The sequence below is a fragment of the Falco punctatus genome (genome assembly GCF_963210335.1).
Source record: "Falco punctatus genome assembly, chromosome: 3".
Taxonomy (NCBI): Eukaryota; Metazoa; Chordata; class Aves; order Falconiformes; family Falconidae; genus Falco; species Falco punctatus.
Genome location: NC_137582.1, coordinates 65,048,483 through 65,120,571, shown reverse-complemented (window position 1 = coordinate 65,120,571; position 72,089 = coordinate 65,048,483). Strand labels below are relative to the sequence as shown.

The window sequence follows — 72,089 nt, the reverse complement described above, 5'->3', positions numbered from 1 at the left end:
GTTCCTGGAAGCCTGGTTCTCCAGCCTGTCTAGGTCTTCTTTGATGGTAGTACAGCCCTCTGGTTTATCAATGACTCCTCACAGTTTTGTGTCACCCATGAAATTGCTGAGGGTACACTCTGTCCTCAGGTTATCAATAAAGATGTTAAACATTATTGGCCCATAAGCTCCTGGAGTACACCACTGTGATTGACCTCTAACCAGAACGTTTGGTGCTGTCTCATCTCATTGTAGAAGGCTGTTAGGTTACTTAAGCATGTTTTCCCCCTCATAAATCCATGCTTATCAATCACGTTCTTGTCCTTTATGTGTTTGGACATGGTTTCCAGGAGATTTCTCTCTACCACCTTCCCAGGGGATGAGGTGAGACTGACCAGCCTGTAGTTCTCCAGATCTTTCTTCTTGTCCTTTTTGAACATAGAGGTGATATTTGCTTTCCTCCAGTCCTTAGGAACTTCTTCCTGTTGTCATGACCTTTCAAAGATAATCTAGAGTGACCTTGCAATAACACCAGGCAGCTCCCTCAGCACTCACGGGTGTAACCCATCATGGACTTATGTATGTGCAGGTCTCCTTGATCTGGTGGTTCCTAACCAAGGGTAAGTCTTCCTTAATCTAGACATTCCCTCTAGTCTTAGGTATTTGAAAGTCTCAAAGGCTGGTCTTACTGTTAGTGACTCAGGCAAAGTAGACATTGAGTATCTCGTCATTTTCTTTGTCATTTTTCATTTGGTCCCCTGCCCCACTCAGCAGCATGACCACATTTTCCCTGGAAGTCTCTTTGCTGCTCATGTACAGTAGAATAATTTCTTATTGCCCTTCACATCCCTTCCAAAATTCAACTCCATTCCAGCCTTGGATTTCTTAAACCTATTCCTGCACAATCAGACAACTCTATAGTCACTCTGGGCCATCTGCCCTTGCTTCCACTTCTTGCATACTTCCACTTTATGTCTTAGTTCAGTTTGGAGCAACTTGTTCATCCATGAAGACATCCTCCTGATTTTTGGCTTGATTTCCTATTTGTTGGGAGAAGTCTTTCTTGTACTTGGAGGAGGTGAGCCATGAATATCAACAAGCATATTTGGACCTGTCTTCCCTCCAGGAATGTATCTCACAGGATGCTTCCAAACAGATCTCTGAAAAGGGTCAAGTGTGCTCTCTTGAAATCCAGTGTTGTGTCCTGCTTTTTGCCATGCTTCCTTCTCCCTGGACCCTGAACTCCACCTTCTCATGGTCACTGCAGCCAAGCACGTCGCTAGTTTCCACATCCCCAACCAGTTCTTCCTTTTTTGTAAGCGTGATGTTCCTTGTTGGCTCCTTGATCACCTACGCCAGAAAGTAGTTAATAATGCACTCTAGATCTCAGTGTCATTGAACACTAGTTTATCTTTTTTTTTGCTATGTCTTACTTTTATATTAATGTATGCAAATACCTGATAAAATACCTCTTACTAAAATAATACTGATAAATATAGTTGCCAGACTTTTTTTGCTACATTGAAACAGTTTCAATATATTCAGTAAACTGTTATCAATCTATTTTACTTATTTAAAAGCTCAAATATAACAGAAAATTATTCTGGATTAGAGTGAAAAAGTCCAAACCATAGTTTCCAAATTATAAATGTTTAGGTAGAAATAGTAAGACAGTTGAGGCAATGTGGTTGATGCCAGCACTTTAGTAATATCAGGTCTTGGCCTCCGATTTGTAAGCTGTACAAAATTACAGTCCAAGGCTTACCTCCTGATGAAGACAGAGGTATTGCTTTGGGTTTTTCGAAGGCTGTGTTAGTGCTTTTGTTGTTTTTCATAGGTTTGACAAGCATTTACGGTGTGTGAACTGATGCAAGTGTTGCCTCTCCATCAGCTGAGCAGAAATCAGTACAAATGATTACCAGCAGTGGTTTTCCAGCAGATCCACCTTAGCTGGGGAAAATGTCTGGTGAAGATACAGAGCAAAAGAAAAGTTATTCTTCCATGAACGGCTGCCAGAGCAGAGACACTTCATTTTCAGTATCAGCTTCTCACTTTAAGGTTCCAATTATGCTGGGTTTTAGGACAACCATATAAAGGGATGATTCAGAACTTTTCCAACTAAGGGGCTTTGAGAAGGCATGTTACTTGCAGGTCCCTAGAGTTTTAACACACTGCATGTCTTTTTTTTATTCCTCCTCAATTTTTAAGAGAAGACATCATAAGGAACCTTCATCCCTCTCCACCTGTATTTTTTTGTTCTCCCACATACACTCAAAGTTGTTGTGTAGGACCTCTGACATAAATTAGACAAGTGTCTGTCATTCTGTTTTTATGCCTACATCTTCTTTAAACTTGACCTGTGTTTACATTTCCTGCACATATCTGGTGATGAATGATATTTGCTGACCTGATGAGACTTCAAGTAAAGTGCTTTTTCTTTCATTTTCAGGCTCTCTTCTAATCTGTGTTTACATTTCCTGCACATATCTGGTGATGAATGATATTTGCTGACCTGATGAGACTTCAAGTAAAGTGCTTTTTCTTTCATTTTCAGGCTCTCTTCTAATATTTTGTTTCCTTTATAGACAAATAAAATCAAAGGTTGCCATATTTTAAATACCAGCAATGAAAGCCCACAGATTCTCCTTGAACAATTGCAGTGTGTTTTTCTCTTTGTGATAAAAAACCCCTGCAAATATTTTCCAAAGGCTATTCTTTTCTTTGTTGGCTTTTCAAACTGCAAATTTTATTTAAAAAAAATACTGTTCCACTGGGAAAAAAAAAAGTTACATTAACAAAGAACATAAAATGGTTTTATTAATGGTTCTATTAAGTTCTTTTTAATATTAGTGAGATTACAATGGTGTAATATATAGCCCTTAATTTTTATTAAAGCCTACTCTCAGAAAAAAATATGCAAAACCAAACCTCAGCCCTTTTGTATATATATTCCTATGTTATTTTTCACCTAAACCAAACAAAAATATTGTATCTGGTTTGAAATCAGAAATTCATACAGAAAAATCACATCTTAAGGATGTGATCTTAAGAGGACAGGGCCAGGCTCTTTTCAGTGGTGCCCAGTGACAGGACAAGGGGCAACAGGCACAAACTGCCACACAAAAAGTTCCTTCTGAATATGAAAAAGAACTTTACCTTGAGGGTGACATAGCACTGCAACAGGCTGCCCAAAGAGGTTTTGGAGTCTACTTCTCTGGAGACATTCAAAACCCACCTGGACACAATCCTGTGCAACCTGCTGTAGGTAGGCCTGCTTTAGCTGAGGGTTGGACTAGATGATCTCCAGAGGTCCCTCCAAAGCCTGAACATTCCATGATTCTGTGACCTTATTGTTGAAGTACTTGTATTCCCGTGGGTTAGGGCACAATGCACCAAGGACTAGTATTTCACTTTCTGGAAAAGCAAGGACAATGACAATAAGTACATTGTGTTTGTGGCTAAAGTTTTTAACACCAGAAAGATTACACAGAAATGGTATCTACAAAGTGCAATGTCTTAGTCACAGTTTATGAGACACTCCTTGGTGAAGGTTTCATGTCGTGACTCATCTGATGTTAGAAGTAGCTTTTCCTATACTGGAAGCTAGCAGTCAGTATTTTAGCTATCTTACTGGGTGTTAGAATCTTTTATGTGTTAGTTTTTGCATTCAGTTTCTTATCTAAGATTTGCCTTTATGAAGGTGAGGTATCATTCGTTGAAATTAAATGTACTAGAGATATGAGTATTTACAACTCTAAGTATTTCTAATGATTTTTCTTTGATTTATATACCTCATCACTTCCTCCCGTCCTCTCCACCACACCAACATATAGCTATAAAGCCATCAGTAGAAAGCTATTGAATATGAAGGTTAAATTAATAATTTATATGTTAGAAACATTTTAAAATAATTATTAACTCCACAGGTTGCATTTGTGATATAAGAAATTGCTATGTATCTCTTGATAGTTCTGGAAGGAAATCCTAAAAAGGTTTGTAAACACAAGCCACTATCTCAGCATACCATCAAAGCTGAAGCAAGCATACTGCAGGATGTGAAAATACAGTGTGTAATTCCACTGGATGACAAGCTTTAGGGTTCTGGCATATAGATAACTTTCTAAGTCACCTTTAGCTAAAATATAAACACATTAGTTGTGGTTACTAGGTTAAATGTTGATGAACTTTGCTTAAGAGAGAGTTCAGTTAGTTTCTGCAGAGATACATTACTCTTTTACCTCTCTTTTTGATCCAGAAAAAAGTAGGACAAGGGATGTTCTGGTGGTTAATGATAAGAGATAATATCTTGGGAAGGAAATTTACTTTAAAGCTTATAACACCAACAGTAAGCAATAAAACTTTAACTCTGCTTTTTCAAGCTCAGCTGAAGATAAATTAGGGGCTCAATTTATAAACATTATCCAAACAAAATAAAAGATAAAATGTCATGGACACACATCACTGTTTGAGCAGTTAATATTTATCACCTTTTTTCCAGGGGAACTTGTCCTGTTTGATAACTATTAGCAATTGTTTCATACAACAAACATTCTACAGATATCAAAAAAAAGTATTCTTAATTTGATTTCATTCCACAGGATGGTTTAAACTAGAGAGGTTATGTTGATAGAAAGAGATTTCTCTTTAAAACTGAGGGGGAAATCAGATAAGCACATAAGCTTTCCGAGAATGCCTTTTATCAAAAAACCTAGAGGACACCATGAAATAGCTTTTCATTAATATTGTATCTATCAAGTGACATTTAAATGACAGGAGGATGTTCTGTATGAGGTTCTTCTACATACTTTCATATCGTCATTAGAAATAGATCATCCTTCAAAATTAATAGTGTAGCTATACATAGCCAGTACTTTAAATGCGCAGCTACTTGGACTCAGTCAGAACTGTGACTTAAGAACAGAAGTACAGCAGAAAAGGAAGGTTCTTTAAAGATTCTTCACTTCATTAGCTAATATTTGTTCATGCAGATTTACTGACATCTTAAAAAAATTAACCAATGATAGTAATTGCACATTTTAGATGTTGGATGTGTATTGCAATTATTACTTATGCCCGCAGTGTCTTCCAATCAGTGTTTTATCACAGAAAATAGTTACTTCTCACTTTGTCTCACAAAAACAACTGAAGAACTTATTTAGAAGAATGTGCAGTTGTAAACTGTGTGAAGATATCTGTGAAATGGAGGTAGAATGACTATGAGAAAAGAGATCCCATTTTTGTCTGGGTGACAAACAGCCAGTGTGTTACAGTTCAAGTAACAAGATTTTGGGTCTTAGATTGTAACTTTTTGGTTTGGAGAAACCTAATAATATCTGAAAAACTGACCAGTGTATCTGTACCACAAGTTTCGTTCAGCATGATTTTGGCCCTATTAGCATGTCAGTTAACTGATAGCACACTAATTCATCTCTGCTATCTCATTAGAAAAAAAGAATAAAAATCACTGATTTTTTTTTCCAGGAACGTGAAATAACAGTTAACACCATTTTTTGCTGTTATTATACATCAGTTGGACATGCAGACTGTCTGTTCACTGACCTGAACAAAAACATTGGTTTTATAAAATAAGATTCTAAAAGAAGATCATGATGAGCAATAAAAGCATGACTAACAGCCTTGCAGAGTCACTTACTTTCAGTGGCTGATTTCCAAATTTTCACATATGGGAGGGTAACATATGTTGCCTAGAAGCCATTTAACTCTTTTCCAAGTCTTTAGATGCTGGTTGCATGGAAGAACCTTGTGATTTTCTACAGCTGGTGCTGCAACTGTGGAGGTAATAATACTAGAAATGTTAATGTTCTCTGCCAAACAGTCATTTCCTGGAAAAACAGGTGATATTTCTTCATTTTCTCCCTAAGGAATAAAATAAGCAACATATATCCCTAATGATGAAGGTCACAAAACCTCCAAGTTCCATACCATATCTTAAAAATGGAGCTATATTTCAGACTAGATCTTTAGCTCACATAAAATAGTGAATCCACACATTTCAGTGCTATGTTTACTTGCTATGTTTACTTACCTGAGCTGAAAAATCAATTGTGTTTAAGCAGATAGAAACAAAAAATTGTTCTCTCTCCTTCAGCACATTTAACAGTCAGCAATGGTGGACAGGATCAAACACATCAACAGCACCTGTAAATGCTAAATAGTTAAGTGATCTGGACAAGAATCCAAGGCTATGAGCTCACAACTTTTGTTAATTCGCAGTGGACAGACTATCAGAAATGAAGAATGCTGGATATCGCAGAACAAGGAAGAAGGAAGAAAATATTACTTGTGAAAAATGGTGAACTTAGAATATTGCTGGTGATACTTGCTGAAAGCAGAGTGTGTATTCACTTGAGTTCTAGAGTGTTCTCTCTGTGGTCTACTAGACAAAACTACTACAACTGCAGCAACTGTAGAACTGTTTCCTTTTTGAATGATTTATGTTTAGAGGGATACACAAATTCTTTAGTATGTTCTTTGCCAAATGAATTATCTGAAAAAACACAATGACCTCACTGAAGTACTGAGCAATTTTTCTGTCTGAAGTAACATTGAAGCATTGGATACAATATTAACATTAAACAGCATGCAGTCAAAAACTACAAGGGCAAAAGAGATTTTCGTAAAGTCAAAACAACAAAAAAAAATATATATTAAATCTTATTTTAATATGAAACATTTAATAATAGAATGCATTCATGTAATATAATAGTATAATAATACTTAATATTATAACATTTTAATGTGGTAATATTTTAATATATATATTTTAAGTTGTACTCCCGCAGTATTGGTCCTTTATGAGTGCCCTTGGCACTGCTCAGAGGTGCTTCACTTTTATACAACATGTGGAAAGATTAGGTGCCCTGGCTCAAAGGCATGGCGTCAATTTTGAGAATAAGATGACTAAAAGTTTTCCACTCTGTGTATATAAAGACAGAAATTGCCCCTTTATTGTGCCCTTATATTTGTGTAATCTTGTATCAATGAAAATACATTGTCATAAAATAGTCTCAGCATAATGTTTTACTCTAAATATCTTTTGGGTGATAAGGTAGCAAGAATATCTTTTGAATTACCACTGACTATAGCATTATATTTTAGTGCATATCCTTTATGAATATAAAGAGCAGACAGTAACAAGCTCTCAGTGCCCAATTCTTAAATATCTTTTCAGCCTCAGGAGAAAATATGTGTCATTCTGTCAACAATAATACTGAAAACCTAATCCATTTTGCCAAACAACAAAAAATATCTTTCAAAAAGAAATGGAGTAGATTTGCCAATGGTGCTTTATTTCTTTTCATACATCTGGATAAGACAATTAAATTTAATTTTTGTTTTCCAAATATTTAAAGAGTTAGCATGGGGGATTGCTCCCTGAGGATCATTCAGACTATTTATATAAGATAACTAATTCAAAGTGAAAGTTCTCTGCATGTGCAGGGAACCTTGTAAATCATAATATTTAGTGAGAAAAAGGGATAATAATACTTGTTTTCTCATTTCCTTTGAGCCTTTTTTTCCTGTCTTAACTGCGGACTCCCAGGGTATTTTTTTTCTTATGCTATATTTTTGAAGCACCTAGTGCACTAGGGCCAGAGTTCCATTTGATCTAAACATTTCTATGATGAAAAGAATAATTAACATAATATAAAAAGTAAGATATGTCACTATATTAATGAACTACATATAGTAGTCTCTGCTGTTGCGTATAGTGACACTGCCTTGGAACATTTGCTCCCTTCTCCTTGTTGTCCATTGTAATCTCTTAGCTCCACATCAGCTTTCTCCTGATGCGCTGAAGTGATATTCTTGAGGAAGTAAATGTCAGAGATGAGCAGGGAGCTCTGTAAGGAAGTTTGTTCTGCTCTCATGGAGGTGTCTATCTCACACTGTTCTTCACCTTGTTTTGGTTGAAACAAGGGCCGTGTTTATTGTTCTATTTACCTGCTTATGTCAAGCTGTTTACCTACCTGTGTCAAGACAGAAGCTGGAGTATCTGGGAAAATCTGGTAAATAACAGATGATAATCACAGCCTTCCTACTCAGTTGTATGAGAGCTGTTAGAAACTAGCACAAAGTCAAAGCATTTAGCATAAAAACAGTGTTCAAGTCATGAAACCCTACTCAAACAAGGAAGGTCTTTGCAGGTGTGTCTCAGTAGGAGGTGGTGTTGAAGGTTGATGCCTGAGCTTCCATTCCTTCTCCAAGTCTGAATTTCACTGAAACAGAGCATGAAGAAAAATTCCTCCCATACTAGTCTTGGTTAGAAGACAACAGAAACACTCCTAACTCTAGTCAAATTTAGCTGCGGCATAATGGAAGGACTGAGGATCAAGCTTAGGGCAGTGCTGGAAGTGACAGTGTTCTCTGCCTGCTTTACTATCGCTGAAGCATGCAGTGAGAAAATAAAGGGCTGCTTTTCACCTTTATGATACCTATGGTAAATAAACATTATGATTACTTTTCTTTCTCTAAAGGCCAATGGAAGGGGGAGGAAACAGGAAAGAGGACAGTGGAAAGGGGAGAACAAAACCTCCATCCTATAAAATGAAAGAAGTGCAAAAGAAACAAGATCCAGAGCAATCTTCAGTTAAAAGGGAATTCTGCAGGAAATAATCTTGCAGCATTGTTACAACAGCATAGGAAATCTCAGTGGGAAAATCTCTTAGGGAAGGTATAAATTCAAACAACTGATTTTGCTTACACTATCATACCACTGTTACTGACTAATAACCCCTACAATGGAAGAAGTCTCAGAGGCAATGGGCAAGGGTGACATGCCCATGAAGGTCAGGAAATAAGGTAGGATGTGACAGACCACAGCTGCTGCAGAGAGATTTACTTTATCTCAACACATGGTGGACCTAAGAGTGGTCTTTGTTTTAGTCAGCTATGTCTGTTGGGTGGATCAGCTGACTACATCACAGCTGTGTGAATCATTTGGTGGTGTAAATGTTTTAATTAATTCATTTAAAGACTTTGAATGTGTCACTGAGTTAGCCGCACCAGCATGGGGGACGTGTATACATTGCTTAGCCCAACACAGATTATAAAAAACAAACAACTAGCAAAAGAATTCTGAATAAAATGATGGGCTTGAGCTGGCTTTAACCCAGGTATTCATGCCCAGCAACTGGGGATGCCCAGTGTCATGATGGTAAGCATATTATAGAGACTGGTAATGGAGATAAAATTGGTATTATGATTGAACTGTGTATTGCAATCACTATATTTTTGCTGAGTGTAACTTGCATTTGTATTGTGTTTTCAATATATTTTGTATCATTCTGCTAAATCAGGAATCCCCTGTAACATCAAATATCTTCAGAAAAGTAAATGTTATTAAAAGTTACATCCTCCACATATGGAATATCTAAAAGAATCTGGTCAGAGAGTATTGTACTCTGACAACCACATATTCACAAACAGCAAGATGTATGTGTTATCATAGTTTGGCCAGTCATTAGATACCAAAATGCTTCTATACAACTAGTCCGTCCAGGATTCCTTGTGACAATATTGAGGACAAGGGACATCACATGTTGAGTCCTAGTCATATTTCCAGGTCTCTTCTTCATTTGCTTACCATGTACTGGATTTGGATGTGTCTTAGTACAGTGTAGGAGCTGGCAGCAATCAGTCTTTTCTTACACTCTATGAATTACCAAGATTTCTCTCTCAACCCGAGTATCCTGAGAAACAGCACAGAGGTATGTGATAGGATCCTGATGACCTGTTAGATTATTCTCATGGCCTTTCTCTTGGTGGTTGTCCACCCCACCCCACCCCTACCCCACCCCAGCCCTTCAGATGCTTTTACACCCATGTATTTGCATGTCTTCTTCATTCATATAAATCTTACCATTTCTCTTAAGGGTATCTATATAGCTAATGATTTTGTCATGGTTCTGTAGATGACATTTAGTTTTCCTTGTTTTCCAGTGCATAGTATGGACAGCATGGTGAATATTTGACTGTCATTATGTGTGTATTTTGTGGCCTGCTTTATCTTCATGGGATCCTGAAATAGCTCTTCTGACTCTTCTAGTTGAATTGCATTGCATATAATAAAATTAAGGAGTCTATGAGGAAAATACCATGAATATCATCACCTAAACTTTAAGAATAAATTTACCATCAGAGCAAAATTGGTTGCCATTTGGTTTTGGTTTATTAGGGGTTTTTAAACTATAATTTCAGACAGAATTTCTTTGTTTTGCTTTTGGAAACTATTGTAATTCAGAAAATAAGATTGCAAAAATTGAACAATGTAGAAGAAATGAAGGCTTTTATTTAGCCAATGATTTGTTAACCTTTTCTAGATCTGTGAAAGCAGATATCAAATGTTTTGGGGTTTTTTTTGGTGTGTATATATATATATATGTGGTGTGTATATATATATGTATATATAGGTAAAAGTAGATGTCAAATACATAGAACTTCACTTAAACATATGTCAAATAGATAGAAGAATTGCTTCTAGGGAGCACCAAAGTAAAACATAATGAATCTCTGAGAAGTGTGTTTGAAACTCAATCTTTGCTTAAAGGCATTTCTGTAATTTTCACTAGTTTACATTAAACTGTGCTTAGGAAGATTATAATTGAGACGTTTAAGGAAGTCTGTTCTACTTTACATTGGGACATATTTAAAGGAAGTCTGTTCTATTCTACTGTATAATGTTCTGTATCCCTGTAACGTAACACCTCTTTGAGACCAATACATATTACTTAATATGCAATGAGAGAAGTATGATCAACGAGAACGATGAAGAAACAGAGCCTAGAGGGCAGCAAGAGGAGCAGGATATGAGTGCACACTATTTTCTGTGTTCAGATGATCCTCTTGACTTTCAAGGCATGCCCTCTTTCCCCACCTGTCCTTTCCTTCCCAAGAGAAGGAAACAACAACACGAAGGTATAATGTGCACTTGCTAGCTCATCAACCTCAAAAAACCTGGCATTGTCTGTACTACAGAAGCCATTTTCCACGGCTTTTAAGCATGGTCAGAAAGGCTGCTGTAGTTAGGCATGAGCAGAATATATAAAATATAGGTAAATAAATGTATATGTTCTTTATTGTATTTTTGTTACAAACTCTGTATTGATTTCAATACAGTTTAGCTGAGTATACTGAATTTCAGCTGTCTTTATGAAATATAAGGTAGACAATCAGCTTTCTTCTTAGTGCATGAATGTTGTGCATAACATAGAAGATACTGCATTAAAAGTTCAATAGACAGTTCCAGTAGCTTAGAAACATACGTGCTGCTTAAAATGCATTTATAGTTTAAGTAGTGCTTGTTTTGACAGTGCCAAATTTCTTATGTGCAAAGACCTTTGCAGACAGTTGGAAGTAACAAATAGTTTGAGGAAAAGTGGGGAAGGAAACACACAAAAGCTTTCTTTATTGTCCTGTATGTTTTCTTTTGTTGAAATAATTTTACCGGTTTTTACCACTTGCTGTAAGCAAAGCTGAAAAGAGGAGTAATCTGTAGAAAAATCAGAACCTCTAGCAAAAAAGATACTGTTTATTACTCTGCTTTTCAGCCTAGGGATTATATTTGATACAGTGTTTGCTCTTCTAGACAGCTTGTTTATTCAACAAACAAATTCTGATGCATTCTTGTTTTCTTTAGTTATAGTTTAGAAATGCAAAGACTTTCAAAGTAATTCCTTGTGAATCTTTAAGTCTAGACTAATTGGCTTCACATATATGAACAGTCATCTGTAGTGAATGTTTTGAATTTAGTAAGCTAATTTTCTGATACCTAGCTATTCGTGGAAACATTACATATAACCAAAATATGGAACTTCTTGGACTGGCCTTTTGCAAAGACAAACAGTTTCTGTGTGCACACACTTTTAATCTAATGTGTCTTATTAGAGTTCCTGATACAATTTGAATAAAAAAAATCTTATGAATCCACTATTCTTTTCACATCAACAATGCACAAAGCAAACTAATAATTCCATGATATTTTTATGCATCGATGAAACATCTGTTATTTCCGATTAATTTTACAGTAAAATAGAAACACCTTCCTGTTTTTCTTTTTAGAATAATGCATAAAAGCAGTGCTAAAAATGGCAGGCATTCATCATGCCATTTCAATATTCAGCTGTTAGGTTTTTTTCTACCTCATGGATGATTCTGGCATTGGATCTGATGCCATCCTTATTGAAATCAATAGGACCTTTATTATTGACTTCTGTAAAACAGGAGTAGGCTTGTGGTAGGCTGAGTGGCTTGAGTAGTGAAGAAAAATAGCTTTGTATATCCCCAGCAGAATAAACTCCACTTTGGAATGGAGTTTCAGTGCACAGTGACTAGACTATTTTACTAAAGATGTGGCTTTTGCCAAAGATAGTTCAGCTACAACAATAACCAGGACTATACTTGGCTTTCCTAAATGTGTGCAAGGAGACTGTTTATAATTTTTACCTTGTTTAATTTTGTTTTCTTTGCTCAGTGTTTGTATATTTGGCAAGAGCTCAAGGGTTTGCTTAGTTTTCCATTAGAATCCCAAAGACCATATTCTTTGCTTGTTCAAGGCATGACCATTACTCCACTACCACTGCCGCCTCCTACATGTAATTTGCTGACCTTACTCTCTGTAAATATCTTCTGTCTGACCTAATGTAATCCTGAAACTTTTGTCTAATTATACCAGGCTGAGAGATCAATGCTACTCGGTGGGAGGATTACACAGGCTGAATGTAATGTTCACTGTGAAATTAATTGCAGTGATGACATAATTGCCACAAAATCCCTATCACTGGGAATTAGCACCAGGATTGTTCTATGTTGTTTTGGCAGTTGAAGCAAATTGAATGTGAAATGTTGTTCTTTATTTTCACTGTCCTGGTTATTTTTCGTGATCTGAGAGTGGAATGTTACCAACACCAACATGGTAAGTAGAACATCAACAGCCAACTCAATTCAATATTCTGAACTTTGTGGCAAATCTGGTAAAAATGTGGGTTGCCTACCTGCAAATGGGGACATGCCCCCTAGAATTCTCTTCCCTCAGCTGGCTACACACTAATATACCACCTGAGCTGCAGATCTATGGTAGCTAGATTAGAATATTTCAGTACTCAAGACCACTGCTATCTTGAGAATTACCAGGAACCCTAAACCTCGTTTTGATCCTGAAGCTTGATGGATGCTTTGCGTCAGGGCCCTGAGGGCACTACAAGATTTTACTGGCCCTGACGACCTGCCCCTGGAGCCTTCTCCTACACCTCTCCATGGGTCCAGGAGCCCCATTATAACTCCCTTTGGGGGCCTTAATCCCTTTCTGAGCTATGCTTTATGTGTGACTGCCTCCTGGCCTGTTTCCCAGATGGACACTTTATGCCTATGGGGCAGTCTTGCCTCTGGACCCACCTCCTCCTGTTCCTTATTTTGCCCCCTGAAGGGATCCTGGACCGAGTTCACCACTGGATGTGTCTGGGGCTGTTGATGGTCCTTGTCATCAGTGCCCTGCTTGTGTTCAGGACTGCGCCTGGGTCAATGAGTGTGCTGCCTGCTCTGGGGTCACCTCTGGTTTGTCTCCCTTCATGAAGTAACCCCATTCTTGCTGCTGTCTAACACCTTGAATGTACACCTAAATATATGTGACATGCTCACCACTCTTAGTACTCTGGATTTGGTTTCCTACTTTTGAATTATTTGTACATGAAAAAGTCCTTGAATAAAATATGAATGCAATCTTGGAAACAGGGATTGGTGTGCAGCAACAGTTCATTCCACGTAACTGCTTTAACTCCTAAGTTTACAATGTACTCTTCTACTTGTCCTCTTATTTCTTGACTATTTTTTTTTTCAATGACTCTTAATTCTTTCTGCATATCACAGCTTCAGCTGAAAAAGCTTTTAAGTAAATAAGCTGCAGTTTCCTGGTTAAGGCACCCACTTTAAAAACTGTATCTTTAAATTCCTTTAGTCTGAGAAGACTTCTAGTTTGTGAGCTGTTATTTATAAGTGATACACACCAACTTTCTATAGAAAGTCCTGGTTTTTTCTTTGCTAGGAAAAATATGTTTAATACTGGAAGATGGTGCAGGGATGCCCACCCCAAGTAGAAGAGGGTACCCAGCTAATTCTGCCTGCAGGAAGGGTGCAGTCAGTGTTTACTCCTGGCCTGCTGCAGGCAGATTCAGGCAGAACATATCTGACTTTAGATGATATCTGCTTATTCTGCTGATTGTTTTGCACCACCATTTTAAGAAGCTTAGTTCTTCCTGTGACACAGCGGTGGGTTCTTGGGGCTAAATCAGGAATCTGTTTTCTATGTTTGATGTTAGGATCCAGACTTTGATAGCACTGAAGTTTTATTGTTGTTGTTTTAATCTCCTGTAGCCTGGAAAGATTTTAAAACTGAAATTTAAATTAACATAATCTGTGACTAATGGAAAAACTAGTTTGTTAATAAGGCAATCAGAGTTTTAAAAAAATTATATGTCAAAGACCCCAAGCTCCCTAAAGCTAAAGAGGTTCGGGAAACCATGTAAGCAGTCAAGCACACAAAAAGACTGGAAAATTCCAGCTCTAATGAATTTAACTATCAAAAAAACCATTTATTCAGCATGTTGGTGCTTGGGATAAAGCTTTCCTATTTCTGTTGGACTTGCAATTATCTGTAGAACAAACCTGGGCACTGTGGAGTGTTCACTGCCATCTTGATTACATGTATTTAAATATTTTTAAAATTATATTAAATACTAACCATCCTGTATAATTAGAAAGCTTCTGTCTATGTTGAAATAAAGAGCAAAGAATTACTGAACGTTTTGGCAGGATGTAAGCTTTGGAGTTTTAGCTAATAAATACTTCAGTTGGACAAAGTGGAATTTCTCCAAAGAAAAAAGACAAAGTGATGAGTAGAAGTAATACTAATTTCTAAAGAAATTAATGAAAAAAGAAAGTAAACCATGTTTCAGGCCTATCAGTGCCTCTTCAAGTAAGAAAGAGAATTTACTAATTAGTTAGTTCCTGTTCAGATAAGAAAAAAAAATGGGATGGTTCCTACAGCACTCACTAAGACTCAACCCATGTGTCTGGCATCGTCGAGTACTGAGAATACAGGTAGCTATAGGTCTGCTACTTATTTTTGGGAAAGGTAAGAATTTCTTATTTCAAAACATTAATTTTTCAGCCTGATGCAAAATGGAGGAAACGCTGATATCAGAAATATTTTTCCAAAGAGGAAATCTTTTTCCTGTCCAACTTTCCTATTAGGATCAAACACAGACAGAATTTTGTAAATCCCAAATTCTTCTTAACCTTAGCCAAGTTTCCACTCAGGAAATGGCAGGGAATACATCAAAAGCTCCAGTGAAGCAGTGTGTCCAACAACTTGGGAGGGAGCAAATCAGTTTGTTTAAACTAAAAAAATGTAGTTTTAAAAATTAATGATACTTTATGTTAATATCTTATTTCTGGTGGACCTTAATTTCATAATATTTTTAACACTTTATTTATTAATTGTAGTGTATCTCAGTTTGCTCATCTCAAATGGATTTTAAAGTTCAAATTAAAAGACCTATATTGTCTACAAAAATAATTCTAACAAGTTGCTGTGTTGCATAGCTACAAAATATTAAGCAAATATACTGCCTGAGGAAATTACCCACCTCATAGTGTATTTTATTTTCCCTTGAAGGAAGATATGAACTCAAAAAGAAAAGAAAAATACTTTTTAATGTTTATTTCAGGAACTCATTTATGCTTCCTATTAAGAAAATGACATTGCCAAGGAGCCTTTATCTATGATTTATGAAACTTCAAAACATCTTAAAACTTCAATTACTTGAGGTTAAATATTTTTTTCACCTAAGTTCTTAGGAATATGTTTGTACTAAGTTTCTTTGCTCTTAAAAGAAGAAATCAGTAAAAATCTTGATGAATAACAGTTTTGTATTCCTAATTCCTCATTTTGGAAGATTAATTGGAAGGGACAGGGTTGTGCAAACTATTGAATGATGTTTCCTCAAAAGGTATAATAGTTTCACCCATTATTGACATCCAGATTGAGGTTGAAATGAGAACCTCAGGATCTCTGTTCCTAACAGGAATGAATGCACTGTTGTTACAGATCTTGCTTAATGGTACTTAAATGTTTCTTTCTATTCTCTGGCATGAACTTCTCAATTTTTTGTAATAAATAACCTTGCTGTAGTCTTTAGTTAGTTGTGTGTGTGTGTGTGATTGTTTTTTGTTTTTCTTTTTCTTTGTTTGGATTTTTATTTGCATTAGTCTTCATACGAGCCTGGTCCTTTCCCTGTATATACCTATCCATGTACCATCCTTGGCATACTCTTGTGTTTATGTTAACTTTGAAAATATGACTCCCAGAATATGAAGTCTTCTGCAGTACTTTGGTCTGTAGGATGCGTACTGATACAGGTGGGCCAAGACAGAGGAACTGCTTGACACACGAATAGAGGCATAGCTGGAGGGGACACATGCCAACAACTTCAAATCCCAATTGCAAAGCCACATTAGAGCTGTCAGAGCAGGAGTTAATTCAAGGTAGTGTTGTGTTTATCTAAGGCTGAGAACTGCTGAATGTAGACAATCAATCATCAGTTACAAGATCTTTAGTACGGAAATTGTAAACTGTCTCCTTTTCATCTTTAAGGGTCACGAATGCCTTTCTCATCAGTTAGCAGAACAGCTTGCTTTGTAGTTAAAATGTGGTCCTACTTTTGGCCTGCTAGCACAAATTAAAATAACAGAAATATTTGAAAAGTATTTGCAAGGATACTTCTTATAATTTTGCAATAAGGATTAACTTCGCTTCCTCGCCTCAAGTAGAGCACCTGTCAGTAGGAATAACTGCTTTGAGGACACAAAGGTGTTCAAAAGGGGAGGTCAAATCCTCCTACTGTCAGGGACTAAAATGGCACTGCAAAGTTAGGACTTCTTTACCAGTAATTCTGGGTATAAGATCTAATCCCAGCAGCACTTACAGAAATAGGACTTCTAATTATTATATAACAAATAAGATATTGGAATTAGGGCCAGAGCTTACTGCTACAGAAATACCAGTAACAGCATCCTTTTAGAAAAAAAAACCAAACAAGCTTTAGTTAAATAGAGTTAGAAAAACCTTAAAAAGTTGAGCACTAAGCAACTTTGTACTAGATGGGGTGAGGTATGCATCTTCCAATGTGATCTAAAAAACTATAATTTAGGAAAAAAAATGTTTTGGAAGTATTTGAACTACTGAAGTAATATTTATAACAGAATAACACATTCTGTACGCTGGAGTCCTCCCTAACTTCATTGAATATCTCTGTAGGTCATCTAGGTCTCTCTTAATCCTGCTAAAATGCATTAAATTTTATCTTGCATGCCCTAAACACAGGTGTGATTTCTTGCCCTCAAAATCCATGCTTTCCCCAGTTACTTAATTATACCAAAATTTCTTTCGTTCCTTCCAACACTACATTATTAATGAGACAAACCTTCATCCCATAGCCTTACCTTCTGTCCTCCACATAACAATACCTCTGCCTTCAGTTGGCCCGCTGGGTGCTGTATGCTGCATTTCCTGGTCAGAATTACATACAGCTGATTAGACTTGCAAGTTGTGAGGCAACTGAGGCAGCCAGGATCAGATCTCTTTGCTTCCTTTACTGGTTTTATTAAATACCAGTCTACCAGTTGTAAACTCTTTCAAGGTCTGTGATCTCCACCCTTTTGATAAATTTAGTTGGAATTTTCTGGAGGTTTGAAACTTATTTATAGTATGAGAGACTGAGGTATTGACAGTCAAATTGCTGATACTTGTTTCATTAGGAAATCAAGTTGAAGACAGTTATATTTGTTTGAATATTGCATGTACACAAATGAATCTAGTAGGTTTTTTGTTTACTTCCTAAGTCTTTGCAGTACTTTCCACTATTTACATTTTTCTCTTGAGAACTAATATGTGTGTGCATGTGTATTGATAAATATGTATATAAATATTGTTTGTGGTTGCTTGGCTACTGATACCTAATAAAGCCATATTATCTCATTTCTGATTCAATCATTTATGCAGCATTTTCTTAATCATGTACTTCTGAACACGGAGAACTCAAGGGAAGGTCAATGTAACCAATAAACTTAAGTGAATCTAATGCTGAATTCAGAGATGATTAGCAATTTTAAACCACCTCTGGGCTCAGTACTTGAAGTAATCATGTTATAGATTTTTTTCCCTAGGATTTTCTATTATGCTGGTGGATTAAAGAAAAAAAGTAATGCAATAAATCATTTGTAGAATCATATTTTATAAGCTGACTCAATGTCTACTTGGTGATGTGATGTTTCCCCTTTTGCTTAATGTTCATATTGTAGTGCAGTTCCTGTACATGTGCATTTACAGACATTTTATTTTTTTTAATTAATTTGAAATTTGTCTTTTTACTGAAATATACTTAACCAGAAATTCTGTTTGTGTTAGAATGAGCCAGTCTTGTTGCAAGCCAAGTATGAACATGAGAGTCTGAACTCACTTAGGTGTAGGTACATAATTATTTATATACCTGCAGGCAAGTCATTTGATTAAAAAGAAAAAAAATTAAACTGTTTGAACATGAATTCTTAAGAATAAAGTAATTACGCTTGTGTAATAAGACCTTGATTATTGCTATTAGTAGTAATGTAATTGGAAGCAAGTAGATAAATCAGTTTTGTGAATAAATGATGTGACAGCTTCTTCATGCTGTGGTGTCCCACCTGCAGATAAATGAAATTGTGTCATTTTTTTGTACAACATTTTTTCCAGTACATAGACTCTCAACTATAGAAGAGATTTGTGCTTTCTGAGCAATATGGACACAGAGTGAAACTATCACAAATTTTAAAGGAATAACAATCTTAAGGTGTTGCAGGAAAAACTGAAAGTTACCTGTCCAGATACAAATGCAATAACCTCAAGGGCAGAAGGGTGTTGGGAAAGGAGCAGTCTTGACTTTTAGAGGAAAGAAAAGAAGATTCCTTTAAGGATCTCCTCTAACCTCAGATGGGTGAAGTAGCTTCGGAGAAAGGAAAGTCAATGATACACTAATATGTTAGTGCGGGGCAGGGAAAAAAAAAAAAAAATCCCTCATCATCCTGGCTGTGCAGCCTGAGGCTGTTCCTATGCCCAGGTCGGTGTTATAAGTAATAGCCAAATCCAAGGACGTGGTAAGTGTCTCTCGTTTAAATTTGGTTAGTAAAGAAAGTAAAGTCAGCCAGAGTCCAGATTAGTGACCAGGAAACGTTTGACAATGCTGGTAGGAGACAGCACATCTCATAGCAATGGCCTGTGAGGAAAGAAGCAGGCTGGCAATCTTTCCTGATATTCATGTCGTTTGCTTGCAGTGTTGACAAATGAACACTGTAGAAGGAGGAACTATGGTCAGACCTGAAAGGAATTATTCTTATTTTGTGTTAGAACTGTTGTAATCACATTAAAATAAAACTTTTAATTTCTCATTTCCTCCCCTCCCTACCCTCACCAATCCCTCTGAATTTGTGGTACAATAGGAATTCAGACTTCTGTGTGCTTCCCAGCCTAAAAAAGGGTAGTCAGACCAGAATCTCTTGTGTCATATTACCAATGGATGAACTGTCATAGGAATTACAAAGGATGCTGTGTCTTGTTTTAATTTTATCTGTAGTAGTCACTTTCTGGTGATAAACTTCTATTATATTTGGAACTTCCCACCAAAACAGTATTCAGAAATATGTGGAAATTTGACTTTTTAAGTACTTTGCATGAAAGAAACAAAGATGTATGAATGCAATGTCCTGGCTGCTTTAGTCTTCAGGATTGTTAAAAATTATTTTTCAGCTCTGTCCAGACAAAGCACTTGCCAAATAAGTAATTTCCCAATGCACTAGCTACCTCCCTGATATCACTTTTGTTTTGTAGAGCTGTACTAAGTAGGTCAGTATCACTAATCTCTTCTTTCACACACTGGAATAAACCTCGACTATTTACTGCTGTAATAGGAGCTGTCTGGATGAAAACCTATTCCTGGCTTAAGCAGATTCTTAGGCATAAGCTCCACTCCCAATGACCATTTTGGAGGACAGTTGTGCACCTTTGCTTCAGGCTGTTTGGGAGCAGGATAACTAGTAAGATTTTAGTAGAAATTCCCTTTGATAAATTGACTTCTAAATTTTTTCTCATGTGTTTATACTGCAGCTTAAGTTCTATTACTGTTGGGCTGACCTCTATCAGTTCGGAGAGGATCCAGGTTTCAAACTCATAGATCATCCTGACTGATGATCTTAAGTGTAATAAAGGCCAATCATTTGAATTGGATAATGGCTCATTTTGGTTTCTTAGTATATAACTCTCTTCAAAACATTTTTATAAAATGATCTACATTCCCTTATTGCACAAAAATAACTTATAGATATGCAAAGTGGAAATTACTCTTTTTTTCCCATGTTAGAAAACTTACATTAAACTTATTAAAAAATCTTATTTTGAAATGTTTACATGTCCATTTGACTAAAAAAAAAAATATTACAGTTACTGTTAAATCAGTTCAATTCTAGTTAAACATGTTCTGGTTAAACTGAAAATTTTCTATAAAACCTGGATTTTAGGGTACAGTTGTATAAATTGTATTAATTTTATTGTAGCAATTCAATTGTTTACCTTGTAGCAGCATTTTGAAATAGTAAATATACAGTTTGGTTTTGCTTGTTTTCTTTTGAGTGGAGAGGGAAACTAAAGAAAAGTGGAATGATGTGAAATTCAAATTTGCATAGCAATATGTTATTTAGATATTGTTCATAAAACATGATGTTAACAAATAAATTCATCTGCAATAGCATGAAAGGTAATGCTTTTGGTCTCAGTCAATACATTGTTCAGTCTACAGAAAAATCTACATACATAACTTGACAGTTTTATTCACCCTGCATATTTTGAAGGTACTTCAGTCTCCACTAGGGAAAATTGAATGTCATAGCTGATGTTCTGATACACTTCTGAACTAAGCTCCCAGAAAGTTTTATTTAGTGTATGTATCTACACACAAAAGGGAATAAGCTACTTCCAGTGCCATCTTACTTGTCCTGCCTTTGCTTTGGAGCCACAGGAAGCACAGAGTGGAGTGGTGAGAATCCACACAGGCAGGCATCATCTGTGTCACCACACACTGGGGATGCAGTGCTTAGATACAGCAGGCTTTTATCCAGTGGAAAATCGGTGACAGGTATTTCCGTGCCTGGTAATTTGTAGTCATATAAGAACAGATCTGACTTCCTAAGCCTGAAATTTCCCAGCAGCAAGGTGATGTTCTGGTTCCAGCTGCTCTGCTGTACTGGCTGTACACAGCTGCTTGCCTTTTAGGGGACAGTGCAGAGCGGCATGTCAGCGTTGTCATGGGGTGTCAGGAAACGTGCTCACAAAGTGTTTGTTGTTGCTGATCTGCAAGCTCCTAACTCTCTTACCAATGGAGAGAGAGCTCAGTCTTGAGCTGCTTGCAGCATATGCTGCAGGAAAAAAGCCAGAATGGAGTAGGGTATTGGTTTAGGGTTGGTTGATGGTGAAGATCAAAATAGAACTGGATGCAGTGTGTTAGAGGGTAGTGTTAGTTTGGCCATTCAGTACAGGGATAAGTAGAAGTGGGAAAAGGCAGAAGATGTTGTTTGGGACTTCCATGTGGAAGGGTTGGACCAATGCCGGTCAGTCTCAGTGCTGAACAGCCATGTGGGCTAGCACATAGCCTGTTTTTCTGACTGAGCACTCAGCTGCTGCTGTTGGTAAATCATATTAAGGATCTCTCCTCTTGAACACCCAAACTGGGGGGAGAAATCTTCTGAGTTTTAAAGTTCTTGGTTTTGGCTTCCCTTAAAGAACTGTGACTTAGCAAACCCTTTTTTGGTCTCTCATTACAGATGCACAACTTCCATGGGAGACACATCCACAATTATCATGTTCTTGTTAACAATAAAACCAGGAAGAATTATTTTTTTTAAATATTTTGAAGTAAAAACAGTTGTGTAACTTTTCGTGGAGACCTATACTACTAAACTAATTGCATTTGCCTTTGATTTTTATCACTGTAAGTTTCATTGAAATAACTTTATTTATTATCCCGCTCATTTAAGTAATGCTTTGTCTTTGCCATTCTTGCAGCAGAGATAATATACAGAATTAGTCCATGCAGCTCATCTACTTGTCTGTTCTCAGATATGTTTAGTATTTGAGGGTTGGTTTTTCCTCACCTAATAGCCAATAGTGCTACACATTAATTACCTTCTGTGTGAAGAAATTTATCCTGAACTCCTTTGCTGACCAGTCTTTTCTTAACTTTGTTTCATGCCCTTTGTTTTTCAGCTCATTAGTCTGTCAAATAATATCAGGGCATTTGCCCTCTATATGCCCTTCAATTCTGAGTCTCTTAATCATTGTGTGCTGCTAATTACTTCTACCCTAATTAATGTACACCTTACATAATCTGCTTTCAGAACTCTTGCCCCATATTACTATCTCAATTGCTCACTGAGTCCATGTTTGCTCTTACCATCTGGTTTATCAGATTGTGTCAGGTATCCTGACTAATCACCTCTGGTGAGGCCCATATAGCCTTCATTAAAAACTCAAGCTCTGGGCACAGATATCACAAATGTGTGACCAAAACCTATGTCCTGCCACAAGTTCAACGTACACAGCAGGTGTCATCCACTTCTCAGCCCTTTACGTTCATATTAAATGTATGCTGTCTGTACTTCCTAATAAACTTTTAAATGCATAAGCATCAAATATACAGACAGATACTTCCAGAATATTGTAAAGTAGAAAGCCCTAATGAAAAAACATGTTCCATGATATTATTCAAGACTTTGAATTCAACTAATATGAAATTATTCCTCAGAAGTGGATTTTTTTTACTACTGAGACTGGAGAAAATGGACAGATACTGCTATGTGCAGGGAATTAGATAAAAACGGCATACCAAGAGCTAATTGCTAGATTGGTGTACTGGGCCTGGCTAGGATAGAGTTAATTTTCTTTGTAGGAGCTCATATGGTGCTGTGTTTTAGATTTTTGTCCAAAACAGTACTGATAACATGCTAATGTCCTAGCTTTTGTTGAACAGTGTTTGAACAGCATCAAGGGCACCTTGTTTCTCAGTCTGCCTCTCCCTGCAATGAATGGACTACAGGGTGTGCAATGGGCTGGGAGGGATACAGCCAGGCAGTTGTCCTGAGCTAACTAAAGAAATATTCCATACCATATAACTTCATGCTCAGCAATACAAGGGAAAAGAGATGGTTTTAGGAGGGTTGGTCATCTTTTGTTCAGGAACTGTCTGAGCATTAGTCTACCCACGGGAGGTAGCGAGTGATTGCCTTTGTGTGCTCATTTTGGCTGGGATAGAGTTTCTTTTCTTCACAGTAGCTAGTGTGAGACTGTGTTTTGAAATTGTGCTGGAAACAATGTTGATAATCCAGGGTTGGTTTTGTTGTTGCTGAGCAGTGCTTACCTAGAACTAAGGCCTTTTCTGTTCCTTACCCCACCCCACCAGTGAGCAGGCTGGGGGAGCACAAGAAGCTGGCAGGGGACACAGCTGGGACAGCTGGCCCCAACTGACCAAAGGGATATTCCGCACCATATGATGGCATGGTCAGCTATAAAGGCTGGGGGGAAGAAGAAGGAAGGGGGAGGGATGTTTGGAATGATGGCATTTGTCTTCTCAAGTAACCGTTACAAGTGATTGGAGCCCTGCTTCCCTGGGGATGGCTCATGATGCTCATGAGAAAATAACACAGAGATAGGTCTCATCAAGGTGTATTTGGCAAGTTAATATGTGACGGTTCATTTTTGATTCTAACAGTTTGTCATTGAATGAGAGGCTAGAGGAGAACATATTGGAGAGGAACTGTAATTTTTTTGCAGTAGTTTTCAGTGAAAGTCTTCCTTTCATCCCAAGATGTGAGAAATAATTCACTAACATATTCCATTTCATGACTTATTGTTCAGATACTATTGTCACCTCTGGCTGAAGTTGTCATACTAAGGAGAACATTATATGCCAACTGTGTGAAATAGGCTGCAGTTTTCTAATGTTTTTTTTTTTTTTTTCCTTTTTTTCCATTTCTATTTTTTGGGGGGATGTGGAAAATGAATACTATCAAGTTATATGTATTTTTCTTGTAACCTGATGCTTCATAAGTTTATAACTTGAAACATTACTAGATGTTTTCTGCATTAAGTAGCAAAATTTTGCTGCCACAAGAGAATAATTTATGACTTGGAAAGACAAAGAGTTCTGAGAGCCAAGCCAACTCTCTCAAAACTGTTCATTTCCTCAAAAGTAAAAGAATACTATTTCAATAATGGATGTAAACCAGAAAAAAGGCAGTACAGATCAAATTTAGGTTTGTGCAAGGGTGGGGAAAAAGGCATAAAATATAGTTAAACTCACAAAAATTGAATATATGGTCTGACACTCTAATTGGAAGGAAAACTCTGGAAATGAGCAGATGGTGCCATTAACTAAATCAATTATGGGGCCATACTGATGTAATAAGGATTGTGTTGCCATGAATCATCTCACTAGTACCTATGTCCCACACTTTTGATGGTGTGTGTTAATGACTTGGCAAAAACACTTGCAATTTTTAGTTTTTTTCTAAGTACTGAGCCAGGGAAGAGTAAAATTTGATTCAGTTCTGGAGGACTGAAACATAAGCTTTTTTTAATTGCAAGCTTTTCAGAACACGAGGTGTAAACACACATAATCTATAAAGCAGCCAGGACTCTTCAGTGATTCAAAGCCAATAAACAGATGTCAACAATTTGAATGTATGCACTTAAGCCAATACTAAGCTTCCACTAATATGTGAAAAATATTTTGCAAGTATTCACTTTATTTCTGTTCTTAATGGAACTTCATCCTGCTGAATACAACATGTCATAATTTCAAATTAACAAAAAGGTGAAGGAAGGTGTGAAATCCGTAACAGAGAAGGTAATGTAATCAGAACAACTAGATTATTTGCACAGTAATAACAAAAAGCAAGAAAGTTCCAAGTTTATATTCCTGTTTTTCTTCTTTTTTGGCCCAGTATAGGCTTGTAGTAGACCCACAGGTGTTCAGAGACCTTCGCACATATTTTGTTCATAAAAAGGACTCATAAAGGTTCATAAAACCCAATGCTTCCATGAGAAAAAGAATGAGTAGTAGATGTATTAAACTTTTAAAAGAAGCCAGAAGAATTTTCAGCTTGATCATATCCACTAATGTGGATAAACTGAAGAACTGCTTGAAGAAGGTGGAGGAAGTAAGAGAAAGCACTTCAGTTGCTCAATATTCCTCAGAGATTCTGTAGATGCTAAAGGTAAATTTTAAAGCATCAGAGATTTTATATGTCTAAACTTTACTTTTGTGAATAGACCCTTAATTTTATTTGTAGTTTGGATAGAGTTTTTAAATATTTGAAGACTCCACAGAGCACTTTCTAAATGTGCATGATAGTGGAGTTTATAGCTTGAAATTGCAACAACAATAGTGAAATGAGATTTTTTTTTTTTTTTTTTTAGTTTTGTGTGAAAATATTGCACAACAATTTAACCTACACCAAATTAATGATGGTATTTACCTCAGAGTATCCTTTAACTGTAAAGGCTGACTTTTTATTGTGGTACCATATCACTTTATCAGTCAAAAGACTCCAGTGGTTTTAGCTTCTTTTCAGATAGCGCTGTATTGTACATAAAATATTCATGGTACACATAGTCCTTGAAAAGCAAAACAGAACCAAACTATCTATCTCTCTGTGCAGTTGCAATCATTAAGATGTGGAAAAGCAATTCATCCATCAGAAAATATTAACAAGTAATGGTAGAAAAAGAAATGTCAGCTGCACCACATGCCCTATAAATGTCATTTGTAAAACAGAGTTTTTTTTCTTCCGGAGGCTGTAGTCTAAATCGCTTACTTGACTTCTGAGGAAATGGAAAATATTTGTAATGTGGCAAATTATCTTAAAAAGCATCAAATCTTATTTTCCTTTAGTTTTTTATTGAAAAGTACTCATCCACCATGGGAAAAGGACTTGTATTATTTTGAAGCTGTATACATGCAGAAAAATATAGTAATAATACGTAAAAATATGAATGTTTCAATTAAAAGGGCACCTTACTTGCTGAAATATCATATTTTTATAAAATTCTCAAGCCATTTCAAGCCCCCTTAAAAGTTTTCTTTCCTGTAAATCCTTATCATTGCAGCAAGGCCCCCAACATTTTGGATTTTTAAAGGTATTCTAAATCAAATCTTGCACATTTCAAGCAACAGAACGATAATGTATTTGTTTAAAAACATCTGTTTTGCCATGTTGTTGTTATGTTTAGACTGTTCCAGATTACTTAGATTAGGTTTAGATTTTATTATCTGGCTTATATCAGAACAGCTGTTAACTGTGTCACAGGAATTCACAACTGGATGGTCTGATCTGCTATATCATATGCTGTAGTAGTGCTATTCAAAATATATTATCAAAATCTTGTGATAGATTATTGTAATAAGTAAGTTCGCATTAGCGTAACAATGTAAGCTTCCAAGTAGGTGTTTTCATAACACTTGTGTTAATATTATATCATCCTGAAGACTCTTATTTTTAGATAATCTAACTTCCCCAGTGGAGGTCATCTCTGTCCCTGGTGTCATAGAGACTTCTTTCCTAGGTCTCTGTGCTAAAGAGGAACAAGGCACCAGTTCTTCATTCATCTTGGGGATGGTTCAGATGGTCTTTACAGTTAATTGGGGACTGGAAGGTGTTTCTGTTTTATGGGGGGACTTTCCACAAATAATGGCATTCTGAAGACAAAAGAGAGATTGATGATCTTTGAGAATGAAGGTGGTGTAATTCAAGCTGGACTCCATGTTTATATCTCATCTTTTAAAATGCTTCCAAGCCTCTGCTCTGGAGGAGGCTGGTAAATATGAGCACAGAGCACAGCAAGGGCAATAGGAACTGGAAATTCCATGGAACTAAATTGGGCTATTCCAAATTTCAGAAGAAAATTTGTGAATATTTATGTCTAGCTTCAAGTGAAAAAATAATGCTTTCTGTGGAAATAATTAACTCCCCCCAAATCATTTAGTTACAAAAATGTAGTTTTGAACACAACTTTTTTATTTTTAATGGGAAAAAAGTCAATGTATCTTTGTACATCAGCCTTTCTTTTTCCTACAGAAAGCGTAGCTAGTTTGTACACAAAAGCAAGACTAAGCATACCTGCGATTTGCACTGTGTAATGTTCTGAGACCTTAAGCAAACTCTGATCTTGAAAGCAATTTGTTGCAGTTCATAGCTCTGTGTGGACCAATTTGTCTTGTTGGTCAAAATTACCTTGGAAACTCATACACTGCATGGCAACCTGCAGGATGACCTTCTCCCAGACTACCCCACCATATCATTTTATTGGAGGAAAGTAGAAGGAGTGGACAGTTTGAGATTCTGCCTGCCTGCTGCTAAATAACACTATTCTAGGTGAGGGGGAGTTAAAAAAAAAAAAAAAAAAAAAAAAAAAAAAAAGGAAGATATGCAGGAGAGTGAACATGAAAGGCAAAAAAAAACCCAGGAGGACAAATTTCATGTTCTGTTTCCCTTGCATGTGGAAAGATCACGACTTTTTCAAGAACTCTTTTACAAATTAAAAGAAGGGGTGACAGCAAGGCAAAGAGAGCTTAAAGATGTCTCCTTCCAGCAACTCATGCTACTATGAAACTACTATGTAGCTTCAAGCTACAAGCCCCTATGAAGAAAATTAACTCTATACCCGCCAAACCCAGTACAGGGTATTATTAAATTTGAATAAGATTATCATTGTGAACAGTAGTGGCTTCTGTTTGGTGGCCAAGGACCCTTAGTCTGCCAATGTAAGTAGTTTACAGAAACATATTACCGTGGTTTAAATTATATATACTCAATAAGAAGAGTGTGGTACACCACAATAAATTTTGAAGGTTGGCAATAGCCCATGTTTTCACAAGACAGGATATGTGTGTGTATGTGTGCATGTTATAGGAAAATTTTAATTTCCAAGTTGTTAGAAAATGTTATATTCAGGGTATGCTGTGGAATTTTCTTGACACATTTGTCATCTTTAGGGTCACAAATTTTTATCAAAGACATCACACTGTGTGGAAGCAGATTTTACTTCAATTGGCAGTTTTCAGATGTATTATAACTTATACTGTGCAACTATTCCAGATTGAGGTGCATCAAGGCCTTTAGTTTAGTTGGAGACTGAAGCTTCAGGACAATATTTCTTCATTATACTCCTTAAAAACTCTAATACTTTCCTAAAACCTGCAGGACAAATTTTAAGAGGAAATCTGTCCCCCCAGAAAAGCTTTTTTAGAGGAGGAGTTGTATTTTTTCATGAGTTTGTAAAATGCCTAACACAATGAAGATGTTGATTCTGACTTGAAACTGAAACCAACTGTGACACTGAGGTACAATTTCAATGTTGGATTTTCCTTCCTCTACTTTCTTCGAGGAAGCTGATGTTACATTTTTCTGTGGTATAGATCACTGTTGAGGGCAGAAAATAAAGCTTCCAAAAGATGAAGCAGCAGAACTCAAAGAATTTTATCTTTTCATCCTGGCTAAAATTGGTGGAGTCAACAGGGCTATAAAAGATTACAGCTGCTAAGGTTCTATGATAAACAGCTTGTAGGAACTTACAGAGATAAATTCACATCTTCAAAACAGAGTTCACTTTTTACTGTGGGTGAGGTGCAAAGGAAAAGAAGGCAACTCTCAAACTGTCCCTGTAAGCCATTTCCCAAGGAAAATAAAAGTGCTTCAATACCCCAAAAGACTAGTAAGAAGTAAAGAAGTCATACTAAAAGTAGGAAGGAATTTCAGGCCAACAACAAAAAGATTCTTAATCACATCCTGGTTTAAAAAGTAAAATATTAAATTATTTTAGGCAAAAGCCTAAATTAGAAAAGTTGAAAATGCCATCTAGTTAGAAGGTTGTTGGTCTGATGTTCAGTTGGTCTCATATAGATTGACAATGAATGATTGCATATTAACAAAGGTTGAATTCAACTGAATGCAGAACTGCTGAGTGGATTACTCATAAATAGCAAGACTGACAGAAGTTAAAGTTTAACTAAAAGTTTTGGTGGGTCATGAACAGAAGATCAAGAAACATGTGGCCTAAAATAAACTCTAGATCATTATTATTCCTTTATCCATCACTTATACCAAATTAATTCCTCTTTATCCTATCCCTGTCTGCTGTTTATTCATAAAGAAAGGATGAAGCAGAAGGTAAAAATCTCCCAAGAAATCAGTAAAGCTAAAGCCTCTTGTGTAAATTCATGTGAAAGCCAACAAAATAATTTTTAAATATTAAAGCTTCAGCGAAGGAAAAAAAGACATGTTGAAGTTCAGATTGGTATATTAAAAGTACTTCTGCTTATACATTGTGGTGTCTGCTCTTGAGCTTTTTTCAAATTGCAATAAAGAACAGATCAAACAGAATGACTCAGTAACTCCTCATGTCTCACAAGCTACTGGATTTTTCAGATACTAGTTATTAATATATGTTCTTGCTCATCTGCTAATTCTCCAGACATCTGTTAGTTTTCAAATTTTCGTAATTGAATCCACAATTATGTTTAATCTTATTTTAAAGGCTCACAAAACCATTTCTTTTCCATTCTCCAAGATTTTGTCAATTATGTGTAGGGTCAGCATCAAGTTGTTACTGAAAATCATAAGAAGGAAAACTCTCCAAATCAAATGATAGTTTAGAAAGCCGACATTAATTTATTGCAGTGCTGAGTGCATGGGGGATTTTTCCTTGTAATGTGTACACCAAGTTGGTCAGGGGTACACATTATATAGAGTACCTCCATATTCATAGTACATTACATATTCATTTTCATTCACGCGCAGGACTGGTTACAAATTTCTCGCTTCTCATGCAAATTAGCACGCAACCTCAGATAGCACTGCTAAAGTTTTTTACCAACTACATACACATGCTCCCCAGGCAGGGTTTTGCCCTCTTTCAGAGGGGCTATTTGAGCCGGAGATCGCGATCTCCCACTGCCACAATTACCTTTGTCCTGCTTTCAACAAATTTTCTGAGGACTGCAACACCTTATCAGCTTGTCTCCTCTTGCGGACAGAACTTTCTCACCTGGAAGCTTCTTTCTGCATAATTTACATAATGGTGTCTTATCAGTATCTGTTCTTTGTTTCCCAAGATTAACTCCCTTGATTAGAAGTCCTTTAATTTATCAGTTTTGACGACTTGAGATGGTGGGTGCTTGAGAGGGTGAGTCATTAATGTCTTGAAAGGGTGGGTCAGCTTGCCTTAAATTTTGTGCACATTCTTGTTTAACTAAATCAGAGTTCAGTAATTTGGGAATTTAGGCAACAAAGTGGAAGTCCAAATTTGGGATAAAGATGTAAGACGCACTAAATCAGTAAAGGGTTTTAATAGGATAATAGAATCAATAAAAATTGAATAGTCTGGAGAAACAATAGATGAATTTACAGATGAATGGTAAACAGAATAGAAAGGCAAGGTCTGATACTTAAGAGCTAAGGATGAGTTGAAAGAGGATCTAATCAGTTTTGCAGTAACAGATTTAATATATTGCAGGTACCAACAGTGTGGTATATCCCTGGTTTTAACACCACAGAGGAAAACAGAACATACCAGACAATGCAGTACTACATCTTTTGCCATTTAATTATTTTTCTTTCTTATAAATATTATTTAAAATTGCTGTGTGGGGCCAAAAGTAATAGGTCTTACTTTGGTTTTGAACACTGGCAAGGGGAGAATGGGAAGTTTTGATTTCATCTTTTAATTTTATCTTTTTCTTTCTATTGTCTGGGAAAATAAGTTGTTCCCAGAGCCCAAATGACAGCCATCGTGTGAGTTTACATAAAACAAGGCAGTAGAGCTAGAAGTGACAAGGACATTTAGTCATAAAAAGCTTTTGTTTTCATAAGAAAAGCCCTTGATTCGGTTAAGCCTGGTCTATTTTGCATTAAATTCAGTATTGTCTACTATCAAAACATCTTAGAATATGAACTGATGTTTGGAGACAGAACAGTGGAAATAAAAGTCCAGGTGCACTCTGGGATCAATGTTAATTTTTCAAAGCCTTTAATTTCCCCTTTTTTATGCTTTTCCTTCACAGTGAATTTTGTTTCCTTTCAGGACACATGATAATGAAAACGACTTATTTATTTTCACCCAATGATCATGATTGCCACTAGTAGAATTATCTTTGAAAACATCATTCTTTTATCCTCCTGCTTTCATCTTTTTGGAAGCATTAATCTTCAATGGAGGAAGGAAAGCAGTATCTCAAGTCAGATCTACTTTTCCACACTATTCAGCTAGCATAACTATTTTGAACAAAATCCGCTGAATAAATTTGTAATGCCTCCTCAAAAGTAGTCTATAATAAATACATAATTATGACAGCAAGCAGCAACATAGTCAAACCTTTCTTTTTATTTTTCAAAACTGGGTAACAGCATTGTGTATTATTTCTGTGCTCAGGATTCTGATCTTGACAAAACAAAGAGCTGGAGAAGACTGCAGAAATAAATTGCCTGGCAAAAACATTTAGTGTGACTTCTAAGTTCAATGTATGAGAAGTATTTGGTCGATAAATAAAATTAAAAGCTCCCTGATGATCACAGTGATTTGGCTTTGCTGTGGTATGACTGTCTGCATTATAGCTATGATTGAAGAAACATATTTTAGACTTAGTTATCTATTAGCAGCCTGGCCCTGTGTAAATTTGTGACAGCCTTCATGTAATTGAAATAGTTTTTTTTCTTTTTCTTTCTTTTTTTTTTAATCTATAGTTAATTTATTTCTTAATAAACAATACTATTCCTCTGGAAAGACCTGTTTATTTAACTGAGTCAGTAATGTCAGAAAATATTTTTCACTTAAAGTAACTGCAATGCAAAATTTCTGCAAAACAACTCTTATTTCTAGCTTGCAGTTGCTCTAGGGTTATGAACTTTAATTATGGATTTGAAAAGGGAATAAATTCCTTGGATCCTAGGTTCAATATGTTGAGCAATAATTGTACAGTGTTTTCAACATGTGGCATTCAACCAAAACCTTCACTTGCAGACAAAAAAGATATTGTTTCTTTGAACCCAGAGGTTTGGCTATAGCTGTGAAAATGCTTCTGATCCAAAACAAACTAGATAATGCAACATGTGTCAGAGACTACTTGTATTCATCATTTGCATGATGAAAAGTAGGAAGACATAAAGGAAGAAGCTAACTACCTGACCTTATGTTACAACTGGAGAAGTATTCTCAAAATGTATACAAAATTAGCAGAAACTCAGTGGTATTTTCTTTTTAAGAAAAACGGAATCTTAATATGTAAATGAAAGATTATGACTTCTGGTCAGTGATGCAATGGCTACACATTTAAAGATCTTAGGGCAGCAGTTACAAAGCTCCTCAACATACACTGAATTTTGACACTCTTCAGAGTTGTCCTGATTGAGCACTGTGAAGGCATGATGTTGCTACTAATAGGCAGAGTATTCTGGAGGAATCAGAGAGGCTTGAAATACTTTTTTTGTTGTTCTTCCCCCTGACATCCCCACCACCCTGATAAGCAATATAACGAATTAAAAACATACTGATATCTCGTTAGAGAAAATCCAAAATTCCTCATTTAAGTAATTTCTTGGTAAATTCCCACATCATAGCTGTATGCCGCAATGGTGCAAATAAAACATGATTCAGTGATATGTAATCTGTTTTGACAAAAAATGATTTTTTGCCTTTGCATGTACATGGAAGTAGATATTTAAGGTCCTTTCCAACCGAAACCATTCTGTTTCTGTGCATCTGGCCTCAGAAAGAACTTAAATTTTTAGTTTAAAATGAATTTGTATTAATTCGCAGTAGATTTCTCTCAATGTTTTCATTTTTATTTATGTATTAATACAAATTTTATTACACATTTTTGACTGAAAACTCCTAGGGATATTACAGGTCCTTGATATAAACCTATTTTCTAACCCGAGTGTATTCTCCAAGTATTCTTGAGGCAAATCAAATTATTTATAGACACACCCCTCTCCCCACTCATTCCTCCCAAATTTTTATTTAAGAGGGTTTCTAAGTGCTCTGGAATGGGAAAATTATGTTTTTGAGATGGTCTTATCACAGTAGCATAATAAAAGCAGAATAATTAGCATGTGCAGTCTGTAAGAGAGCTGGCTAATAAGATTGGACAGTCTTTTCCACAACACAGAATTTTCCTTATGTTCCAACATGCATAGTTACAGTATTACTTATGTTGTGCTGCTCATTATTAACAGTATTGTTGGCTTGATTGCACAGAGCTCGTAGCAGGGGTTATGACACTTAATCAGAATCCAGGACTCTGTGTTATTGAGGACTACAGACCTACAATCATTTTAGAAATTTTTACAAAAAGTTTTTTTCTGAAGAGGGATTTTTATATATTCCTGCAAACGGAAGGATTTTTAGCTGGAGGAATTGACTCTCACTTAATCTTCTTTCTGAATACCATCAGCTATTTAAAAAGAGCTAATACACTGCCATACCCACAAATGTCAACAGCAAAGGCAAGCATTTATTTCCATTTTTTTAGATCACATGCTAATACACTTCATGGCGTTGATTTATTTAGAAAGGGAGCTAGAACTTCTCATCTACAGTATTCTTATTTTTTTGTCACACCACAAGCAAAACAATTCCTTTGCTGTCTGTCATCCTTTGTCTGAAAAACAACAAGAAAATGTCTGCACTGTCACCTTTATCTAAATGGGAGCAAATAATTCTCTTGTCTTTTCTTCTGAGCTAAGAGAAGGGGAATAAGTGGAAACCTTTAGGGACTTTTGTTGTTGTTTAGTAGAAGCCAATATGTGAGGGGATAGACAGGTGGATGGTTTGTAAGGTCAGTTTACAGTGACCTCTTTTTATATGATATCTAACTCTAAAGACTTATTACAAACAGCTTTTTCTCAAGTCTTGACACAGTCGTTTTGTTGTGAAGATACAGGAGGCTTTACTTTTAGTGCATCCATTATAAGAAAACATAACAAAGGCACATACCAAAGGAAATAATCTTTTCTCTAGAAACCATTAATTTTTGATCCTGTCACGTGACATTTGGTTTTGTGATACAATATGTAATTTCTTCCAGTGTCTGATTCAGTCTTAAAAGGCAACCTGCCTCATTTACTTTTCTTTTGCTCTTTTCTGTTGCTCTTTTCTGTTGCTCTTTTCTTTCTTTAAAAAAGACAGTCATGTTAATCTAGTTGTAATTCAGGGACAGAGAGAGTCCAGTTCATTTCAAGCTTTTAAGGAGTGGAATTAGAAATCTGGGTCCCATCCTGTAAATAACAATCATCACAAAAAAATATATATTGGTTATTTTTTTCTACTGCTGTTATGACTACTAAAGAATGACTACTGTGTGACAAAAATTGTACTGTATGGACTTACATTAACATTGGCCTAGTATAAATTGAATACATTAATAGCCTATGAATTTTGAATTCACAATAGCATCTCAATGACATTGACAACAAGCTGTGGAGTGCAGTTGACACGCTGGAGGGAAGGGATGCCAGCCAGAGAGACCTTGACAGGCTGGGCCCTTGTGGACCTCAAGCGGTTCAAAAAAGCCAAGTGCAAAGTCCTGCACATGGGTCAGGGCAATCCAAAGCACAAATACAGGCTGGGCAGAGAATGGATTGAGAGCAGCCCTAAGGAGACAAACTTGGTATGTTGATGGATGAAAAACTCAGCATGGCCAGGCAATGTGCTCTTGCAGCCCAGAAAGCCAACCATATCCTGGGCTTCATCAAAAGGAGCATGGCCAGCAGGTGTGGGGAGGTGATTCTCCCCCTCTGCTCCACTCCTGTGAGACCCCATGTGGAGTACTCTTCATGGACCTGTTGGAGTGAATCCAGAGGTGGGCCACAAAGATCATCAGACATCTCTCTGATGAAGACAGGCTGAGAGTGTTGGAATTGTTCAGTCTGGAGAACAGAAGCCCCCGGAGAGACCTTAAAGCAGCCTTCCAGTACCTAAAGGGGGCCTACATGAAAGTTGAAGAGGGACTTTATACAAGGGCATGTAATGATAGTACAAAGGATAATGGTTTTAAGCTAAAAGAGAAGAGATTTATATCGGTTATTAGGAAGAGATTTTTCACTGTGAGGTCGCCAGAGAAGTTGTGGATGCCCCACCCCTGGAAGTGTTCAAGGACAGGTTGGATGGGGCTTTCAGCAACCTGTTGTAGTGGAAGGTGTCCCTGCCCATGGCAGGGGGATTGGAACTAGATAATCTTTAAAGTCCCTTCAAACCCAAATCATTCTATGATTTTATGGTTCTATGATTCTATGATCTCTGTGGTCAACAAAGGTAAAACAAGTTAGATGGTGATCTGAAGCAATAATACACCATGTGATAATTTTTATAGTTAATAATCTTTACTTAAAGACTATGAAAAAACCCCAAACTCATAAATGGACAGGCAAAGGAAATATTGTGAAGATACCCCTGCTGCTGCAACTGATACTTGAGCTAGAAATATCCACAGTGCCTGTGTTTTTACAATCTGTCTTGACCCTGAAGACACTAATTTGGAAATACATCAGTAAAAGAAAGATGACTCACATGTGAACTCTGCCTCTACATATAATGGAATTAAAATTGCCTGAAATGCCGTCTAAGAAATCAAAAGTTTCATAGGTTGTTAACATTAAAACACCACTTTGTGTAGAAAGCTAGTAAACAAGGATATACCTAATTAAGGAACATTTTCTTCTAGATATGGGAAGAGATATATCAGTACAGTTACAAATTTGGATTCTTGTGTTAATAAAATAGAGGACAGTTACAGGAAAACATTTAAAGAAATTACATATATATGTGATGCTACATATAGAGACCAAATTAACATTTCTGGGGCAAGATGGTCCAAAAGACAGAAAAATTCCAGTACTTCTGCTAATTCACATTTCTTGTTTTGGAACAACGATTTTCACGTATGTTCTGGTTTGGATATTTTCTTAAATAGGAGATGAAGCTAGTATTTCCTTTTCGCTTTCTGCTTTCCCCTACTTCTCTAACACCACCCTATTCACTTGTTATCTCTTCCAGTCTACAAGCAAGTCATGAATTCTTTTCCATTTCACTGAACTGCTGAATCCTTCAGTGCCTTGGTAGGTATGGAGTCAGCCAAAGACCGTGTTAGCTAGCATCATTACTTATACTGGGAATATGAGGTCATTATTCTGTCGAACAACATCTCTACAAATAGCAGAACCTTATTTTAGTGGGATGTAGTTAGGCTTAGCTGGCCAGTACTCTGCAGAAAAGTTTGACTTCATCTATGAAAGGTGAAAGCTTGTGCAAAACCAACATGTCAGTTAAAACCAGATGTGGTCAGTTAGTCAGTTAGTCATCAAGATTCTTTTTTTCCTAGCCATTTTTTTTTTTTTCTTAACACTCCTATACATTATTTTTACATGCCAAAGTAGAAAATGGAAATTAACCTTTCCTGAAATTTAAGAAAGTGCCTGAAAATTAAACGGTGCCTTCAAGTTCCTATATATTAGGACTGGCTGAAATTTTTTGAAATTGGGAACTGTTCACACATTTTCAGAGATGGTAATTTTGTTAGCAAATGTATTAAGCATTCCAGGTTCATATTTACGGATTCATACAGGTCTCAGCTAAGGAATCTCCTTTAACTTGAAAGCTCAAAACTAAGCACATGCATGAATGCCATGTTGAAAGAGGACTTAAATCTGTTTTGAACATATTTGAAATCTCATATAATTCTAATATTAAAATTACATTTGTATTTACTGCAGATTTCAGGAAGAGATTGTTCTATAGAAATACTATCATAATATTACGTTACTTGAAATTGAAAGCAGAAAAGTAAATTGATTTTAAGTGTTATGCAAGAGGAATTAGATACATAAGTCTTATTGCTATTAGGCCTTTGCTTGCTCCTTCTGAAGTACATCCACCTGAATATTTCACTAAGTCTTTTTATTTATCCATATTCATATATTCTCAAGACTTTTCAACAGTTTTCAAATTGGAATGTTAACTTTCCATACTACAAAGAAAAACAAGTCAAGGTGATGTAGCAAATTATAAAGTTATTTTCAATCAGGGAAAAAAAATATGTTACTTTTCTTTAAAGCAGTCATTACAAAAATCTATCACATAAATATGCTGAAGGTATGAAACCACATGACACAATAAAATTGGTTACTCTGTTTTGTCAATTAAAGTTAGTCTCCTCATCCTTCCGCATTACCCACCAAGTACACCCAGGGCCTTGAGTGAAGGCAATCCCTCAAATGGGTTTGCCTTTTGCCGTGGGAGAAGCAATCCACACAGCTTCCCCAGCCACTTCCCTATGTGCCCTACAGGAACCTTACCTCCTCCCACAGCATGTAGAGGTTTTGTTTGGGCAGGACCAGGATGGGTAGCAGATCCTCTGGTGTTAACCAGCCAAGCTAAATTTGTATCCCAATGCTTCCATGCCCCATTGTCCAGTACTCGCAATATAGTCTAACAGTCAATTATATCTCTCAGTCTTTCCAGAGGCTTGTGGATAATAGGACATGTGATCCACCCATTCAGTGCCATGTTTCTTTGCCCAGGAGTTTAGAAGGTTGTTTAAAAAATGAGTGCCACTGTCTGATTAAATTATTCCTGGATTACCATGTTGCCACAAAATTTGCCTTTCAAGGCCTAAGATGGTGTTTTGGGCAGTGGCATGGTTTACAGGGTATGTTTCTAGCCACCCAGTGGTTGCTTCCACCATGGTGAGTGTATAGCGCTTGCCTCGGTGTGTTTGTGGCAGTGGTACAATATAGTCAATTTGCCAGACCTCACCGTAACAAAAACCCAGCCACCACCCTGTAGTCCAGGGAGATTTTACTTGTGTGGCTCAATTGATCGCAGTGTATGTTTCACGTTCATGAGTGACCTGTGTGATGGTGTCCGTAGTCAAGTCCACCCCTCTGATCATGAGCCCATCTGTATGTTGCATCTCTTCCTAGATGTCCTGACGTTTCATGGGCCCATCAAGCTGCAAATAGCTCACCCTTATGCTCCTAGTCCAGGTCCACCTGAGCTACTTCAGTTCTGGCAACCTTGTCTGCCTGTTCATTGTGTCAATATTCAGTGGTATGGCTTTTGGGCATATGAGCATCTGCATGACATATCTTTAGAGCCATGTTTTTTTATCTGGGCAGCAATATCCTGCCACAATGCAGCAGCCCAGATGGGTTTGCCCCTGTGCTGCCAACTGGTCTTCTTCCACTGTTGCAGCCACCCTGATATGGCATTAGTCACCATTCAGGAGTCACTACAGAGAGAAAATACTGGCTACTTTTCTCATTCAGCAGTGTCTAGGGCTAGCTGGATGGCTTTCACTTTTGCAAAGTTACTTGACTTCCTTTCTTCTTTAGTGGCATCAATGACTTGTCATGTGGGACTTCAGACAGCAACTTTCCCCTTCCAATGGTTTCCTACCACATGATCCATCAGTAAACAAAACATAATGCCTTTGAGTCAGCTGTCCTGGCTATGTCCCCTCCCAGTGTCACCAAAATTTGGAATATGAAACTCCTTAACACCAATGTAGCACTAAGAAGCAAGCATTCTTTACTGCAGTGCTGGATGCATGGGGGATCAGTCTACCTAACGTGCATAGTTTCCTTCCCTCAGGTAGCACTTTTTATGCAGTACATGTATATATAGTTAACAAATTTCCTTGAAAAGATGTACATATTCATGAGATTACCCAAACCTAATTGTAATATTTGCCTCTCCACACCCACATGTGCCCAATTATCTAGAGCAGGGATCTTCAGTGGTCTTGAGGGTCTGCAAATTCGCCCACTCCTCTGTTCGGCTGGCTAGAGTTCTCCTTTGTAGTCCTCATACATGGTCTTAAGCCAGGTCATCTTGGTCTATTACTCTTTCTTGCCCTGAAATCACTGGCCTTGGGTCAGTTTTCCTTCATCCTCCAGGGTTACCCCTTTGTTAGAACCTGAATTGCTTACAAGTATACCAAGATTAGTTTCAAAAGAACAGAATACCTTACCACTAACTGTTTGAACCTTAGATGCATGACTACTTTTACGTTCTTAAGATTAATACTTAACTCTTCTGCAACACCAAGGCCTTTCCCACACCCAGCCTACTGGGGCAGGGGAGAAGGTTGGAAAGGCACCCTATTGCTGTGCGAGCACTGCTCAGCAGCAGACAAAATACTGGTGTGTTATCACCATCTTTCTTATTACAAATACATGCATAACACTATGAAGGCTGCTATGGGGCTCAGCCAGACCCAGTGCATGGATTTACACATCACTGACTTCTTGACATTGTGCTGGTTTCGACTAGGATAGAGTTAATTTTCTCCATAGTAGCTAGTAGGAGACTGTGTTTTGAATTTGTGCTGGAAACAATGTTGATAATCCAGGTTTGGTTTTGTTGTTGCTGAGCAGTGCTTACCTAGAACTAAGGCCTTTTCTGTTTCTCACCCCACCCCACCAGTGAGCAGGCTGGGGGGGCACAAGAAGCGGGGAGGGGACACAGCTGGGACAGCTGGCCCCAACTGACCAAAGGGATATTCCGCACCATATGATGGCATGGTCAGCTCTAAAGGCTGGGGTGGAATGATGGCGTTTGTCTTCTCAAGTAACCGTTACAAGTGATTGGAGCCCTGCTCCCCTGGGGGTGACTAAACACCTGCCTGCCCATCCGAAGCAGTGAATGAATTCCTTGTTTAGCTTTCTCGTGTGCACAGCTTTTGCTTTACCTATTAAACTGTCTTTGTTTCAACCCACGACTTTTCTCACTTTCCCTTTTGTGATTCTCTTCTTCATTCCATTAGAGGGAGTGAATGAGCGGCTTTGTGGTGCAGAGCGTTCAGCTGGGCTTAAACCATGGCAGACATTATAAACTGCCTAACAGTAGTAATCATACTGATTTTACGATGGTATCACTTTCAGAAAAAGGAACATGTTTGATTTTTAGTTTAAAAAATAAAAAAGAGACAACTTGACTTAGTTGCATTCCCAGTGGGTATTATATTAGGACACTTTTGAAATTAAGCACACCCAGGCAGTTATTTTATAAAAGCTCTTAAATAGCCTTTATAACCTTACTCCAGTGTTGGTCATTTACTTGATTTAATAATGACATAACCCAGTAACCGTCTTTCTAGTTTAAATGTATTGAGGCTTCATCTACAAAAATGTAACCTTTATTATGACCAATACTTTAATCTAAAGTCTAATTTGTTTACCTGTTCTTTATGCATAATGTACATTATTATGCTTAATGATATAGCAAGAGAACATTAAAAATCCTTGCTAAAATACTGAAATGATTTAATCCAGTTTTACATTGTTTGCATCACTAAACTTCCATTGAATTAAATTTGGGAACTGCAAAAAAATGTCTCTAAAGTTTTTCAAATGTCTATAAAATACAGTGGGGCAGAGATCCTCATTTTACATTAGAGTTGCTATACTACAGTCTAGATAATAATTGGACCTTACTAGTAGATTTGAATTTTAATTATTCTGTTAAGACTAGCCTACCTACCAGTTTCGGTTGCTGATAGTGTACTGATAGAATCTCTCTCCTGCATTTTAAAAATCAGAATTTCAAAGGGGAGTGTCACTCCATAGTAAACTACTTGTAACAGAGTCATCAGACTTTAATTTAATATTTCTTTCTATAATCTATTTTAGTATTTCTTTACAATTTCTTTATATATTTCAAACTTTCACAATTTATTTACACAGTAAATAGTAAAATTGTGCCTTTGACTGGAGATGCTAGATACCACAGGGAACCTATTTTTTCACTAATCCAGCTGGATGGCCTATTTCTTACTGTGCCCAAGAATTTGGACATTATATTTGGGAAAATTTCAGTAACTAAATCTGAAAATCTTAGAGCTTGCTTATGCTCAAAAATCAATTGTTTTCCTGCATCATAAACATAGGAGTTAAAAGACTGGTTTCTCTGTAAAGGTCAGAAGACTGAAAAAGGAATTTAAAAACAGTTCTTCAGAACCAAAAATTAAAGTTTTTTTCTGCCCAACCATTTTTAGAATTATATTTAAAAAACCATTTGAATCACAAATTGAAACATAAGTTATTAAATACCAATGTAATTTAAATTATATACTCAATATAAATAAATGCAAATGTATAAAATAAAATTTTGCTACTCTTTTAAAATATTCATTTATATTCTCCAGCCTTGATGCCAGTGTTTTATACTTTGTCTTACCTTCTCTTGTTTTTTTTATTAAATATTACACTTAGACCTTAAAAATGTAATGGATGACTATCTCTGTCAAGACTTTGTTAGACTTGATTTGAGGATTTGTACAAATTAGCATACATGTTTTTACATATCCATGTACTTTTTTTGTCATTCATTCCGGGGGGGGGGAGAGGAGCATAATTTTAAGTTCAATATTTCTTTCCTCTAGTTCACTGTGTGGCTATGGAGCTCATTGTGTTATAACGAAGGAAGGCGTGACAAACATTAGGATAGTCAAGGCTGATGACATAAGAAGGATTTTTTTTTTTGGTGGTAGAATTGGCTTGTTCCAGTTTAATTTGTGTGTGAAACGACTCCCTGAGCTAAGAAAGTTTCTGTCTGAGAAAGTGCATCATCTGCTAGAGATCTGCTGAGGGAGGGGAGAAACATTTTATCTCTAATCACCAGCACTACTTGCAGTGTCTGGATTTTTTCTAAACGAAAAAAAAAAAAAAAAAGCATGTTTCCTTTTGCACAGCTGTTAGCCAGGTCTGACTACAATATAGATTACTGCAGTCTCCTTGTTGAAGACTACAAGCTTCTGTAAATGGAAATAACTTACTCACTTTGCTAGTTTGTCAGCTAGTTAATTCTCGGTCTAATATAATCTCAAATTTTGTCAAGATATCACCACTGTTATTTCCCCAATCTTTATCAATACTGAATCACTACTCACTAAACCAGCAAATTCTGTCAGGCTCAAAGTGACTGCTTTGCCTAAAAATGTCACTTTAACCTGTCAGTAAGTGACAAGAGAGTCAGAAAAAATCTTAACAATAGATATTATATTTTTTGTCACTATTTCAAGAATATTGATAGAAGGTGAAAGTAAACGACACTATGTTGTCAAATTTCCTATTTATTATTCTGGCAGTATTAATTTCAAGATCAAGTAATTTTTAAAAAATGCAAGGTTTAAAATAGATATGTATTACAAAGAAATTGTAGAATTAAATATTTCTACATAGTCTGAATGCCTTCACATTAAGTAGCTAAAGGTAAAATGAAAGGATTCTTTTGACTGTCTTCCAATTAAGCACACAAGTTTTCAGGAAGCTCATGAATGTGTATATTAATTAATAAATTTATACTAATGTGTTACCTACTTAACACTGACTTGTGTATAAATACTTCATGCACTCTGAGGCTAAGGAGGCAGTATCGAAAGCAGTGGCGTTGCTAGTGGATTAATGAGTTACACCATCCTTGCTAACTGGTTGTGCATGAACTGTCAGTCTCCTGACATGCAGTAAGTAGTCCCAGCCAAAGCTTACAGCTGCTAAGTAATAGTATCTTATGTCATTTGCCTGCAGTTATCTGTCCATGCTTTTCATACAAGTGTTTTATGTCCCTTGAGAAGCATTCTTCATGGAATCAAGGCTGTCCGGACAATGTCAGCATGTTATTATGCTGGGGCAGGAATAACATACTAGCAGTACAGTTGGTGAAGGAACTTCATCTTAAAGCAAATTTGTATAAAGTTAGAAGTTCAGAGAAAATTATGCAACAGCTGTATTCATGTTGTGGAGAAAAAAAAAAAAATCTGACATGCAAACATATTGGTGTAAACAAGTAGGAGGACTGAAGAGGGAATGGTTGAGTTTTTCATGAATTAGCAGGCTCTAAGGGCAGCTTAATAGGATCCAAGTGGAATAATTTTACTGGAGGTTATAAACAGGAATATGGAAAGGAAAAATATATAACAAGGCCAATTAACTGTGGTGCCAGGTTACTATACCTGATTAATTTGGATGAGTGAAGTGACCACTATTGAAGATTGCTTCATGGAGATAAAAAGATTGAAATAAATGAACACAAATTAAACCAGCTGATAGCCTTCTGCCCCACTGAGCTAATACATTTCGAAACTGTTTAGACAACCTGCAAATAAGTAAATCTCCAAAACTTTTCTGAGTCTATTAAAAAAATAATAATGAGTCTTTCCAGTCAAAGAAACTTCTCTTTGCCTCAGCTACACTGGAAATGTACACATACACACTGCAGGCTGCCTCGCTAGTCATGATAGTAATTATAGAACTTTTAAGTTTGACTGAAGTAAATATAATGCCATTTGTTCTTCCTTGGGATGTCTGACTCCTTGGTCTGCAAATGCCCTTTTTTGACCTTAGAACTTTAAACAAAGTTGGCACTCTCATTACTGCATTAAAATATGCCTGCATTATTTTTTAATAATGTTGTTGCAATCCTTCAGGAAAGCTGGATCTTTTGTCTGGCTCCCCCACAAGATAATAAAGATCTGTTAAATATATATGGAATCATTCCAGCTAACATTTTATATCAACTCTGGACAATTTCCTATAACAAGGACACATAGTAATTCCAAGTGAGGGCTATGAAAATCAATGTTAATGAGCCTTCCAGTAACCATAAATCTTCTTATAAGTAAGTAAACTAAAAAAAAAAAAAAAAAGTAAAAAAAAAGTAATATACATTAAATAGAATCTTTTGTATCCTCTGATGTATAAATATGATTTACCACAGTATTTTTAGGGGAATTATCATTGTGCTTAGAACCAGTGAGCATCCAGGCCAATCTGTACATTTGCACACTATGCACACACTCCTCCTCCATTCCTCTTTCTCCATGTCTGCATAAAGCACCATGCTCTGCTCCCATAGCAACTGCTATTGTTTGAGACCATATCTCTATGCATTCAAAAGGCACCTTGATTTATATGAGCTTTTCAGAGTAACCAGTAGAAAAATCATTTTTTATATTTTAAATTCCATTGACACAGAAGAATCAAACAAAGCTTTTGGGACTGTAAGCAAAGGAGCCTGTGCCAGGCAGAGAGGGTTTGTGCCTTCTGTCTTGATCCAAACCTAGCAGTAACACACTGAAGCCAGTATCAGAGAAAGAAGCAGCATTTGTAAGGCTGCAAATTTATCAGTGTTAACCGAGGAGTAACTAGCAAATTTTGCCAAACTGAGATTGATAATGGGAAGGAGCTTCAATATTTGAAATAATAGACAGATTTCAGGCTATTTGTCTATTATTTCCACATAATTTCTTATCGCCTATCTCTTTCAAAGTATTTCTTCCTATTTTAGTGCCAGCCTGCATTATTGAAGTCTTGAAAGTAGACTCTGTGTGTTCACAGATTTGACTGAATGTAATAACAATTTTCAATCATCTCAAAGTGGGGATGAACAGTAAATGGTAGAAAGTCTATTGATTTCTATGTGTTGATGAAAAAAAAATTACTGGCTCTGAGAAAGGGAATTTGCAAATTTTATTTTTATTTTTCCTTTCTGTCACTTGTAATTTTCCTGACTCTGCACCCAAGACAGGCACAGGTACATTTGTCTTGCACATAATGGAGACTAGAACTTGTGATGAACTGAAATTATTTCTGACAGATGGTCATACATGTCTTCATTCTCACTATTGTGCCAAACCTGACAGGCCCAGCAATAGTCAGCAGGCAAATTTAAGCTGGAAATGAAAGAAAGACAGCAAAAATGCATGGAATATATTTCATTTTTGCCATAATCTTCTCAGAATTTGTTACTCTATATATCACCAACCTTTTTTTGCTCAGAATTTAAACAATATATATCCCCTACATAAAATCTTCAGAATAATTTCTATTAGTATTAGTATTTATTTTAATATTAGTATTTATTGAAAACTTCTGTTTACTTTTTTTGCAGTTGTTGATTTGTGGGTCCTTAGAAATGATTTCTAAAATTGCTGTGTCATTATAGGTTCTAACTTCACTGAGGTCCATTGACCTTGCAGCATGAAATTCAATTTGAACTGCTAGACTTGCGGTTCCAGTGTCTACAAAGAATTTGAGCCAATTTAATAGAATTAAAGTGTAGATCAAAATGAATAAGATACATCAATATTAGCCACCATTAAGCCAATTTAAGGGCATCTACACAAGGGATTTCACTAGTTTAAATCAATTTAAGAACTGATTTAACTAAATTGTTACAAATTCTTTTGTATGCAGGGGACAAGTTATGTGAGATTTATATTGGGAATCTCTAAGCACTTACTTACAACACTAGGGATTTCAAATGTTATTGGTGTAAACAGGTGCCCTCTAAGAATTACTATCAAGATCAGCACTACTGTATGATGTCTGGGGGATGGGCACAGGTACAGATACAGGAGAAACTGGATAACACTAGTATCATTACTGTGTATGTGTATCTGTTGATATGTATAATCAAGGCAAGATACACAGATCTGGAATTACAGTGTCTGGCAAAACTACCAGATTCAAGAAAGGATTATAAAGCTGTTATGATGCAATTGACGGTGTATAGGAAGTTGAAGATATCACACAGATAAATTTTTTGGTTGTTGTTGAATTACTGAAGTACAGGATTTTCACAGGTATGTTAACAGTGCAGCTCAGACCTCTGTGACAAAAAAAGTGACAAAAAGAATTCAGCATCTGTACAGCATCTGTTCGGTCCTTGCCTTTCTACCAGGAATACTAGGCAGAGTGTCAATTAATGTCACTTTTGACCATGCTTACTCAGCCTTTAGACAGCTATTCTCTAGGACCTAAATGCTCCTTCCTTCTGTAACACCCAGTTACAAAGTAGTATTCTGTCATTAAACTAGACAAGGTCTGAACTGATGTTTGGGTTTCAGTTCAACTACTGCTCCTAAGGGAGGACTGACTGATGTTAGTCACCATCTGTGCATGCTTAGCAGTCACCATCATGGAAAGCTGTGAAAAACTGGCACACACATATCTCTGTGTATGTTTGTACACGTGACTTTGTGTATAATGTACCCTGGTACTTACCAGACCTCTAACTTTCATAATTTTTTTGTTGTTTTTTTTTTTTTTTTTTCTTCTCTAGCAAAACTGTTGCAGAGGTGTCACTGTGTGCAATAATTTTTCATCATTGACCTTATGTGTTCACATTCATTTTCAACATTGAACTGTATTTAAGGAAACATGAAAAATTAAGACATGGGTATTTCAAAAACTGTCATAAAAGTGAAGACAGATGTCTGAAATGCAAAGATTTGTCACAGAACATTAAAGAACTCCCTAGAAATTCTCTAACTCCTTAGAAATCTTTAACTGTAATCCATTGTGGTGACGCAAGTTGAGGCGGACTGAAAAGAAACACTATGTTTGCATGGCTGGGTTCAGACAAAATGGCCTTTATTGTTTATACAAACTATTTATATATCTTAGACAGTGCAGGTGTCGGACCCTGGTAGGTTTTTATGTCCTTCTTCTTGCTTGCTATTTGCTGTTGCTGTAGGTGCCCATATGCTGTGGTTCTAAGTTCCGATTCTTCACATCCTGTTTACATACCTGACAATTTGTAGCTGTCTTAAAGGTACCTGGCTGTCTTTGAAGTCAAGTTACTTATCTGCAGACCTGCTGCAGACCCAAACAATCCATTGGTTATAGTAAAGAACTGAAATGTAATCTATTCTTATTAAGATTAAGGGAGCCACAGCTTCCTTAATGTTCTAAACCTAAACAACTATTTTATCAAGCGAACTTTCATTTTTAAAAGTGCAATTTCAAGTGTATGGGCTGCAGGTGCCCCGGTGCTGGAGGCGGGGGCTGCGGGGCAGCCTCTGAGGAGAGGTCGGGGCAGCCCTGAGCCGGGCACAGCCAGTTCCAGCCAGCTCCAGCGTGCCCAGCACAGGACCCAGCTGGGTTGCGCAGCCACTGTGCTGCTGCCTCTGGGAAAAAAATATTTAAGACAGGGTAAAAACTACCAAGCAGCAGTGAAAGGAGTGAGGAAAAAATGTGAGAGGAAACAGCCCTTCAGACACCTAGATGAGAGAAGAAAGATGAGGAGGAGGTGCTGCAGGTGTATCCAGGTGTTCTGCTGGAGCAGGGGTTGCCCTGCAGCCCCTGGAGAGACCATACGGGAATGGGTTTATCCTGAGAGACTGCAGTCTTTGCAGAGAAGCCATGCTGGAAAAGTGAGAGGAGGAAGAGTAGCAAAGAGGAGCTGTTATGAACTGACCACAGCTCCTCATTCCCCACCCTCCATTGGAGGCAGGGGTGTCAGGAGGAGCCAGGGATGAAGGGGTGAAGTTGAGCATGTGAAGAAGATTGGTGATGGGGAATCTATTTTGAATTTTGTCCTTGTTTCTCACCTTATGAATACATTTTAATCAGCAATAAATTAAATTAATTTTTGCCAAGTAGAGTCTGTTTTAACAGTAATTGGTAAGTGATCTCCATGTCTTTATCTCTTTACTTTGTCCCACTGTCCTACTGAGAAGGGTGAGTGAGAGAGCAGCTGGATGTGTGTTAGGCAGCCAGCCCAGGTAAACTCATCATGTTGGGGTGAATTATAATAACATGGAATAGGTATGTCCTAGAAAGACAAAACTGTGGTAACTTCTCTTTCAACAGAGGTTATGGAATTTCATCGTGGTTATGAAGAAAACATCAATACTTTAAAATGTTCCGTTGTGGCTTGGCTTACATTGATCGTCAGGAGAGAATAAAAGTATGACTGGTCTTCTGGTCCTTGTTTTGGCTGGGATAGAGTTAATTTTCTTTCCAGCAACTGGTCCAGTGCTGTGTTTTGGATTTAGTATGAAAATAATGTTGATAACACACTGATGTTTTGGTTGTACCTGGGTAATGTTTATACTAAGTCAAGGACTTTTCTATTTCTCAGTCCCTGCCAGCAAGAGGGCTGGAGGGGCACAAGAAATTGGTAGCAGACACAGCCAGGGAAGCTAACACGGACTAGCCAAAGGGTTATTCCATATCATAGAACATCATGCTTGTTATATAAACTGGGGGCAGTTGTCCAGGGTTTTGCTATCACTGCTTGGGGACTGGTTGGGCATCAGTCACTGGGCGGTGAAAACTTGTACTGTGCATCACTTATTGCCTTTTTTTTTTTTTTTTTTTTGCCTTTTTGGATTTTATTCCTCTCTCCCCGTCTCTTCTCTCCTTTTCATTACAATTGTTTCGTTGTTATTATTATTATATTTAATTTTATTTCAATAATTAAATTGTTCTTATCTCATCCCACAAGTGTTACCTTTTTCCCAATTCTCCTCCCCATCCCATCAGGGGAGCGCAGAAAGTGAGCGAGTGGCTGTGTCGTTCTTAGTTGTTGGCTGGGGTTAAACCATGGCATCTTCATACCTGCCACTGCAGAAAAAAATGGGAACAGGTTTTTCACTTATATATAACTGTTGACAAGCTGTGATGATGAGAGTGTAGAGTTTTGATCATGTGCTGTCACTGTTGTATCCACTGCAGTAATTTAAATGAATGAGCATGAAGGAAGGGAGAAAATTAGGTTCTGAAACATACATAGACACACATACCTCCCTGCCCCCCCAAATGGTTTTAAAAATCTTTTTGTAGCAGATGTCTAGATTAGAAACAAATCCCCAAGAAATGCATGATTACTTCCTTTAGTGACAATAAATTTGACCCAATTTGTGCATTTTATTTATTTATTTCATTACTTTTAGATTGATTTGGTTTATGTTGTGATTAGGTACAAAACTACCTGACACTTTATTCAGCATAATTATATTGAGTTGACAGGAAAAAAAATGAACACAATAAAATACCTTCTCAATTTCTCTTTTTACTCAGCTACATCTTGTCACAATGTAGCAACTCTGACAAATAAAAAGTTTTACATGTTTTGGTTTGGGGGTTTTGTTTTGTTTGGTTTGCTTTATTTGTAATACTTAGACTTTCCATCATGTAGAGAAATAAAAGTTTGGTGGAACACTATGGAAATGAATGTAAACATGAGCTAATGCAAGGTGATTCAGATTTTATCATTTGCTTGATAGTAGTATCAAAGTCGGAGGATAACCCAGATATTGAGGAATTAAGAAAGATGATGAAAACAATAAACTTGAAAAAGCATTGGTATGGAAAGATTGGGATTGTTTGCTTTAGAAATCAGGTAAACAAGACAGGAAATAGGAAAGAGTTCTTCTGTGTCAGGAAGAGGTCAACACTGAATTTAATTATAAGGCAGGAAATTTAAAACCAGTGAAAGGATTGCTTATAATTAAACAACAGTATTCACTGGAGTAAAAATACTTGAGTCCAAGAGCTTAACATGGCAATAGGCTCATCTCCTAGATCACATAGGTCAGTCCTACAAAGCTGTAGGTGAAACCTGCTCTGCTTCAGAAACTAGGCAAGACTTTGGCTCACCACTATTTGTGCTGTGAAAAACGACTACCGAGTCTTACTACTGTGCAACTTTCACATGTTGTATTGATAATTTTTTTATTTTCATTATACTGTCTTCAAGGTTATCCAAGTGTTCAGTATAAAATACTGCTCACCCTCTCTATTGATTGTATCTTAAAAAAAATTATCTGAATTCTTAACCACATTCCAACTTGTTTTACCAAGGTTGTTAAGGAAATGTTAAATGCAATCAGTCCCAAGATGTTCCTTACAATTTTCACAATTATCCTGTTTGCAGTTCAATATTCTTCTTTTAAGTATGGCTGTTGTCATTCCATCTTTAACCAATTTTTTTAAAGTTTATAATGCTTGTACTAACTTCAGTCTTTATGTATAACTTCAATCTTTATGACAAATAAAATTTTTCAATACAACATCGTATCAAATTACCTAAAATATAAAGATTTATTATATTTTCTGTAGTGCTTTATTAGTTTGGTTTTTTTCATGGCAGATCTTTAAAAAAACAGATTTTTTTATCACATTACTTTCTTAGTAAATTGTTCCACTTAATTTTCCTCTTTATTTGCAGAATTTTTCAATAGAAGTTCTCAAATCCTGACTTTGCTGAAAGCCATTCTTTCTTTTCTAGAAAGGAATACTACATTTCCTTTCTCCTAATGAGATAATTATATCCTACTGTTAAAAATTGCCATGACTCATGCTTTCATAGATCAATTATTGACAACTTTGTGCTTTTAATTGTCTAGTTCTTTTACTATGAACACATCTCACTCCTTTGCAACTTCTTTTCTAGTATGAGCCTCCATTTCTGTGCATTAATATTTATTTTTTTTCTAAAGGACCAATGTAAGCATCACTGTTATTCAAAAAAATACGAAGGAAAAATATAGATATAATTGTTTTGAGAAATGCCTAGATTGTATCTAATACTTTCCCTTCAAAAAAATTGCCTTTTTCCTTTCATGTTTTTATTCATTTTTATTCAATGTATATGATTGAAGAAACAGTTCCTATTTGGTTTTAAATCCTATGCAACACTGAATCCAGACTACCCTTTGGGAACAGTTACTGACCACTAATACCAGCTTTCTTTCTCAGTCCTCTTTGTTTGTTTGGGTTTTTTTATTTTATGTTCAAGTGCTTTTTAGACTTAATGTATTTTCTGAGACACTTATTTACCTTTCAGGTCTGAAGTATTTTACTGTAAGAGATACATGTTCCAGATAAACTTTTACACCTTTTGTTGAAAAAAAAATAAAAATAATACAAGTCCCAACATTCCAGTCCAGCCGTCTTGATAGTTTATTTCACTTACAAGTATTTAGTTTGAATAAAAAAAAATAATTATGAGACAACTTGTGTCTATCTCACATTATTTCCTTTTCACCCAAGCCAGTATTATTTCCCTAGTAAAGAATTTTTGCTGTATTGATGGTACTTGTCCAAACCAAGTGAAAATATCACCCACTCTTAATTCATTGATACTCTGTAAAGAAATCTGATGGATGTTTTATTCCAAAGTTATCTATCTAATCCTTGCCATAATTAAATTAACATAAAAGAAGCTTTAGAAAATTACTTATCAACATCTCTCTCAAGAACATAGGAACTATCTGAATTAATTTCTGAAAGGGATCTGAAAACTCCATGCTTCAGAGTATAGCAACGTTTTGCTGTCATACCCAGACACCAATATATTGTGTGTTATGAATGCTCTCAGGCCTGCAATGAGCATCAGCTTGGCGGTACTGGGATACTCAATCTATGCCTCCAGTGTTCCCTTACACAGGGACAGCTTCCATCCCATCCTGCATCCACTCCAGCCCTCCAGACCACAGAAGCACATCAACTTTTATTGTCTAGCCAGAGCACCAGGTCTGAATTATTGCCCTGCTCCAGCAGCACTGAACAAGCACAAGGCTGCTTGATAGGAACCCTTGTGTTGTCCCACTCAGAGGATTTCCACACTTTACTGTCCCTTTTCCTGCCACTCGACCCTGTTTTTTGCCACTCTTGTACCTCCCTTTCTCTGCCCCAGCCTTTTCCCGGGTAAACAACTTGGCCCTAATCATTTTTTCTCTGTCAGTCCTCATTCTGCCACACTTATACCCAAATTTGCCATTTTTTATACTTTTGCCATTTTTTATTCTTTTACCAAGGTAATCTTGCCCTTATATGGTATTAGTGGTGAGTATCCAGTGATCCTCTCTAATTACCTGTGAGGCTTTGCTCCTATAGCCACCTGGGAGACGCCACCATTTGTTGGGTACTGTCCCTACCTATTGGCCAATGTTCACACTGTTGGCTGTTAGGTTCAGCAATTCCTCATGACAAGTCCAGAGGTTTTCATATCCCATTCTGATAGCATAACCACAGGCCAGTGACCTGGTCATCTGCCTACAGCCTGCAGTGTTGAGAACATCTTGTTCCATAAAATGGCTAGAATGGCATTTCTGAACCTTTTACTGATATACTGATGCAGGCTGTCAATAAGGGTTTTTTTAACTGCATATGTGATCCAGCATGTTAATCTCATCCAACACACGAATGAACAAGGCACAATTAGATAACAAAGAAGAAATAAAATAGTTATTTTGTATTTTTTAAAGTGGACTCCTCTTCTTGAATGTCACACAGTATGATTTCTTATCACTAGCACTGCATTATCATATTTCATTTTACAGAATATAGAAAAAGTCATCTACTTTTTAAAATCCATGTACTTAAATGCTGGAATATTCACACTTAGTAGTGATAACAGTATCTGTGACTTGAAAAATATTGTCTTCAAAACAGAGCAGCATTTGGAGAACTCAGTGAAGTGGTCGGAGACATTCTGATAAGTTTCTAGTTTTATTTGAACTACTGTTAAAACTTTAAACACAATCTAGGAGAAAGCAATTATTTAATACAATACACTCTTTTACAATTTACTACACTTTATTATAATTTAAAGTGTAATCATCTGAAGTATGTTTTAATATTAGGGCTTCAAGAAAAAAAAACAACATTATGTACAATTTTGTTTGTTATCAAGATTTTTTGATTTTATGCAGAACAAAATGTCTCATATTATTAGTAAGAGCATATAAACTGTATACTGCTAACAAACTGTTGCAGGTCTAGTATGTAAAATAAAAATTAAAAGAATATAACAGTGGTCCCTAGAGTTCCTCTCAAAGAAAATGTCTTTGGCATTGTCAGTCTGAAAACTTACATTTTTTATTATCTTTTCACCTAGTTGATATTAAACAGATATTGCACCACACATTACACATTCAAATTATTAGAAAGTACTTCTGTTTTGTTAGCCTTTTCCCCGAAGATGCTATCTGTTAAGAGTTCAACCTGATAAATCAATGAACTTTAGCAGTGAATCTAGGCAATCAAGGATATGTCTTTTTAATAACTTGTCAGTGTATTGGCTTGAATCAAAAACAGTCTGCTGTCACCAACTGGTTTGTACTTACGTGTTGCAAAGGACTTCACATGTACTAAAAGTCCTGATTAGAGTTTGTACAGAAAAGAGTCACATGAAAGAACAGGCCTGCACGTGCTGGCAGAGGGGGATGCAAATCGCATCTCTCTGAACTTGAAGATGCCATTGCAACTTTGTACAGGTTCACCTAAGAGACACGCAAGGGGCATTCGCCTTTTCTTGAGAATTTAACAGGGAAAGAGCAGATGGAAAGAGCAGCCTTCATTTCAGGAAAGACTGAATTATGTCAGTTATTAAGGAATGAGAATCTTTCCCCAACTTCATATTCCCATGTTCTTTTTCAGAGAAGTGTTTGGTTTATGCTCCCTTATTTGAGACATGAAGATCTCTCCACTATTCCTTTGACTTAAAATTTATTTTAACAGATAAAGTAATTAATCATTCAGTCCTAGTATTCTTGAAATCACTTACACTGTCAAGATTTTTTCTACAGAAGTTTATTTGGTGTTTAGTTTTCTTCACACTTTAACTCATTGACTTATATTAATATGTTCTAAATAGCCTTGATATTAATATTGGTTATACATATGTGTGGACTTTTATGTGTGCCTGGAATACTGTCTATCCTATCTGAAACAAGAACAAAGCAAATTATACCTTCATGAATATTTCCTTACTGTTTTTCTTCATTGTTGTTCTGGAAAGCACATTCCAGTCATCAAGCAAAATTAATCCTGATTTACATGGGCATGACAGTAAAAACATGGCCCACAGCTGTACACGACAGACCTAATCCTTTCCAGTATGCCTGAAACTTTAAAACAATTTTACCCTTTTTGATGTTATTTATGAGCTCAGTTATTGAGTTCTTAACAAAATGTGCACAAATAATGGCAAATGTTTAAGTTAACTTCAGCCACTAAAATGAGTTTACCAAGTTCCATGAGTGTAATAAGGCTATTACAGAAACATCTACACTGACAAAAACATTACAATCCTCACATGGCATTTTGATTAGGAAAAAGGGATGTCCCTAAATAGAACTCTTACATCTTTTCAATAAAAATTCCTATTGTAAACATGTAGCTAAAAAGATCAACAAAATATATTTTTCAAATAAGATTTTGCTTTTTCCATAAGGACAATCGAAATTATTTAATAAATAATGAAAAAACCCTGAGATGCTAAGAGAGCTTGCACTTTAGTTTTCTTACTGTTTTACAAGGAATAATTACAAACTCCATTTCACAAAGTATAATGACATAAATAATTAAAAAATGCTAAAATATGATGAAAATTGACAGTTTAAGACCAGTTTTTTTGTAGAAAAGGTTCCAATTTTGATTGTGATGAGGAGAAAAATTCCAATATTATGTGGAATGAGAAAAGGAAATATTGAAGTCTGTTGTAATACTCTATTTCAGTATATAATTTCTATTTTGAACACTTTATCATAGCAGTAGAGGTAAATGTCGATGGAAAGATTATTTCAAGCTGGATCCACTCCTGAAGTTAAATAGATTTCTAACTACTCTGTACCTCATTAAGCTATTGTAACAAAAATCTTTTCTGTCACCATACAAGGAAAATCTGAATACAAACATCTGAAAAGCAACTCAGTGCTGTAAAGCTGAAGTCACAGATTTTCAAGTGACCTATGTGCCTTCAGATTGCTTTGAAAGTCAGTGAAACTTAAACTTGCAGTAACTGGGAGATTATACATACATTTGTGTGGGAAGGTAGGGGTGGTGGTTCTGTACAGCACAATTAGTTTCTATTCCTTTCTATGAGGATAAAGATTTCAGAAGTGGAAGCTAACATTGGTAAACTAGATGTCTGGTTGCATTTCAGGCATTTAAGTAGTGTAAATTCAGTGTTTAAAAAATGAGTGTTATACTCCTAAATATCACTTAAACATTTTATCTTCTTTGACCGAGATAAGTTAGCAGAGAACTACAAATTTAGCTCAAGTTCAGCCCATAGCTGCTTATTGTAATCACAACAGAGGCTTCTTCTCAGCTACTACAATCACTTTCATAGGTTATTTCTACATACATTATTGCAGACAATACAAAAAAATCATCTATTCATTGTAGAGGAATGAAGGCAGTGGGTTGATTAGCCTTGATAACATGCAGCTGTGGCCTTGCCTCAGCGGCAGTGGGTTGATTGACATGGATGATGTGCAGCTGTAGCTCGTTCCTGCTGACTGGTTAAATAGCCCTGAGGATTGTGGGAGAGGGGATTGTATGGAGGAGGAGCAGTGTGGTCTGATCTCTGGAGGAAAAAGAAACAGCATGGACAGTAAAATCTGACTGAGGGTAAAAGGCTTGTTGTAGCCTGCTAGTTTGTTTGTGCTGCAACAATTTTTCTGTTGGACTCCACTATGGTTTGTGTCATGTTAGTTTATCTTTTAAATTTTGCTTCTGGAATTTTATTTCCCACCAAATCTCTGACTATAACTATAAATTTTACCAATGTGCTACTTGCATTGTTTCAAGAATTAAGTCGAGAAAAAGTCATACTCTGCTATTTTAAATGTTGGGGGGTTTAAGTCAAAACAATGTCAAATTTTGATATGCATTTTTAGTATCATAGGTTTTTCTCTTCACAACATCTTCTCTTGAAAAAGCTGGAGCCAGACTATTTCTACTATTATTCACTCTTCTATCATACATATTTGTAATACATTGACTTTGGGTTTTTAGCTGTCCTTCAACACAGTTATTTTATTTATTTTAGTGGAGTTTTTCCACCTTATAAAGATTCTTTAAATTTATACTTGAATAGAAAGGTTCAAAGGCCTTATCGTACAACTCTTGTGACATGTATTCTGAAATGAGCCACCTAGGAGTGTCTTTGAAACTAATGTTTTGATGTGTCATTCATTTTCTTCCATATTTATTTGTAATTGCTTGGAGATCACTGTATTTTGACTTATTCTACTTTCTCATAAATACATGTTATGCCTGTAGAATCTATTGTTATTACTGAACAGATAGAATAAAGTGAACAGACTAAGTCATGGCTATTTTAAGGACAAAAAAATAACAACAAAGTGTTTAGTGTCAACATTTCAATGGTTATTAATGTTTCATGTTGTACAGTAGTTGGATAACAAGTATATTGACTTTCTTTCATTTTACTTTGAATTCAGACTCTGCAGAGACTTTTGGCAGATCTGTTTTATCTAAGTATCAGTATTCCAATAAAAAGGAGTCTCACCATCATCTCTTCTTGACCAACATACTCATGTGGGAGCCAGGCACTTAAAAAGCTAAATCTGTTCATTTTCCACTGTAAGAGACAGATACTGCATGGTCAACTGCAGTTATCTTGAAAAAATAAATCAATTTTTATGAAAAAAAAGATTTCACCATTCATATTTCCACTTGACATTAATAATGAGAACAGCAGCATCTTCTCAGCAAGATGTGAATAACCCACTGATTGGGGAATTCCAGCTGGAAAGTGGAAGACCCAGGTTCAAGTCTCTGGTGCATATTTTACATAAACCAAGGAATTTAAAATCTAGGCATACATGTCCTACTTTCTAAATGAGTGCTCTCACTGATTTCTCAGTTGTTTTTGTGGTCTTTACTAGTTTTACTAAAAGCTTCATCCTGGATCTGATGAAGATCTGATGAATTTCATTAGCAATTTTCTCCTAAAAGACAACAGTGTTGATCCTAAGTTTTCCATCAGCTCTGCTATTTACACTGTATGTCCAAGAGCCAAGTCTTAGAAATTAATAACCTACAGTAAGTGAATGTATTATAAATTCCAGTTACAGCTATTATCCTCAGGGTGTCATTTCTGAATAAACTACTTTATTAATAAACATTATTAAGGGTGTTTTCAAGTTGACAAACATTTTAAATGGACAGCAGAATTTTCTTCTGTGTTTTAAAATAACACAGAAATTTCAGATTTAGTAGGCTGGGATCTTTCATTCTGAAGGATCCACACTTCAATCCAGACACACAGTAATTTTTCTTTTTTTCTCAAAACCAATCTGATTATATAGATTTAAATGTACATTATCAGTTTCCTCTAACTAATCCACTCAGCTCATCTCAGGTGCTAGAAATTGTTTTTGCTCATTGACCACATGATCTCAAAGTGATGAAGTTCCAACACTGAATAACTGTTTTACTGGTCTTTTCTCCCCTTGCTATCATTTTACAGCATTCTGCATAATGGATGATAAATCTCTCACCAGCTGAAACGGTAATAGAAGTTGATTTTTCTTGCAGATAGGCATTAAGATTACACTGTTCTTCTGTGTCCCATCATCTGGGATAATAATAGCATTTTTTGAAATACCAGCCACAGTTTTTACTCTTCACAAGATGTCCATGCACTAAGTTTACACAGTAGAGTTAGTAGAAATTTATTTTTAAATTATGTAAGATATATATGTATTTGTTTCCAAAGGTAAAAGTAACCATGCATAATTTACCTTTCCAAAGGTATGTAAATACAGCAGATTCTGGATTAGTGTTTTCTTGGTGTTCTTTCTTATACTTCATATTATATATCAAAAAAAACCCTTTTCTGAAGATGTGAGAAATTAAATACTGGCATTGAATGATACTCTGTGAACTTAGTTATAATCTTCCCTACAAGGATTTAAAATTTTGTTTACATTATTACCAATGAAACTATTTTAGAATTATTTCACTCCAGCTTATTTTCGTTATATAAGATGCTTAACTCTGTATTTATTAGACAAAACACTGAATGCTTGTTGTTTATACTGCTAAGAATGGAGTTTCTTAGCTTTGCACTATAAAGAAGGTGCCTTAATGTGGTGGAAGCCATTTAAAGTTTCTCTTTATTTTTCATTTTGTGAAGGGGTACTAGTATAGAAAGTGTGTTATTTAAACAACAAAAGAATTTTACAGTACCTGTGGTATACCTGTGATTTGCCTTCATGAACCAATTGTAAGTGTGTTAGCACCCCTGTTACATTTGAAATGGACTGGCTTTGATTTCAGTTGGAGGGATTTCCTGGCCCAAAAGAACATTTTCCATCAGACAGAATAGTATATCTTGGAGAGCAGGTCTTCTGTGTAGGAGGCTAGAGTGAATCAGAGAATAAAAGAGCCCCTGCTTTTATCAAATTTCTGGAGATGTCCAGGTGTAATTAAAATAATCACTCCACATCCTCTACACTGTCCTTTTAATAATATAGAACATAGAGTATAAGTTTGAATTCTGTATGAAGACCTCTGGTCTGCTTCTTAGTTATTCTATTAGCCATTTTCTAGGTTTTTATTGCATTAATGTAATTACAGAAATGTATTTACTTTCAACATAATTAAAATAACCTGGCATTGCACGTTTCCAGTGTGGATAAAATTTAGTGATTGTATCTATATTTATGCACAAAAGCCTCAGAACTATCGTAATCTTTTTTCTTTCTCTCTCCCCCACCCCCCAAAATGTTCTAAGCACTGTACTGAACTCAGTAAAAATCATGTCTGTTTTTTATAATTAGGTCACTTTCACTTGTGTGTCTGGATATGGATTTAAATACCTATATTTATGAAAATCCTTTTGAAACTGTTGGCCTTTGGCATCCATTCTCCATTTAACTGGTCATGTATTTCTTTTTGAAAGCTGTAAGATGAAGGATCTGGTCAATTTTCTGACATTTAAAATTTGCTGATTCCTAGACCCATTAGGATAAACAATCACCAGCACTTCTTTTTCACTCTAACTTTGAAGCTTAAGTAGACTCAGAATATTCAGTAATTTTTAATATATTTTAATTCAAACTGCTGCACTGAAATGAGTATTTGGTATTTTCTGAGCTTCCAGGATTAAAGAGAAACTATTTTATTTGCAGGAACATGAGCTGTATATTTTTACAATGATCTATTATTATTATGCAGCATCATTAAAACATGATGGATTCCATAACCATGTTAGCTGATATGTTTACAATGTGTATAACCTGTCTACAGTGCCAGAATACAGTTTTTCTGAGAGTTGTATTTGAACTGATGTTATTAATCATAATTAAATTTTCTCGTGCATTTGCATTGTCTGCAGTAAGAAATGCCCAGTTATTTTGCCTCTGGTGTTTTCTGAACTGCCTAGTAAAGCTGAATTCTCTGTGAGTCCCCTTAGATTATGAAAGAGTAAATATCTCATACTTGGCTTCAGGAAAACATCACTACCACCTGGTGTGTTGTGGGTTCCTCAGGGACTTTTTGTAGAGCTCTGTGGATGCCTTGGGAGCTGGGTCAGACCGAACAAAAAAACTCCTGAACACATTGTTTCTTAGCCCACTCTGTAGTCCTTTTCCCTGTACAAACTCCAACTCTTTGACAAGGAAAAGAAAATGGCTGGTTATGCCAGTGTAATAATTACTACTTATGAAAATAATTAGCTTTTCCCCTTGACCTTCTTTACTATGGGTAGTAATTTTTTATATGAAAATATTTTTTCCTTTTATCCCCAATAAATAAATAAAATCACATATTTTTTTAAAAGGTTTGCTACTCATCATGAAAATCTTTAACTGAAAAACTGGGCTAGTCTTTCATGGAAAATGTGGGGTTTTTTTCACTTGGGATGAAGATGTAACTTGTTTCCTTTCTGTCCTCTTATTCTAGCTGTGTTTATTAACTGAACTATATTTTTTAAATGGTCTATGATATCAGACTGACCAAATTTGCTAAGAATTTATAATTTGTTTCTTTTAAATTTAAGCTTTTGAGCAAACAAAATTTTGGTATTTACTTTGTTTCTAGTTTCTTCCACTTCAGCTATACAGCTTGCTCTTCCTTATAATAGTAGATTTTATTAGGTGTACAAACCCATCAACATTTAGATTTATGTTATAATTGGTACTACTGACTTTATAAAGTAATGAACAATGAATGCCAATTTCCCCAGCAAATTCAGGATAAACTGTTCACATTTGAATTTATATAAAATACTGGAATAAACAAAGGTCTTTCCATTGTGTTTGTTGTATTTGTTAACCGCAGAAATGTTTTTCAGTTCATGGCTTTAAAAAGTACTCAACACAGTCTACTGGATTGATACCATTAGACACCTTCCTGTTTTTAAAATTCACGCCTCCAAACAACTTCATGATTGTACAGATGAAAAACTATTCTTTGATCCTAGTCAAGCTGAACCGAGTTTTTATACAAATGACAGGTGATTTATTGTATCAACTCAATAAAGTACTAAGCTTTAAGAAGTAACATTTATTAACTGTTCTTTTAAAATAACACTTGGCTCTTTCATTACCACTCCCAAAGCATGGGAAAAGCCAGGTTCTTTGGCTTTAAACCATGCAGACAATACATGCAATTATCCATGTGGTTTCTTCAGAGCCAAGCATTCTTGCTGTATGTAAAGCTACATAGCATCTGGAAATGTGATTGTTGTTTCAGTTTGGAATGTGTTCACTGAGTGGGCATTGAAAAGATTAAATTTTTCTTCATGTAAATAGATGAGAATGGGTTAAGGAAGCCAGCGTAAGAATACTGTGCATGTCCGTGTGTGTCTGTGCGCGTGTGTGTTTGTGCATGTGTGTGTGTGTGTGTGTGTGTGAACATGCATTTAGCTGGGGAGGAAGCAGGTTTCTAAAGGTAATCCAGAAAGCAAGGAGTGTTTTTCCTTGGTTTAGCTATACAGGGTCATCAAGTTCTAGTAGAAATAAGACAAATGTTATAACAATTTAAGGATATCTTGAACTGGCTTCATTAAGATATAGCAAAAGGATTTTAAACTGTCACAGTCAACACTCATGCAGTGTGATAACTCATTTAAGGATGCTGATTATTTTTTCTTTTCTTAATAACCGAGAATGTTGTATGTTTGCCATAACACTTCTTAAAGTCACTATCATACACACAAATTCTATAGCTTCAGTGTGATTTGCAGAAGCAGTGGAAATGGCTGCTGTCAGCTTCAGAACAGATGAGGAACAAAATCTGTCACGAACCTTGAGAACTTAATATATCACTAAAGACAGTTAATTTAGCAGCCATGACCCATGTAGGCAACAGAATTAATAGCAAGTCTGTTCAGCAATGATGTTCTCCCTGCTGTGCCATTGGGAGTGTAAGTCAATATTCTGATTTCAGCAGTTTCCTGTGCAGCCTGCTCTGGCTCTGCTCTCCCATCACATACCTCTCTTTGTTTCATGGTAACCAACTACCTTGTTTCTTAACTGATTATGTGTTTATTTTTATCAAGGCATATTCCAAATCTGTGGAATGTGTTGACTGAACTGAGTTTTGGGTATACAATTTGAAATAGGTGTAGGAATGATTTCAAATTCTTTTAGTGTATTCCCTCATACTCCATTTAGAATGTACTAGATTTTCTCCTGACATCATCTGTCCTTTTACGTGAGGTAAAATTAAGAAAACAGTTGGCAAGTGTTTTTGTCACAGGTGTATAGTGACTGTATAATAGTAAGACTACTTTTGCAATATTTCTAGGTTTATTTTCCAAGCTCTTGCAGTGTTTTTTCTGCCAAGAGATCCCTTTGCAATACTGCTGAAATGAACTTACCAAATATACAGCTGGATAAAACAGCAGGAAAAACAAATGTAATACAAAAACCAGCAAGTTTCTATCCAGACTACCTCAAAGAACAGTTTTCTTGGCAGAGTGAAATTGTCTTATCCTGAAAGTAGTTTTATCTGTGTTGATCAATACCTAATCACTTTCAGGTGTCTAAAATGTAAATACTAATAGGGGTTTAAAACACTAAACAACATATTTCTAAAGTACTTGCCTGTTTCAGATGTCCTGTTATAATGTACTTGTAAACAGTGATGTTTCAAAAAATGTCAGGAGTTTTTGTAATTTAGAACAGAATTTTAAGGTTATGTTCCAAACTACTAGAATTTCTAGTTTGAAAACAATAATTGTAGCAAGACTTTTTCAGTTGCAGAAATAACATTTTCCCTTATGTAAAGTATGCAAGAAAAAAACCCAGCTCATCCTTAACTTACATATTAAATAGAAACAAGATAATTAAATCTCTTTAAGTGCATGCCTTCAGTCTTTAGTTGCTTCAGTGCAAGTATGTGTTCAAACACTCTTATTTCAGAACTAGAGTTACATACTGATTTAATTTTGGTGATCCTCCCTTTCCCTCCCTTTCTTTCCGTGTTTTTTTTAAAACTTTTTAAAATAAAATCAGCCAGTTTTACTTTTGGTCAAAGACTGCCATGCTGGGTGTTAGCTCTGCAGCTTTATACAGGTGCTCTGAGAACTTGGTCCACCAAAGAGCTCTGTATGCAATGCAGGTACCCCCAGGAACCACAGCTGTATTTTTGTAGTACCGTAGTCACAGGCTTGAAAACGAGCTAAGTTAGATATATAGGGAGAAGGTTAGATGAGCTTGGTATAACTTGAATATGATAAATAGCAAAACGTAGGCAAGATTTCAGGCATGCAAGCCCTCTGTCAGAACTGAAATGGAAACAACATAAGCTAAGTCCAAGATGAGAACAGTTGCTCTGTATGTAACTAGAAATATGTCAGTAAGATCATCTGAGGAAAAAAAGAGACTTTGGGCACCTGTGGAGTAGTATAAGCATTATTAGCAGAAATAGAGCTGATAGTTTTTCTCCTAAGGGAAGGCTAAAGATGAAACTTAGATCTTCTGTAACACAGAAGGATTAACTAGCAATGGAGGAAGGAAGGGTCAGAAGAGAGAAATATTGCAAAGTATTAAATAAATCTCTGTGGAGATTTTGAAGCACCAGGACTGGCAGCACAAAATGAGGGATAGTTCTGTGGGAAATGTTCTCCTGCTGGTAGCTGTCGCTCTCCCTTTGCCAGTGCATGTGGTTGTTGAGCATGTTTGCCAACCTGCAAGACAGAGGGTGGATGGTGAGCTCTCTGAGGGCTCTGGAGATGCTCGAGGTGGCAGCAAGTAAAGGCAGAAACACTGCCAATGTGGGATGTTCAGAGCATCCGAGCCCCTCAGAGTGTTCAAGACTTTGGTGTTAAAAAAGAAGCCTTTTACCTTTTAGAATTCAGGAAGTTAGGAGAGGATTCTGAAGATTATATCTTCCAATACAGGTATTTGAATTTTCTTCAAATCCTTAGTGAATTTGAGCCACAGTAATCTTTCTTTGTTTTTCTTGCTTTTGAATCTCAAAGTACAGATCTGTCAAACATTTAAAATCAATGTGAAAACTTTGTTGTCAAAAGTGCATTTAATTCTAGCCAAAAATTCAGTATTAAAAAAAATAATATTAACTTTGGGAAGCATAATCATAAGAAAATACAACCTGTCATGGACATATACTGATAGGAAAGAAAACATCAGAGAAAAAGAATCCTATGTTAGGTATCATCATACTCCTAAACGAATGTAGTTGTGTTATTGTGACCCTTGTATACTATTACTTCATCTGTTCTTTGTTCTTTAACACAGCTGGTTACATAAACACTTCAGTGCAGAATGGACTGTTTTCTGTATTACACACTGCATTTGGTGAAATATTTTGTTATTCTGTTTCCAAGTCTTGCTGTCACATTTTCATAAACTTTAAATAACAATTATTTTACCAGATATATTTTACCAGATACCCTAGTTTTGTGGGGTTTTTCCCCCACTCCCCTATGTACTTTGGATTTAAATGTTTCATACCTTTGAGAATTGAGAACATCTCCTTTATTTTACCTCTATAACATTGGTTTTTTCCATGTTCCAATTTTAATTTTTCTCTCTCTCCCCAAATTTTCTTACGTTTTTCTTGCTTTTGTTATCTTCCAGTCAAACACTTTTTTTTTTCTGACCTATTTACTTACCTAGTCTCCCATTTCTTTTCTCTGATATTGTATACTTCTTCCCTTTTCCTAAATAGTTTTTTCAAACATCAGAATTCTACATCTTGTCACAGGACATGATCATGATGGAAGAAAGGCATGATCCCTAATTGCTAATATAGTGAAATGGGTGAGAAGAAAAGATGATGAAAATGCTAGCTAAAAAAATGAAGAAGTAATTCTAAGAATGTGAAGACGAAACAGAACACATTTCTGCTTCTCCTGAAGTCATCGTACCTACTAGTGCTTAGAAAAGAAAGCTTAGGAAAGTTTTGGATAAGGAGTACAATAAGATGTGAGTATTCTGAGAACATGCACATTATGACTTGGATGAAAAGGAAGCAAAATGGAAGAATTCGCTTGGAAAAAGAAGCATAAGGAAAAATCATTTGGAAACACAACAGAAAATTATATTCGCTAGCCTTACTAAAGGCTTAAATAACCTTCCAGTTATTACTTGCCTTTTACTTTACAGTTCAAAGAAACCATTGCCTTTCCAGGTGATGTCTAGGTGTTTTTTTTTTCTTTTAAATCTGTACATCAGTTCAAAAAAAACAGATGACTGAAAATTTATGACTCTAAATAGTCAATGCACTACAGTGAATGAATGCATATGTGTGTTTTTAACAAAGTTGTGGACACAGGTGTTATAGCTAACATTTTCAAAGGCTTCTAGAATAAGGTAGGTTCTTAAGTTTATTTTTTAAATGTATCAGTTGTGTTGTTGGTTTTTTTTTTCTAAATTTATTCCTTCCATAAGGTATTGATTCCATTTTGCTAATTGTAACTTTGACAAAAGGTCCTAGCTTAATCTGTTGGAGTCTAGGTATCCACTAACTACATCTACTTTCCTTAAAGAGCATGTGCTAAAACACTGGTTTGTGAAAGAACTAGAAAATGCATATGTTTCATATACCCTTACCTACACTGGCATTGCTTTATGAAATATATTTATAATTGGTATCCTGATACTGTGTTCAACATATATATATATTTGTGATCTTATCAGAGCTCTTTTGGTTTTAAAATGCCTCTTGAAAAATATAGAGTACATATGTCCATTTACAAGTTGGGTCAGTTGAACTAAAAGCCTTCTGCCTTTAGTAAGCTTTCAAAATCATCTCTATCCAGCATTACTGATATTTCTTTGTTTTATCACTTCCACAGTGGCCAAAAGTTGCCATACTGCCAGTATGGAAGTCATGTGCAACACAAGGATCACCTTAGTATAGCTCTAGGGTTGAAAGATGACAAGAAAAGGAGAAAAGGCCTCAAAAAAGGGAAGCTAATAAATGACGTTTGTGGCTTGGGGAGCTTGTACACTCACCTGAGATTTTTATTTAGTTAACTACTTAATCAGAGCTTTTGGTTGAATAGATGCAAAAATGTCTTGAGAACCATTGCTAAAAAAGTTCTGCTTAACTGAATAACAGCAGCAAAAATTATTGATAACTGCTAGTTAGTAGTTGTAAGGAAATGACTCTGCTACCTTAAATTTAGCAAAGCTATGGGGAGGGCATGAGTTTTTTTAAATTCTCTTCATAGTGAGAAGAGAATCTTAGGTTTATGAGGTCTGACAAGATCTTCAAAATCAAAATGACGGACACAAATCAAAGGACATGTATGAAGTTACTATGGACAAGCTTATAAATTTTTACAATGCTTGTACATGTAATCAAGTACAGAAAAAAAGTCTCTGCTTCCAGATAAGAAAGGGGCAAAACTGTCACTGATTTTAGTCTGAAGAAAGATTCATCAGTTTTGTAGTGCACCAGCTGGAAAGACAATGTCTTTAATCATATGTGCAAATCAGAGCATTACTCCTGCACCATATACCATCAGGATATTTCTGCCAGTTCTAGAACTGAACATTAAATAATTCTGTGCATGACTCAGAGAATCTGTATATTTGTTTATATATACATACACACACACTTATATATATAATCTTACTATTAATATGATGTTATATTAATGTATTAATTCATATTGCATGCAGTTGTCTCTTATTTTGGTAGTTGTTTACAACATTTTCCAAAGCTCTCAGTTTTGTGAAAGTAAGGTTGCATTTTCTTTAAGAAAATGTTACAATAATGTTGAAGGACTAGTAGAATGATTTACTCATGATTACATACTAAGTCAATGGTAGAAGAAGAAATTAGATCAGTTTCTGCTTTAAATATTTTGTATTCCACCTTGGAATGCCCTCAATTTAACTATATCTTGTTTAGTTGGACATTATTTTTGTAGCTTCCCTTCCTCCCCTAGCCCTTCACATTAAAGAGAAAGGAAAATCATGAGAAGAATGATCGAAGAGATAGCCTAGGGGGACATTTGGTAATTTTGCACCTATGAGGGAAAAAAGTGAATGCTATTTCTCTTACAGGAGAGAACTTCTCAGTATTTAACACTAGGCTATTGATCATTGCTGTCTTACTGCTGAACTGTTCCTTTTTAATCCCATTTGGCTGTTATTATATATGAAATATATATATGGTTATGTATTTGAAGGGGTTTTTTGTCAGCAACACATACTCCAAGCATTTCTATGTACTTCAACAAAAAGACTACAGGAGTTATGTAATTGACACTTGATAATGTATCTGTAGCATACATGGAATGGAATTATCCTGTGCATTAAAAAAAATTCATTTTGCTCTCTATGTGTGAGAGACGATCTCTCAAAGAAAGAAAACCATTAAGGCAGAACAATAGGAGGATACTCAATGGTATTTGTTAATCTATGGGTCTTTATATCACATAGCAAATAAATATCTTCAAAACTGTGTAGCATTGGGTGTCTGTCCAAAAGAATTCACTATTAGACAGGCAAAATTACACTGAAAGAGAGGAAAAAAGTGAAGATTTGGCAATTGTAACCTGTATGACTAACGGGAATTTCAGTGCTTTCCTGGGGGGATATATAAAGGTCAGTCAACATTTATTGCTAATAGGGAGGCATGTAGAGAAAGGAATTTTATTTCCACAACTTTGAAATTTTGTATTGTTCTAATTGGGAGCAAAAATAAACAATTTGATGCTTCTTCAGAAGGTGGGCCGTGAGACTGACATGGGGACTGTAAGGTTTGGACTTCTTTGGAAGGAACAGCTCTTGTGGTGTCTTGCCCTGAAGCAGAGTGGCTTGGGAGTCCTGGAGTGCTTTCCCCCTGAACAGCAAGCTATCCTCACCCAGGCTACAATAAAAATTATGTTCCTCAGTACTGTGCCCAGTGAAGAGCTATACAGAGATTCAGGCAATATTATATTGTCTCAAGAATGATTCAGATTATCTATTTATTACGTAGAGAGACCTGGAATTTAGATGAACTAGGTTGTTTCCAAACTTGTTTTGGTAGACCAGAGCTATAATGGATGAAAGCTACAAGATGTAAATGGAGAGTGAATAGGAAATACCTAGGAAATGAAGATCCATCTGCTGCTTTATTCTCCACAAAGCTCTACAGAATATAGAGTGATCTTTCCTGTAAAGATATTTGGGAAACCTACCCCATTTTTCCTGTGGGGTAAACATTCACAGAAAGAGTTTTCTAGAATATTGTATAGGTATATAGAGAATAATTATTACATTTTGAATTGCTTCAAATAACTTTTGAACACTTTTCACATATATATTTTAAACTATTTGGACCTTCCTTTTAAATTCTATCAATAAATTTTCAAATATACCAGCAATAAAGAAATTGAAGATATTGAGAAGAAATAATGTCCAAAAGCTTTCAGAAATACATTTAATTTTTGGTTTGTTTTTTTTTTTATTATTATTATTTTTTTTCAGAAGCCATAATTTGCTTAAATTTTAACTACTTCTCAGTTTCTTTTTTCCCTTATGAACAATCCTTCCAAATTTATTTTGTTCAGAGCTTCCCGGCAGACTTTTCTCTGGTTTTCTCCATCTTGAGAGGATGTGCTTTATCTAACAATCCAACATGTAATTGTATCTGTTTTCCGGTCTCTTGTGCCAAGGTTGAGAAGTGTCTACCTCTCCTCTTTTTTTTTTCTATTACTGTTCTCTTTTCTGATGAAAATCAGGAGAATTTTAACACGCTAGGAAATCAAGGCATTTGTTAGTAGGTTTTGAAAGTTAAGAATAATCTGGACCTCCTAGTAAATGTGCATGAAAGAACAAGAGAGCTCTAGAGTAAAATACCTAAAAAGTTTACTTGTCACTGTCTGCAAGTTTAAAAGACTTCTAAACTCTAACATCCCTGAGATCCTGATTCAGTTGCCTAAACATAGGTGTCTGATACCATTTGAGGCAATTTATCATTATGATAAATACACAGAACTGGCAGAGATGTCATAAAACCTTTGAGGACCCCTAATGGTCTCCTGTAGAAAAGCCACCCAGGATACTAGGGACATTCCATGTGGTGCTTGGCCAGTAGAACAACTAAGGAAAGGTCATAAGGAATACAATCACTGGAGCCCATGCAGTTGTTCACATTGTCCTGAAGTAGTGGTTCATTAACAGAATAGCCCTCCTGACTCCGTATTTAGTGTTGACTTGATGTTAACAGTTTATAATTCCAAATTAATTTTACACATGTAGACACCCACCTGCATTCATCTGAATGTAGGTGTCAATCTGTGGCTGATTCCCTCCCTAGATTATCATCACACAGGGCTTTCAGGAACAGGATAAAACTGAGGAGTTGCCCCAGATGATAGAAGACCACAGATGGCAGATGAAAAATGTCACTTTGGAGCTGAAACTTCAAACCAGTCTTGGTAGGATGAAGAGACACTCTAAAGCAAGCTTTTAAGACCATGTGGAATTTGAAGTGACAGCAGAAATAGGCAAAGAATAAATGAACAAGGTGAGAACAGAATATTAGAGTATTCTGTCTTTAGAAAGGGGAGGTATGCAAAATAAGTGGAGGAAAGAAATTGCTGTTGTTAATAAGCTTATATATACAATATTTATACATAGATATATGCATATCATACAGGTATATAATGTTGTTCATAGGAGACAGAAAGACATAAAAAACTGTGTCTATATACAGTGTATCATATGTAGAGAAATATAGAATGGACAGTATTGAAAATGCCCAAAATGTAATCACTTTTGTTATATGACTTAATATACCATGCTGATGAAGAAACCACTGCTTCCTGTTCTGGTTTATTATTTCAACCATTTGAAGCAGCTGATTCAAATACCATTGCATGATGTGCTGAGCTTCTGAACTTGGCAGCTATAAGCTTTCATTCTTTGCCTTTCACACTCATAAATACATACTGCAAGAATGTGTAGGAAGATTTCCCATGACTTACAGCAAATACGTTATATGAGTACTGTAAAGAATATATGACTATACCTTTCAATCTGTCTCTGCCTATCATAGACCTTCTCCTAAAAAATTAATTTTTGAAGACTTAAATAGAACCATACAGCTGAAGTTTGACCATAAATAATCTGTGCTTTTCCAGCTTTTTCAATCTATTATACCTAGTGAAGTCCTAGGGAAAGACAGTCTCTGTGACATATAGGAAGTTCATAAAACCCCTTTCTTTCATGATGAACAAAAAGTACTTGCTTTTTGTCCAAGCTCTTCCCTAATAACATGTAACATCAGAAGATTCTATTTGAACTTTCAGAATCCATTTTTAGTTATAGATTAAGAGACAAAAAGAGAAGTAACCTTTAAAACAGGTAAGAACCAAATGATAAGGACAATTCCCAGAGATGAAAAATGACAAATGACAAAAATACAAAAATTATGTATTATCCCTCAGAATTAATCACAAAGCACCTCAGACTCCAGAAGATATTTGTAATAAAATGAGAAACATTTCCAAAGAGATAAGCAGCTCTAGTTTGCACTGAAAGTGTCTCTGGGACTAGATATAAGCAGAATGCACCAGTTCACAAGTGCAGATTTGTTGCAGCAAGATCTCCACTCCATGTGAAATTTATACACAATGATCATTTTTAATCTTTCTGTTCCAGCTGTTGGTCAGAGTCATTTGCTTATCTCTTTCCATTTCTACATGACTTATGGCAGTGCAGAACTGTTACGGTATATTGTCAAAAAGATCTTAGATGTTAATTTGTGAATGATTCACCTTTGAAAATTAAATCTTTAGAATACAGCTGGTCAGAAACTGATAACTTTGTTTTTTAAATTATGGTTTTGTTCTTTTTAGATTGTAATTGCAATTTTATAATATAAATTAACCGGCTGAATTTAAAGAATTGATATATAACAAAAGGTTTCTTTTTGAGCTCCTTAAGTTAGCACAGAAATGCTTCTAAATGTTCACTGATGATATTACACAGATATGTGTGGTTTTGTAGATGCATATCAATAAAACCAACCCTACTCCTACTGATTGCATACAACAAAGAAGTAGTCTATATTCCATCCTCAACCATCTACATTCCTCCCCAGGGCTCATTTTAGACACAGAACAGTTTGGACACAGTAATTACTATATTCTATGCACAGAGGAAGCAATTAGAATAGCTCAGTATATGCCCTTTATTACTAAATTTCACTTTACATGGGAAAAAACAAACAAGAAAATAAACAAATGTTATCACGAATCCTTCAAATCTTGACATAATTTTGACTGAGTCTGATGGAAACTATGTGGTGTCATTTAATGACCCTTTTATCTCTTAGCCCTGCTTCTTCAGTGGAAGCAACACTAAAAGACCTTCAGGGAATTTCATGTAGACAGAGCTCTGTGCTGTAGGTAGGAATATTTGTTTCTCTTGTCAAACAATTATGCATTTTTTCTACCAGGAACGCATTTAGAATAGAGAAATAGTAAAAGGTGTTTGCTTAAATAAAATACCTTATATTGGTATGTGTATGTTGGCTAAGAAGACTCAAGGTGTACACAATCACTTTTAACTTACAAAAATGCCTGACTTGCAAGACTTTACACTCCATTTATTAACAGAAATTTAAAGATAAAGAATGTATATTGAAACACTGTCATTCTTTAAAGCATCTAATATACAGAATTCTACTGTAATTTAGCTGTTTGGAGATTATTTTTGTGTTGCTTTATAGCTCTGTTTACATGAAAGAAGAATACAGTGGGGTTTTTTCCATTTTCTTTCTAGAATAGAATCAAATCAGAAGAGTTTCATTGTTCATCAAAAGTTTTCTGATGTTAGGACCAGTGAGAAAAAAAGTGCAGTAAAAATGCATTATACATAACAATAATAATGTGATTCACTGAAAATTCTGTACAAAATGCACCTGTGAAAAATACAGATGCATGCATAATTTTTTTTTCATTATGATGAAAAATGCTGTCAGTCACTAGGATTTTACACTCAGTCCCTCAAGGACTCGCTCAGCTGGCTAGGCAACATTACTGGTGTTAAATTGGTAAAAAAAATATATGCTAAAATTGTCTTCAGTCCAAAAGTTTCATTCCAAAATCCGAAGATTTGGTTGACAAATGTTTCTATAGGCTTTTTAAAATTATACAAGTCACACAAAATTGTCTTTTCCTGTATGGATAGTTAATTCTGGGAGAAATTTAGCCATCCATTGAAACCCAGAAGGGCCACTGAGATTAAAGATTGGTAGGGAAAACCAATGGAAATTGGAGATGTGCTTTTTTTGCCCCAGCCAAGGAGAACAAACAGTGAAAGCTTGTTTGTTATTGAATACAGGGAGGAAGGGAAAAAGGAAAATTATCAATACTGGAGAATAACCCATGTCTGAGTCTTTCTGAGAAAGGCTAGCACATTTAGAGAGACTGTGAAGAACAAAATTATTTTGATGTTAATGGACGCCTTGAGTAGAATCAAAAGCTCCTTGATTTAGCCTGAAGATATGTTGTCAGTACATAATGTAGAGGACAAAAAGATATTTTGGCAACCACTTCAGACATCTTATTAATAGTATGTAAATAATTTCCTTTTAATCCTAATAATTTTGTTGAAAATTATGTTTGATGCCTTTTCAAGAGGTTAGAACTCTGTTTTTAAGGTCTGAGTATATAAAACCAAAGTCTTTTAGACTGGGATCAAAGTTGTTCTGAACCCACTTACAGGCAGCAACAACTTCTGAGAAAATAAGTTTTCTGAAGTGTAAGGTGTAAATGCTAATATGATTTGAGTAAGAAAGGAGCACACAGTAGGTCAAGGACAAGACATGAGTTAGGGGTTTTTTAAGAGATTTTCCAGCATTGTTATGAATGAGGATGTGACTGAGAGGTCCACAGCCATCTTAGGCTACCTGTTCTGGTAGGTCAAGAGATGTAT

At 36.0% G+C, this 72,089-nt stretch overlaps 1 long non-coding RNA gene across 1 annotated transcript; it reads left to right on the top strand.

The window, feature by feature from the left end:
* Positions 1–20,809: 20,809 nt before the first annotated feature.
* Positions 20,810–50,841, top strand: LOC308061055. Its single transcript, XR_013927070.1, has 2 exons — positions 20,810–37,565; positions 46,595–50,841. It is a non-coding gene; the product is annotated as an uncharacterized lncRNA (long non-coding RNA).
* Positions 50,842–72,089: the final 21,248 nt, after the last annotated feature.